The sequence below is a fragment of the Schistocerca americana genome, chromosome 6 (assembly GCF_021461395.2).
Source record: "Schistocerca americana isolate TAMUIC-IGC-003095 chromosome 6, iqSchAmer2.1, whole genome shotgun sequence".
In the NCBI taxonomy this organism is placed as follows: Eukaryota; Metazoa; Arthropoda; class Insecta; order Orthoptera; family Acrididae; genus Schistocerca; species Schistocerca americana.
In genome coordinates this window covers 593,877,625-593,949,713 of record NC_060124.1, presented here as the reverse complement: position 1 = coordinate 593,949,713, position 72,089 = coordinate 593,877,625, and positions in this window count along the sequence as shown.

The window sequence follows — 72,089 nt, the reverse complement described above, 5'->3', positions numbered from 1 at the left end:
CTGCTAGATCAAATTCTGATTTCAGAAAGTTGTTCATATCGATTAGCACTGGATGACTGTCAAGGTGTTTAATGCGTTAACAAATTATTTAGCAAAGTTTCTGGAAAATGTGGGTTCAAATCCCCCTGGCTTTAATTGGCAAATAATCTGCCACTTTTCAAACCTTTCAGGTGATCATGAAGTGGGCTGCTTAATACATCATACATATCTGCAGCTCATCTCAGAGGAAAATGGAATGAAAATTAAATAGGAGACAATTTATCACTATGATCCCTTCTCCCCTTAAATTTTGTAAATCGTCATGCCTTCCCACAACAGTAAAAACGCCATTGTAAAATTGTCTCCATAAATCAGCAAACTGACAATACAATATTAGCTTGTTACAACAATATTACATAATTCAAGACATGAAGACTATACAGTAGTACCTGTTGGCTGTAATACAACATCTTTAGAGACAGCTCTCAAATCATACTAAAAATGTTCTGAAAGCTAATACAAATTTTTGAGTTGTTGGATATTTGATATATTTAAACAAAAAATAAGCATGCAGACTTAATTACTATACATCATGATCTCCAATGTCATCTGACATGAGCAATGAAAATTCTTCGCTGCCAGCAAAACTCGCTCAGTGGCTACACTGCAACTAAGTTGTGTGTTTTTACTCCAGGGGGCAAGCATTTAAAATATAAAGTTTAACCTCTGCAATGTGGTTGGTTTCTTAGAAATTTAAATGTTCACTGTGACCTCCCCTCTGTGATAACCTCATCTTCCCCTATGTGAATAAAAGAATACTTGCACTGGGGAGAAAAAGTACTGTTAGTCACAAGGAGTGAGAAATTATGTAAACTGTAGTGCAGGAGTGGGCAAGAAACCTGCTTGTGTGAGGTACACTTGCACTTGAGCAGGCAGCTGAGTGTGGCGTGCATACAGGGGTGCCAGGCAGCTGCTTACTCCCTCCCCTCTGCCATATTCTTCCCTGCCTTCTCAATGGTGTCTTTTATTTCCTAGCTGCGTATTACTTGACACCCAGCTTATTTAAGAAATGCGAGTCGAATTTGTAATGAAATTAATGTCTTAAACAAAATTTTTACATACAGATTAACTCCACAACAGTTATGTAAATTTTCATCAACTACTTTGCTCTTAGCCACAATGCATTAATTTTTATAACAGTAAAATATCTGTCACAGAGTTATGTTGAGCCAAACATTGCCATTACTTTCACAGACTCATGATGAAGACAAGGAGGCTAATGCTGTGGAAAGTAGATCTTTTTCTACTTCTGTAGATGACATTCCTCACAATTTGCAAATGGAATTAATAGATCTCAAAGCAATTCAAAATCTTAGGAACTTAAGTGGTTTATGAATATATTAAATATATCCTGTTTTACAGTGATTTATCTTTCTATGCTTTGATGGATTTTCATCTTGCAGGCTAGTGTCCAAAGCGTTTGTGTGTCCTGTAATATCTGCTGAAAATGCAAAGTTGGCAACCCATTCTGGATCTTCTAATTCATGGTCATACCATCTTTGGTTCATTAAAAACTGTTTAATTGGTATTCTCAGTCCACTATGATTACAGGACATTGCCATGGCTAAGTCAACTGATTTCTCTGTGGTTCAGTTTTTCACCATACAATCCCGAGTTTCAACAAAAAGTTTGTGAAACTGTTGATGTGTCAAAACATAGGATCTCAAGTAACTAGTGCAAATACCACAAGCATGAAGTCACCTATTTTTTCTGCTTTTGCACAGAGTCTCTCTCAATGCAAAATCCAGTGAATGCTGTACAGTGATTATTTTGTGCACTGCAGCCTCTTTCTTTGCAAATCCTACAAATCTCATTCATTATCAATTCATGTCAGTGACAACACTTGGAGCACCTGCAATGAAGCATTGAGTGTAAACCAAAAGAACTGACAGCTTCTTTTAGGTGTTCCATGCTGGTGGTAGAGCTCTTCAGAGGTTGTTGAGGTCTTCAGTGTGAAGGCTGGTTTGATGCAGCTATTGATACTGCTTTATCTTGTGCAAGCCTTTCCATCTATGAATAACTACTGCAACTTACATGCTTCTGTGTCTGTTAACTGTTCCTCTCATTATCTCCCTCTAAAATTTTTACCACCCACACTTCCTCCAATACTAAACCGGTGATCCCCCTGATGTCTCAGGGTGCATCCTATCAACTGATCCCACCTTCTAGTCAGGTTGTGCTACAAATTCTTTTATTTTCAGTTATATTCAGTACCTCCTTATTAGTTAAATGACCTACCCATCTAATCTTCAGCATTCTTCAGTAGCACCGCATTTCAAAAGCCTCTATAAAAGGCTTTGTAACACTTAAATCTACATTCGTTATTAAAAAAATTCTCATCTTCAGAAATGCTGTTCTAGTCATTACCAGTCCACATTTAATAACATTTCTACTTCAGCCATCATCAGTTATTTTACTACCCAAATAGCAAAACTCATCACTACCTTGTGTCTTGTTTTTCTAATGTAACATCCTCAGCATCATCTGATTTAATTTCACTGCATTCCATTATCCTTCTTTTGCTTTTTTTATGTTTATCTTACAGTCTCCTCTCAGGACACTGACCATTTCACTTAACTGCTTTTCCAAGCCCTTTGAGGTTTGCTGATGATATTGTAATTCTGTCAGAGGCAGTAAAGTTTTTAGTTCTTATCCCTGAACTTAAATTCCTGCCCCTAATTTTTCTTGGGTTTCCTTTAGTGGTTGCTCAGTGTATGGACTGAATAACATTGGCCATATGTTACAACCCTGTCTCATTCCCTACTCAAATACTGCTTCCCTTTCATGCACCTACACTCTTATAACTGCCATCTGGTTTTTATTTACAAGTTGTAAATAGCACTTCACTTCCTGAATTTATCCATGCTACCTTCATAATTTCAAAGAGAGTAATCCAGTCAGCATTGTAAAAATCTTTCTCAAAGTTTACAAATGCTATAAATGTAGGTTAGCCTTTCCTTGACAGAGCTTCTAAGATAGGTTGTAGGGTCAGTATAGCCTTGCATGTTCCTTCATATATGAAGAACCCAAACTGATCTTCCACGCGGTCAGTTTCTACCAGCTTTCCAATTCTTACTCTGTAAAGAATTAGTGTTGCTATTTCGCAACCACGGCTACAGATGGGTTGGTAACATTCACACCTGCCAGCACCTGCTTCCTTTGGAAATGAAATCATTATATTCTTCCTGAAGTCTGATGGTGTTTCACTTTTTCATACATTGTGCCATGAGGTGGAAGAGTTTTGTCACAGCTGGCTCTTCCCATGGTTATCGATAGTTCTAACAGAATGTTTGTTCTTTTGGCTTGGTCTTTCAATGCTCTGTTAGATTCTTCTCACAGTATCATGCCTCCCATCACATCTTCATCCACATCTTTTCCTTGTCTATACTATTGCCTTCAAGTTCATCTTACTTGTATAGACACACTATATTCTCCTGCCACCTTCCAGCTCTCCCTTCTTTGCTTTGGACTGGATTTCCATTTGAGCTCTTAGTAGTTATACACCTTTCCTACAAAGGCCTCTTTAATTTTCATGTAGGTGGTACCTACTTTTCCCCCAGCGGAATATGCTTCTAAACCCTTACATTTGTCATCTAGCCAATCTTGGTTAGCCATTTTGCACTCCCTGTCAGTCTCATTTTTTAGTTGCTTGTATTCCCTTTCACCTGCTTCATTTGCAGCATTTTTATATTTTCTTTTTTGATTATTGAAACAGAATATCTCCTGTTTTATCCAAGGATGTCTACTAGGCCATGTCGTTTTACCTATTTCATCCTCTGCTGCCTTCACTATTTCAACTCTCAAAACTACCCATATGAATTAAATGTGAAAGGAATCCAGTAGAAGACAATCAATGCCCAGTTCTCCCTCTGGAACACTCAAGAACCTCTGCTTCTCTCAACCTATCCAGGGTCCATCTTCTTAATTTTCTGCCTTTTTGCAATTTATTCAGTTAGAATCCACAGTTCATAACTGATTAATCATGGTCAGAGTTCACATCTGCCCCTCCATACATCTTAGAATTTAAAATCTTGCATCAGTCATACCATTATATAAATCAATTGGAAAAATTCCAGTATCTCTAGGTGTGTCTAATATGTGCATCCTTCTTGCACAATTCTTAAACCAAGTGTTAGCAATGGTTAAATTAACCCCTTTGCAATATACTACCAGGCAGTTTTCTCTTTCATTCCTTTCCCCCAGTGTGTACTCAACTACAGTTTTTCCTTCTCTTCCTTTTCCCATTATCAAATTCCAGTCCTTGATCACTATAAAATTTCTGTTTCCCTTAACAATCTGAAACATTTCTTTCTTCGTCTGCAGAGCTAGTTGGCATATAAAATTGTACTACTGTGATGGGTGTGGGCTTTGTGTCTATCTTGGCTAAAATAATGTGTTCACTGTACTGCTCATAGTAACCTACCTGCAGTTCTATTTTCTTATTAATTATTAAACCTACTTCTGCATTACCTCTCTTTTATTTTTTGTTTATAATCCTGTGTTCACCTAACCAGAAGTTCTGTATCTAACTTCAACCAATCAGTTTCCCCTTTTCAAATTTTCTAACCCACCTGCCAGATTATGGGATCTAACATTCAACATTACAATCTGTTGAAGGCTAGTGTTTTGTTCTCCTGATGACAACAACCTCTTGATTAGTCCTGTGGTGACACCGCCAGACACCACACTTGCTAGGTGGTAGCCTTAAATCAGCCGCGGTCCATTAATACATGTCGGACCCACGTGTCGCCACTTTCAGTGATAGCAGACCGAGCGCCACCACACGGCAGGTCTAGAGAGACGTACTAGCTCTCACCCCAGTTGTACGGACGACGTAGCTAGTGATGCACACTGACGAAGCCTCACTCATTTGCAGAGCAGATAGTTAGAATAGCCTTCAGCTAAGTCAATGGCTACGACCTAGCAAGGCACCAGTAACCTTACATAGCTTGTATCTAAAGAGTCTCACCTGTCTCATCAAGAGCGATGTACCACAAGGATGGATTAAAGTTAAGTATTCCAGAAGCTACATACTTTTCTTTATAGCATTCATTACGTATCCTGTTTCAGACCTCACTCCATCCTTCGTGAGCTTATAGCGTGCATTGCGGTTCCCTGAAACCACACTGTGTCGGCACTTCTGTCGACACATCATATGGCGACGAGGCTTAAAAGAGGATTTCGCGTTCGTATTGCTCTAATTTACTTGTCATGGCTTCGCCACAATCTCCAGATGTACTGTCCGAATTTTATCGCTTGCACAATCAGGAGACGCAGGCGTTATTGGATGCCCTTGGATAGCTCGTCCAGAGTCAACGTGCACTGCAAAATGATGTGGCAACCGCTGCTTCACCGCTACCGCAGCCACAACATGCAGTTGCACCCCATTCCGTAATTTTCAAGTGGACATGGAAACATGGACGGAGTGGTCACGCCAATTTGGATTCCATCTCGCCGCCTACAGGATTCAAGGTAATGAGCGGCAGCCTCACTTATTATCCTGTGTCGGTGTGTCCACCTACCATGTGATAGTGAAATTGTTTCCCCGACGCAACATAACAACTCTGTCCTACGAAGAAATTTTGTCGGCGTTAGATGCCTATTTCAAAGAAACAGTAAATGTCGTTGCAAAAAGGTATATGTTCTTTCGTACAAAACGTACAGCCGGTCAGACTAATAGGGAGTGGGTTGCAACTTTGCAAGGCCTTACAAGGGATTGTGCTTTTGAGTGTGAATGTGGACTCCCTTATTCAGATACAATGGCACGTGATGCAATTGCACAGAACTTTTCTGATGTTCGTATATGGGAACAGATTTTGAAACTAGTTAATCCCTCCCTTCAACAAGTGATAGACATATTAGATAGGCAAGACACACTTGACTTTGCACAGGAATCATTTGAACCTTCGCCAGACGTGTGTCACATTAACCGGCCCACCGGGTGCGCTGCACAGAACGATAAACAGCCCTCGCGCTCGTCTGCGCAGCTGCCGCCTAGCTCTCCACGTGTGCCGCGTAAGCGAGAAAATGCAGTGAAATCATGCCCGCGGTGTGCGACTAGACATTGGCGTCAACATTGCCCGTCACGCCAAGCTATTTGCTTTTACTGTCATAAGAAAGGACATGTTCAAAGTGTTTGCCAGAAAAAGCTCAGATCAGACAATCACAACCATTCCAGGCACTTTGCTTCGCGCCGGAATCGAACCAAGAATAATCAGGCTCGTGAACCTTCGCCCATGGACATTCATGTAGTTAATTCCACTCCGTCCACTGTCCCTTTCTCTAACAGTGACTGTGTTCGTCCCACAAAACGTGTTCGTCGACGTCGACAGAAATCCCGTCAGGTCGCAAGTGCTTCTGTACCTGTATCAGTTCAAATTGCACGAGACAGTCGCTCTTGTCATCGGCAGGACAATAAACTTTTTGTAGACTTAGACATTGAAGGCAAAGTGATCCCATTCCAGCTCGATACCAGAGCTGCAGTTTCATTGATCAATCACGACACGTACAAACAACTGGGCACACCTCCGTTGCGTTCCGCAAATGTTAAGCTAACTACATATTCAGGACAGAATATCCCTGTGTTAGGACAGTGCAGCCTTCTTGCTACATACAAGGGACAAACAAAACTTGTGTCATTTTACGTTCTTCATTCTTCTACTGCAGTGAACTTGTTTGGTTTAGATTTATTTCAGTTGTTTAACATGTCTATAGTCAATCAGGTCCTATCAGTGCATCAGACTGTGCCTTCAGCCAGTGTTTCTCGCCTATGTGAAGAATTTGCAGACATTTTTGCACCAGGCCTTGGTTGCGCTAAGAACTATGAAGCACATTTGGAACTGAAAGTAAACGCGCAACCGAAATTTTTCAGAGCGCGCAATGTTCCCCACGCATTGCGTGATGAGGTCGCAAGAACATTACACGATTTAGAATCACAAGGTGTGATTGAATGTGCGCAATGCCTCTTCCATTTCAGCTCCGCTTCGCCGCTTACGCCGGAAAGGTGTTCCGTTCATCTGGACGACGGAATGCGAACGCGCCTTTCACCAGTTGAAATCGGCGTTGCGTTCTAATACTTGCCTTACGCCATTCGATCCCCAGAAACCCCTTTTGTTGATGGTAGATGCATCGGATTTCGGGATCGGTGCTGTACTTGCGCACAAAGATAGATCGCATGATCGCCCTATTGCTCTCGTCAGCGCAAAGAAATTACTCACAGATCGAGAAAGAAGCTTTGGCTCTCGTGTTTGGTGTTACTAAGTTCCATGATTTCTTGTATGGTCGTCACTTTACCATCATCACGGACCACAAACCTTTGACATCGCTTTTGCATCCGAAGAAGCCTGTACCTCCATGTTGTTGTTGTTGTGGTCTTCAGTCCTGAGACTGGTTTGCTGCAGCTCTCCATGCTACTCTATCCTGTGCAAGCTTTTTCATCTCCCAGTACCTACTGCAACCTACATCCTTCTGAATCTGCTTAGTGTATTCATCTCTTGGTCTCCCTCTACGATTTTTACCCTCCACGCTGCCCTCCAATACTAAATTGGTGATCCCTTGATGCCTCAGAACATGTCCTACCAACCGATCCCTTCTTCTGGTCAAGTTGTGCCACAAACTTCTCTTCTCCCCAATCCTATTCAATACTTCCTCATTAGTTATGTGATCTACCCATCTAATCTTCAGCATTCTTCTGTAGCACCACATTTCGAAAGCTTCTATTCTCTTCTTGTCCAAACTATTTACCGTCCATGTTTCACTTCCATACATGGCTACACTCCATACAAATACTTTCAGAAATGACTTCCTGACACTTAAATCTATACTCGATGTTAACAAATTTCTCTTCTTCAGAAACGCTTTCCTTGCCATTGCCAGCCTACATATTATATCCTCTCTACATCGACCATCGTCAGTTATTTTGCTCCCCAAATAGCAAAACTCCTTTACTACTTTAAGTGCCTCATTTCCTAATCTAATTCCCTCAGCATCACCCGACTTAATTAGACTACATTCCATTATCCTTGTTTTGCTTTTGTTGATGTTCATCTTATATCCTCCTTTCAAGACACTGTCCATTCCATTCAACTGCCCTTCCAAGTCCTTTGCTGTCTCTGACAGAATTACAATGTCATCGGCTAACCTCAAAGTTTTTATTTCTTCTCCATGAATTTTAATACCTACTCCGAATTTTTCTTTTGTTTCCTTTACTGCTTGCTCAATATACAGATTGAACAACATCGGGGAGAGGCTACAACCCTGTCTTACTCCCTTCCCAACCACTGCTTCCCTTTCATGTCCCTCGACTCTTATAACTGCCATCTGGTTTCTGTACAAATTGTAAATAGCCTTTCGCTCCCTGTATTTTACCCCTGCCACCTTTAGAGTTTGAAAGAGAGTATTCCAGTCAACATTGTCAAAAGCTTTCTCTAAGTCTACAAATGCTAGAAACGTAGGTTTGCCTTTCCTTAATCTTTCTTCTAAGATAAGTCGTAAGGTCAGTATTGCCTCACGTGTTCCAGTGTTTCTACGGAATCCAAACTGATCTTCCCCGAGGTTGGCTTCTACTAGTTTTTCCATTCGTCTGTAAAGAATTCGTGTTAGTATTTTGCAGCTGTGACTTATTAAGCTGATAGTTCGGTAATTTTCACATCTGTCAACACCTGCTTTCTTTGGGATTGGAATTATTATATTCTTCTTGAAGTCTGAGGGTATTTCGCCTGTTTCATACATCTTGCTCACCAGATGGTAGAGTTTTGTCAGGACTGGCTCTCCCACGGCCGTCAGTAGTTCCAATGGAATATTGTCTACTCCCGGGGCCTTGTTTCGACTCAGGTCTTTCAGTGCTCTGTCAAACTCTTCACGCAGTATCATGTCTCCCATTTCATCTTCATCTACATCCTCTTCCATTTCCATAATATTGTCCTCAAGTACATCGCCCTTGTATAGACCCTCTATATACTCCTTCCACCTTTCTGCTTTCCCTTCTTTGCTTAGAACTGGGTTTCCATCTGAGCTCTTGATATTCATACAAGTCGTTCTCTTATCTCCAAAGGTCTCTTTAATTTTCCTGTAGGCGGTATCTATGTCACCCCTAGTGAGATAGGCCTCTACATCCTTACATTTGTCCTCTAGCCATCCCTGCTTAGCCATTTTGCACTTCCTGTCGATCTCATTTTTGAGACGTTTGTATTCCTTTTTGCCTGTTTCCCTTACTGCATTTTTATATTTCCTCCTTTCATCAATTAAATTCAATATTTCTTCTGTTACCCAAGGATTTCTACTAGCCCTTGTCTTTTTACCTACTTGATCCTCTGCTGCCTTCACTACTTCATCCCTCAAAGCTACCCATTCTTCTTCTACTGTATTTATTTCCCCCATTCCTGTCAATTGCTCCCTTATGCTCTCCCTGAATCTCTGTACAACCTCCGGTTCTTTTAGTTTATCCAGGTCCCATCTCCTTAAATTCCCACCTTTTTGCAGCTTCTTCAGTTTTAATCTACAGGTCATAACCAATAGATTGTGGTCAGAGTCCACATCTGCCCCTGGAAATGTCTTACAATTTAAAACCTGGTTCCTAAATCTCTGTCTTACCATTATATAATCTATCTGATACCTTTTAGTATCTCCAGGGTTCTTCCATGTATACAACCTTCTTTCGTTAGTTGTGATTATGTTGTGCTCTGTGAAAAATTCTACCAGGCGGCTTCCTCTTTCATTTCTGTCCCCCAATCCATATTCACCTACTATGTTTCCTTCTCTCCCTTTTCCTACACTCGAATTCCAGTCACCCATGACTATTAAATTTTCGTCTCCCTTCACAATCTGAATAATTTCTTTTATTTCATCATACATTTCTTCAATTTCTTCGTCATCTGCAGAGCTAGTTGGCATATAAACTTGTACTACTGTAGTAGGTATGAGCTTCGTATCTATCTTGGCCACAATAATGCGTTCACTATGCTGTTTGTAGTAGCTTACCCGCATTCCTATTTTCCTATTCATTATTAAACCTACTCCTGCATTACCCCTATTTGATTTTGTGTTTATAACCCTGTAGTCACCTGACCAGAAGTCTTGTTCCTCCTGCCACCGAACTTCACTAATTCCCACTATATCTAACTTCAACCTATCCATTTCCCTTTTTAAACTTTCTAACCTACCTGCCCGATTAAGGGATCTGACATTCGACGCTCCGATCCGTAGAACTCCGGTTTTCTTTCTCCTGATAACGACATCCTCTTGAGTAGTCCCCGCCCGGAGATCCGAATGGGGGACTATTTTACCTCCGGAATATTTTACCCAAGAGGACGCCATCATCATGTAATCATACAGTAAAGCTGCATGCCCTCGGGAAAAATTACGGCTGTAGTTTCCCCTTGCTTTCAGCCGTTCGCAGTACCAGCACAGCAAGGCCGTTTTGGTTATTGTTACAAGGCCAGATCAGTCGATCATCCAGACTGTTGCCCTTGCAACTACTGAAAAGGCTGCTGCCCCTCTTCAGGAACCACACGTTTGTCTGGCCTCTCAACAGATACCCCTCCGTTGTGGTTGCACCTACGGTATGGCTATCTGTATCGCTGAGGCACGCAAGCCTCCCCACCAACGGCAAGGTCCATGGTTCATGGGGGGGGTACCTCCACGTACAGCGCAGAAATTCATTCGCTGGTCTCTTTTCCTCTCGCAGTACCACTACGATATCTTGTATCGGTCCACTGCTAAGCACGGCAACGCTGATGCGTTGTCCCGTTTGCCTGTTGCTGAGGATAAAGCATTCGATTCTTCCGAACTTGCTTGCATGTTCATTGATTCAGAAACCGATGACGTGGTCGAATCGTTTCCGATTGATTTTCGTCGTGTAGCTGCAGCCACAGCTGCTGACCCTGTCCTTGCTACCATTGTGCGTTTTGTTGCTACGCAATGGCCCTTGTCAAAGTCACGGATCGAGGATCCGTTGGTTCACAGATTTTTTGCTCACAAGGAGAGACTTTTTGTTTGACGTGGTGTTTTGCTGTTGTGTTCTGATACTGATCAGTCCAGAGTCCGTTCGTTACAGTCCTCTGTCTTACGGTTTCTTCACCAAGGACATTGGGGTATAGTGCGAACGAAACAACTTGCTCGTCAGCACTGTACTTGGTTCGGAATCAATGCTGCGATTACGAATATGTGCTCTTCTTGCATGGCGTGTGTCGAATAACAATCTGCTCCACCGCAGAAATTCTTTGCATGGCCGAAAGCCACTTCCCCTTGGCAACGCTTGCACATCGATTTTGCTGGTCCATTCTGGAATGCTCGATGGTTGGTTGTGGTCAATGCTTTCAGTAATTTTCCTTTTGTTGTCAGAATGTCTTCCACGATGTCATCTGCCACCATCCAAGCGTTATCTGCTATCTTTTGCATTGAAGGTCTTACACAGACTATTGTTTCCGACAATGGCCCACAATTCGTATCCGCAAAATTTCAGTCTTTCTGCACGGCCAATGGTATTCAACATCTGACATCTGCCCCGTTTTCGCCTCAGTCAAATGGTGCCGCTGAAAGATTGGTCCGGACTTTCAAGTCACAGATGTTGAAGTTGAAAGGGTCGCATTCTCGGGAGGACGCGTTGTTGCTATTTTTGTCTTCGTATCACTCTCAGCCCCGGGATGGTCGCTCGCCGGCTGAGTTGCTCCATGGTCGTCCTCATCGAACCTTGATGTCTTTGCTGCATCCACCGCATCAGGTTCCTGTGCAGCGGCAGACTCCTGCTTTTGCTCCTGGCGACGTTGTATTCTATCGCAACTATCGAGGTTCATGACGTTGGCTCGCAGGGCGCATTCTTCGCTGACTCAGCCGCGCGATGTATTTGGTTTTGGGGGCCTCTGGTGAGGTGCGTCAGCATCTCAATCAGCTGCGCCTCATCGTCGCCTGGGTTCTGCCGCTACCCGTCTGCTTTCAGCTACGGTGCCGTCCGGTCAGCGCCCTGGGGACCCATCTACTGGCTCGCCTCATCCCCAGGTGTTACCGACGCTGCCTTCCATTTTGCCTCATGGCGACGCGCCGCAGCCACCGCCCGCCCGCAGTGGACGCGTCACTGCAACCGCCTGGCGCTGCCCTGCGTCACGCGCCGCCGATCGCTTCCCGTGACCAGATCTCGTCTTCGCCTGTCGGGTGCCCCGACCTAATGGAGGTTGACCCTTCGGCCCCTCCTGTATCTCTAAGGGCGCATGCACCGCATGTTGACGTGCATCCTGGACTAGGTTTTCCGGCGTTTCCTAGCTCCCCTCGGACTGAATGGCAGGGTGCAGGTGGCACAGCCTCGCCTGTTGTTAGGCTCCCCACCTCGTCGCATATGCCAACATGGGGTTCTCCCCACGGCGGGCAGAAGCCTTATAATACAACCGTTCGCCGATTTGCGGGGGAGGAATGTGGTGTCACCGCCAGACACCACACTTGCTAGGTGGTAACTTTAAATCGGCCGCGGTCCATTAATACATGTCAGACCCACGTGTTGCCACTTTCAGTGATAGCAGACCGAGCGCCACCACACGGCAGGTCTAGAGAGACGTACTAGCACTCGCCCCAGTTGTACGGACGACATAGCTAGTGATGCACACTGACGAAGCCTCGCTTATTTGCAGAGCAGATAGTTAGAATAGCCTTCAGCTAAGTCAATGGCTATGACCGAGCAAGGCGCCAGTAGCCTTACATAGCTTGTATCTAAAGAGTCTCACTTGTCTCATCAAGAGCGATGTACCACAAGGATGGATTAAAGTTAAGTATTCCAGAAGCTACGTACTTTTCTTTATAGCATTCATTACGTATCCTGTTTCAGACCTCACTCCATCCTTCGTGAGCTTATAGCGTGCATTGCGGTCCCCTCAAACCACACTGTGTCGTCACTTCTGTCGACACATCAAGTACCTATCTGGAGATCCAAAAGGGGGACATTTTTACCTCTGGAATATTTTACCCAAGAGGATGTTATAATCATTTAACTATACAGTGGAGCTGCATGCCCTTGGGAAATATTATGGCAGTAGTTTCCCTTGCTTTCAGATGTTTTGAAGTACCAAAACAGCAAGGCCATTTTGGTTGATGTTACAAAGCCAGATCAACCATCCACACTGTTGCACGTGGAACTACTGAAAAGACTGCTTCCTCTCTCGGGAACACCATGTTTATTATGACCTTTCAACAGATAACCCAACATTCTGATTGCTCCTTCACTATGGTTTTAGTAACTCTGAGGCACACAAGCCACCCCACCAATGGAAAGGTCTATGTTAACTAGATACATATATAGTTGAAATGCAGAAATTGATAAACCTGTGCCTCCCAAACAAAACTAATTGAAGACAAACTTGAAAATTGTAGGTTTTTTGTCACAGGGAAATGTTTTTCAATCTCACAATAAACGAAAAATCTCATAAAAAATTGAGAACCATAAACACCTCCAGATTTATCAAGGCTGAGCCACAAAATGTGCTGCACATGCATGCCCCCCCCCCCCCCCCCCCCACACACACACACACATCATACTGCAAACAACAAAATAGTCAACATAACTCTGAAACAAACAACAAGCACAAGCATTCAATAACAAAAACCAACAAACTGCAAACAAAAATCAACAGCTCAGATACCAAAAACAAGTAAAGTCATACACCTGAGTTTTTCACGTAGCATCAATTTGAAAGCTGTTTTTCGACATCAAAACAGTTACAGCAGCTTTTTTATGTAGTAGAAGACAAAATTTCACAGCTGCACATTGTTCGCTTAGACTTGCCATCATAAAAAGTGAAATAAGAAGAAAATAGCACTAGCAGAAACAGTCACTACAGATGAACAGAACAAGCAGGGTTGATGATGCACGTGGCACTAAACAGGCAACAAGTTGCCCTATAGATGACTAGTGGCAGAAATACATGCTGCTTGAGCTGAGCCCATGGCATCATTATTTGTGTAATTCATTACTACCCCCCCCCCCCCCCCCCCCCCCCCCCCAACATCTGTTCACATGCAGTAGAATAGCAACAACCTCAGTTCTGTCAGCTGACCTATGAACTGCAAATTGACTGTTGGGACTTGATGTGGTTATGGCTAGGAACTGTTGTGGTGATAGAAGCTCAACCATCAATGCATTATATGGTGAACTGAGTGATGCAATAACTAGCACTGCTGCAAGAAGCAAACACTCTGCCAACAAGTGTAGTAACCTAGTTACAACCATTCTTTCATCTGACAAAGTTGGTCGAGTTTGTATCCAGTCCAGTCCAGTCCAATCCAGTTCATTATTCACTATGCCAGAGGCATCTGCAAGGGTGTGGTGAAAGTGGAGTGGGGAAAGGGGGAGGGAGAGGGGGGAGAACTAGCCCCCTTGTGGAATCTGAGAGTACAGACCTTACTTTTGCCCATTTCCAGCAATGGTTGCCTGCAATCCTACTACATTGCATTTTTAACATTACCGAGCACAAAGGGAATTTCTATGATTTTCAAACTTCAATTGTATTCTACTCTTTTGGCAAATGGGATTTTGAATTTTTAAATTTAGTTCTATTTACACAGTTTCACTATTAATAATTTGAAAATGTTTGTTGAGTTACAACATTTGAAAAAATCCATTTGGACAGGAAAAATTAATAAATAAAATATAAAAATCCAGTTACAGTAAGCACCTAAAGCCATAGTGGCAATAGGCAAATCGCAAGTCAAGGCAATGATGACAAATATGTTTGTCATTTCAGGAAGTATATTTATTTACGAAAGTCAACTTGTATGACAGCCATGTATAACGGACTACCTTAGTGCTTATCATGGTTATCTGTGACAATGCTGTATACATATTATCAAGTTAATAAGTACCTTAAATAAATAGAATCATATTTGTAATAAGGTAAGATGAAAAGGGAGTCTCTCATTCATGATTAATAAGGTAAATTCATAAAATATAGATATGAAGGTGGGCATACATGATGCTCATTTGTGTACAAGTCTCTTTTGTGTTAAATGTTTCCACAAATAGTTTTAGTGCAAAATCAGCATGCAGCATCAGAATGCGGTGGAAAATCCATTCCAACAACATCTAATTCATACCAATATGATTTTTATGTGTTGAGGAAAAGGTATGTGGATCTGAGAAATAATGTATACTAATACAAATGGGTTTCTTTGAAGGGTGAAATAGTAAAGGCAGTAGAGCATAAAATGGGTAAAAAAATGAGGCCTTGTGAGGTCCTTAGATATCTCCAGAACACAGATGACTAAGAAATGAAATTGACAGAAAGTGCAAACTGGCCAGGCAGTAATAACTACAGATTAACAATGCAGGTCTATTGAAATATGTAGATGAAGATAAAGTGGGAGATATGATATTGTGAGAATAATTTGGTAGAGTAGTGAAAGACCTAAGTTGAAACAAAGACTCTGGAATAGACATCATTCCTTCAGAGCTACTGATATCTGTGAGGGATCATCCATGACAACTATTTCACCTGGTGTACAAGATGTGTGAGCCAGGTGTAATACCCTCAGACTTCATGAAGAATCTGACAATTCCAGTTCCAAAGGAAGCAGTTGTTGGTAGCTGCAAATATTTTCAAAATTCAGTTGCAAAATTCCAGCTTAACTTAGTTTCTGTCAATTTTTCCATTCCTCTGTATCTGACATGGGGAAAGATCAATTTGAGTTTGGGAGACATGCAAGAATGTGCAACGTGATATTGACTCTACGACTTTTCTTACAAGATTGGTTACAGAAAAGCAAACCTACATTAATAGCATTTATACATTTAATAATGTTTTTACAGTGTTGACCAGAATACATGTCCTGAAATTGCAAAGGTAGCAAAGGTAAAATACAGGGAGCAAAAGGTTGTATGCAGTTTGCACAGAAATCAGACAGTAGATGTAGGACATGAAAGCAAAGCAGTGGTTGAGAACAGAATGAGACAGGCTTGAAGCTTATCCCCAATTAAAATACAAAAAGAAGATATGAAAACGTCTGAAGCGAATGGAATGGGCAGTGCCTTTTTTGTTGATCTTAAATCCTCCTTTCAAAACAAAGGTAATCGAATGCAGAAAACTGATTCAAGTGATGCTGAGGAAATTAGATTAGGAAATGAGACACTAAAAAGTACATAAATTTTCCTAATAGTATTTTGTACCCTCTCCACATCTCTCCTCTCTATAATTAGCTATTTTACTCCTCAAACAAGCAATGCCAAAAAAAGTGTTTTTGAAGAAGAGAAATTTTTTAATAGCAAATATAAATTTAAAGAGCCAGGAAGCCTTTTTGGAAGCAATTTGTCTGCAGGGAAGCATTTTAAGGAAGTGAAACGTGTACACTTCAGACAAAATGAGAATAGGAGCCACTGAAATGTGGTGCTACAGAAGAATGCTGAAGATTGGATGGGTAGATCACATAACTAACAAAGCATTCAATCAAAATGGGAGAAAAGGAATTTATGGCAGAACTTAACTACTAGAAGTGATTGGCTGATTGAACACAATTGGAGGCATCAAGGAATCATTAGTTTTGTTTTGCAGGGAAGTGTATGGGGAAAACTGTAGAGAAAGGCCAAAGGATGAACACAGTATGCAGGTTCAAATTTATGTAGGATGCAGCAGTAATTTGGAGATGTGTGCATAAAATATGGTTGGATTGAGAGCTGCATCAAACCAGTCCTCAGACTGAGGATGACAACAACAACAACAACAACAACAACAACAACATACTTTGTTTTCTATTAATTTTGGTTTTAGTGCATTATACATTCTCAAACTCACAGGAACAGTTATACAAAAAATGACAATTTTAGAATTTTTTCCTCCATCTCAAATACATTTCTGTGGATGCCCATGCAGTATTCCCATAGTATCCTGGATAGGTCATGCCAATTCCATAGTCAATTCCTGTACTAACCTGACGTTGTTAAATACATTATGTTCCAGATTTGTCAGTTATGTGGTATGTCATTCTACTATTTTCCTATTAGCATCTGCTATTGCTTGTAATTGCCCTATCATGTTGTTTAACTCCAGAATGTCATCACTGCTGACTGTACTAAATATGGTACTCAGCAGCTTCCCACCAGCATCTAACCATCTTCATTTCTTTTGTAGCAGTGTCTGTGATGTCGTGACTACTATATGACATAAATGATCCTTCAGCTCTTCAAAAGTGGGAAGCACGAAGGTGCTTAAAACATCAGTGTAGACCTGTGGTCTGATAGTGCCATGCAATACTACAAGGGGTGCAAGCCCCCTGCATGAAAAACATGACCACACCATAACACCACCACCTCTGAATTTAACTGTTGGCATTACACGCGCTGGCAGATGATGTTCACTGGGCATTCACCATACTCAAACCCTGCCATTGGATCACCACATTGTGTACCATGATTTGTCACTCCATACAACAGTTTTTCCATTGTTAAATCGTCCAATGCTTATGCTCTTTTCGACAAGCAAGGTGTCATTTGTCATTTGCTGGCTTGGATTTCATGGTTGAGCAGCTGCTCATAAGCCACACATCAAGTTTTGTCTCCTTCAGCGTAATTGTCTTAGTACTTGCAGTGGATCCTGATGCAGTTTGGAATTCCTGTGTGATGGTCTGGATACATATCTTCCTATTACACATTATGACCCTCTTCAACTGTCTGCGGTCTCTGTCAGTCAACAGACAAGGTCAGCCTGTACGATTTTGTGCTGTACATGTCCCTTCACATTTTCACTTTACTACCTCATTGAAAACAGTGGACCTAGGGATGTTTAAGAGTGTGGAAATCTCATGTACAGACATATGACGCACACGATACCCAATCACCTGACCATATTCCAACTCCATGAGTGCTGCAGAGCACCCCATTCTGTTCTCTCATGACATCTAATGACTACCAAGGTCGCTGATATTGAGTACCTGTCAGTAGGTGGCCGCAGAATGCACCTAATCTCGAAAAAAGTGTGTTTTGGGGGTGTCTGGATAGTTTTGGTCATATAGTGTAGTAGTACGTTTTGGCTACGGACAGTTGTTTTGAATCCTGCTATACTTCCCATCATTTAAACACTTAGCTTACGCAGATGGCAAACTAGTCTGATCATCTTTCCATTACTACACAGTCATGATCATATCAAAATCCTGTGGTAGGGATGCCATTTTGCACTGGAACTGCTGATACTAGTATCCCTTTTAGTCTTATAGCATTATGGTATGTTTGGATATTGAACAATCTTTCCTTCTTACAGTGTTCACCCAGGGAGCTGTTGAGTTGTATTGATGAGAAATCTAAAGCTAAATGACAAAAATAAAACCAGTACAGTAAAAGTAAACAGCATGTCCGAAATTTGTATATATCTAAGAAAATATTGCTTGAATTAATCACAAAAGAAATGATTCATTTATGCTACATACTCAATTATGAATGATTAGTACACCTGTAAACAACTGAATCTGGCATTTTTTATCAAAACACTTCTACCTGAAGTAAATGTTCAAGCCCACATCTGCCATGTTAGTTGCCATGAAGTTTAGGGCTTCATGACAACTCAACTACTTTCTCAAATACACTCCATAAGCTAGTGTACAGTGCATGGCACAAGGTACCATGTAATACTACTAGTCATTTCCTTTCCTATTCCACTTGCAAATTGAGTGAGTGGAAGATCAAACTATCTAAAAGCCTCCATAGGAGATCTGGTTTCTCACACCTTGTCTTCACGGTCCTATGGCAAAATACATGCTGGCGGTTGTAGAATGATTCTGCAGTTGGCATCAAATGCTGGTTTTCTAAATTTCCACCACAGTGCCTCACTAAAAGAGTGTTGTCTGTCCTCCAGGGATTCACATTTGAGTTCATGAAGATCTCTATAGCAACTGCTTACTGATCAAATCTAGTGGTAAGAAATCTGGCAGCACACCTCTGAATTGCTTCAATGTCTTCCTTCAGTCCAATTTGGTGGACCCCCTAGGGGCTGACAGTTTTTGTGAGTTCATGCATGGCACAAATGCAGCCCTGAGCTATTGCAGCCAATTCTTTCTTCCCTGGCTGCATTTCCCTCACCCTATGCTCCCTTCCTATCCTCGCTCCTTACACATTGCCACCTCCTTCCCCTCTCCCAGTGTTCTGGTTTATGTCGAGCAAAATATCCAACTGGTTTCCTGTATTGGTTGCCATTTTGTTCCTTTTGCCTGTTCTTTCATCCTGTTTGGTGTTTAGGTCCCCACTTGAGGTTTGACCTCCACTTCAAAATTTCCTGCTTGTAGTGTGAGCCATACAGGGAAGGACTCCCTCCCTAGCATCTACAGTGTGGATTCCTCTCCCCCCTTCCTTCCTCTCTCCCTTCCCCACTCTAGCCCTCTTCCACCCTGCTAGGTCACCAGCACATGCAGCCAGTATGTGTGGTGGGGCTGCTATGTACCCATATGGCTGAGCCCCCTGACAACACACAGATCACACTACTGATACCTGAGCTGTTCCCATCCCACGTACGCCTAGGAGCGTTGCTTGTCTTCTTGGAGCATTGTAACTCCTGGAAATGGCTGTTGTGCCCATGGGTGCTACCCATGGGGAGAGCCCCTAGGCAGAGTGGGTGGTATCAGGGTGGTTGCTTGGCACATGAAACGTATGAAGCTGCAAAAAGCTGGCCGTCTCTTCGGATGATGAAGGATCACTGAATGCTGCTTCATATGACCTGCCAACCTTCCCTTCTCTGGCTACACCATTTGAGGACGGCCAGGCCAACTGCCTTGGAATGAAACCTTTTACCCATTACTTCATCTGCACTAGGTTGGATGGGGACACATTCACTGTTACAAAGCCATTGTTTTTTGTAGAAATTTTGAAGGACAAGGTTGGTGAAATAGAGTCTCTTAGTAAGATGCAGTTGGGCTCCCTATTGATCAAAGCTGCTTCTGCCGTCCAATCTGCAGCTCTTCATGCCTGTGATCATCTTGGCAATTTCCTAGTGTCTATTACTCCTCACCAATCTCTGAACATGGTCCAGGGAGTAATTTTTCACAGGGACCTCATCCTGTAAACTGATGAGGAACTCCCGGCTAATCTGGAGTGGCGTGGTGTTCATTTTATTCGACTTGTGGAGAAGGGTCGCAAAGACAACCGCACCGATGCTGGCACCTTTACTCTGCCTTCTGAGAGGGATACCCTCCCAGAGAAGATCAAGGATATGTGCTACAGATGTGGCATAAAACCATATGTCCCTCCATGTATGCAATGCTTTCAGTGCTTGCATTTTGGGCATATGTCTTCTTCCTGGGCAGTCGGTGAAAATAGGACGTATGCCATGGCCGCATGGTGGCCTTGACCAGACGCAGCTTACCAGTCCTGCAGGCGGGATGAGGTTCTCCTCACTCGCCTCTGCATTGGGCACAGTCCCTTAACGCATGGTTTTTTACTCCGTCGGGTGGACCCCCCAATCTGTAGTGCTTGTGGCGTCCGTATTACTGTCCGCCACATTTTACTTGACTGTCTTTTATTCTCTGACCAGAGGGTGGTGGTTTCCTTGCCACTTGATTTGACCTCTATTTTGCAAGACGAAGCAACGACTGTGGTTAAGGTCTTATGGTTTTGCGTCCTGTCCAATTTGTTGTCTCGGATTTTATGGAGAGGATTTTAATGTGCTGCTGGGTGACTGGCTCACCCAGGGTTTAGGTAAGAGGTCCGCCAGTCACGATTACCTACTTATTTCACTTCGATTGCTGTTCTCTTTTCCTTGTGTTTCTTTTCCTTTTTTAGTGCGTATCGTCTCCTCTTGTTTTGCCTCTGTATGTGAGGATTTGGAACTGCGTCAGCTCTGTGTCTTTTAGCCGTTCTCTTTGTTTGCTGTCCGTCTTCGTCCTTTCACCAAATGTGTTACTGTTTCTATGCATCTGGGTGCTGATGACCACGCTGTTTAGCGCCCGGAAACCTCAAACCACACACACACACACACACACACACACACACACACACACACACACACACACACAAACAAACAAACACCTCTTCTTCCTGCCATACGGCGGACCCTTTGTGTGGTGACTATGGCCATCCACTCCATGAAGGAATCCCTTCTGTTCCACCACCTATGTGTGTCAATTGAGCTGACCACCACTCCCCTAGCTTGCCAGATTGCCAGTTTACAAAAGAGAAAAAAAAGAGCCAAGAATACTTGTCCCTGAATCACCTGTCATATGCTGAGTCCCGCCAAAAGTATGAGAAACTCCACCCAGTGTCAGTACCTTCAACTTTTGCCTCTGTTACTTCCTTTCCTCCTCCTCCTCCTCCGTTGTCATTACCCCAGCTCCATCCCCATTTTCCCCTCCTGCCCCTTGCAGTTCCCACTGCCTCTCTTCAGGGAGTGGCTCCCCCTGTCCAGCCAAAGAAGTGCCCAGTGCCCCATTCTTCAGCATCAGCTGGTGATTGGACTCCCTTCTGGGATTCCTCTCCCTGGTGTCTCTCAGGCCAGAAGACTGTTACCACCACTCAGCCACGAAGTGCACCATCTGTGCGCCCCAAGGTCACCCACTCTCTTTCGGTCCCAGATGTTGCAGAAACCTGTACTCCCCCTGTGTCCTGCCCTCCTCCACCTCAGAAAGATATGAAGAAGAAACAAATCCCAAGACAAGGCACCAACGGTGCCCCTGGATGTGCCATCTTGCCTCTTGCAATATGAGTCTGACATCTTATTTATGGATATCACCCCATCCTTGTAGGTGATGACTAGTGACTGAGTGGCCTGACCTTCTCCTCAGCTTCTTCACGTCTACGTTGCACTCTCCCCACATGATCATCCAGTGGAATTGCAAGGGATACTATCATCACCTACCAGAAATGCAACATCTTGTCTCCTCCTATTCTGCGTTCTCTCGTGTTCTTCAAGAAACACATGTCCTGTTGGAACCATGCTGGCTCTGGGGTAGCATCTGGTGGGGTCTGCACATTGGGGATCCAGTCACTAACGAGATCAGAGAGAACCAATGTACCAACTTGGAAGCGATAGTGGTTTGAGTGCAAACAACTCTGGCAGTCACCGTTTTCAATGTCTACCTCCATCCAGGTAGGCCAATACCTTATATCTACCTTAATCCAGCAACTCCCACCACCACTTCTCCTCCTTGGGGATTTCAGTGCCTGCCATCCACTGTGGGGGAGTGTTGCTTCAATGGGTAGGGGTATCCTAATTAACCAACTTATCACGGACTTCGATTTATGTCTCCACAATGATGGTTCCCCTACTGACTTCAATGCCCCCCATGGCACCTTCTCTGCTATCAATCTCACGATCTCATCCCCTGGTAGCTTCCCTACATTGGTCATCCCATGTGACCTTTGTGACAGTGACCACTTTCTGGTGATTCTATGGTTCCTCTGCTGCCACCAGGCAGACAGGACTCCACGTCGTGCATTCTACTGGGCCAATTGTCCTTCATATATGTTTGCTGTGAACCTCCCTCTCAAATTCCTTTGATGTAGTCGTGCATCGTGCATCACTGCCACTATTCTCTGCTGACACTGCTGTCCCTCTATCCAAGTCCCCCTCATTGTCAACCATTACCATGGTGGACCAAGGAGGTTGCAGTTGCTGTCCATATCTGCTGAAAGGTGCTGCAGCGATTTAAGTGACATCCTTCACAGACCAACCTCCTCACTTGTAAGCGTCTCCATGCTAAGGCTTGTTAACTTATTAAGTGGAGTAAAAAGGAATGCTGGAATCACTATGTTTCATCCCTGGGGACTAATGCCTGTTCATTGCAGGTTTGGTCCCAGGTCTGTAGGGCTCTGGGCTGCCAGCAACAGTCAACTGTGCACTGTCTGAACCTCCAAGGTGCTATATGCACTGATCCATTGGTCCTCGCAAAAAACACCATCCTCTGCCTACTATACTACCTTTCCCCAGCAGAAACACACAGTTGAACAGACCCCGCCTCTGTTTCATCCCGTACCACATTGGCCCTGTAATGCACCCTTCACTGAATGGGAATATGTGCAGGCTCTTAGCTCTTCACAAGACATCGCCACAGGCCTGGATTCCATGCATCTACATCTATATCTACATCTACATCCATACTCCACAAGCCAACTGACGGTGTGTGGTGGAGGGTACCTTGAGTACCTCTATCACTTCTCCCTTCTATTCCAGTCTCGTATTGTTCATGGAAAGGATTGTCGGTATGCTTCTGTGTGGGCTCTAATCTCTCTGATTTTATCCTCATGGTCTCTCCGCGAGATATACGTAGGAGGGAGCAATATACTGCTTGACTCTTCGGTGAAGGTATCTTCTCGAAATTTCAACAAAAGCCTGTACCGAGCTACTGTGCATCTCTCCTGCAGAGTCTTCCACTGGAGTTTATCTATCACCTCCATAACACTTTCGCGATTACTAAATGATCCTAATGAAGCGCGCTGCTCTCTGTTGGATCTTCTCTATCTCTTCTATCAACCCTGTCTGGTACGGATCCCACACTACTGAGCAGTATTCAAGCAGTGGGCGAACAAGTGTACTGTAACCTACTTCCTTTGTTTTCGGATTGCATTTCCTTAGGATTCTTCCAATGAATCTCAGTCTGGCACCTGCTTTACCTACGATCAATTTTATATGATCATTCCATTTTAAATCACTCTTAATGCGTACTCCCAGATAATTTATGGAATTAACTGCTTCCAGTTGCTGACCTGCTATTTTGTAGATAAATAATAAGGGATCTATCTTTCTATGTATTCGCAGCACATTACACTTGTCTACATTGGGATTCAATTGCCATTCCCTGCACCATGCATCAATTCGCTGTAGATCCTCCTGCATTTCAGTACAATTTTCCATTGTCACAACCTCTCGATACACCACAGTATCATCTGCAAAAAGCCTCAGTGAACTTCCGATGTCATCCAGAAGATCATTTATGTATAATGTGAATAGCAATGGTCCTATGACACTCCCCTGCGGCACACCTGAAATCACTCTTACTTTGGAAGACTTCTCTCCATTGAGAATGACATGCTGTGTTCTGTTATCTAGGAACTCTTCAATCCAATCACACAATTGGTATGATAGTCTATGCTCTTACTTTGTTCATTAAACGACTGTGTGGAACTGTATCGAACGCCTTGCGGAAGTCAAGAAACACGGCATCTACCTGTGAACCCGTGTCTATGGCCCTCTGAGTCCCGTGGACGAATAGTGCGGTCTGGGTTTCACACGACCGTCTTTTTTGAAACCCATGCTGATTCGTACAGAGTAGATTTCTAGTCTTCACAAAAATCATTATACTCGAACATAATACGTGTTCCAAAATTCTACAACTGATCGACATTAGAGTTCTGCACATCTGTTTGACATCCCTTCTTGAAAACGGGGATGACCTTTCCACTTTTCCAATCCTTTGGAACGCTACGCTCTTCTAGAGACCTACGGTACACCGCTGCAAGAAAGGGGACAAGTTCCTTCACGTACTCTGTGTACTCCTTCACGTACTCTCTGCACATCTGTTTGACATCCCTTCTTGAAAACGGGGATGACCTTTCCACTTTTCCAATCCTTTGGAACGCTACGCTCTTCTAGAGACCTACGGTACACCGCTGCAAGAAAGGGGACAAGTTCCTTCACGTACTCTGTGTAAAATCGAACTGGTATCCCATCAGGTCCAGCGGCCTTTCCTCTTTTGAGCTATTTTAATTGTTTCTCTATCCCTCTGTCGTCTATTTCGATATCTACCATTCTGTCATCTGTGCAACAATCTAGAGAAGGAACTACAGTGCAGTCTTCCTCTGTGAAACAGCTTTGTAAAAAGACATTTAGTATTTCGGCCTTTATTCTGTCATCCTCTGTTTCAGTACCATTTTGGTCACAGAGTGTCTGGACATTTTGTTTTGATCCACCTACCATTTTGACATAAGACCAAAATTCTTAGGATTTTCTGCCAAGTCAGTACATAGAACTTTACTTTCGAATTCATTGAACACCTCTCGCTTAGCCCTCCTCACACTACATTTCGCTTTGCATAATTTTTGTTTGTCTGCAAGGCTTTGGCTAAGTTTATGTTTGCTGTGAAGTTCCCTTTGCTTCCGCAGCAGTTTTCTAAATTGGTTGTTGTACCACGGTGGCTCTTTTCCATCTCTTACGATCTAGCTTGGCACATACTCATCTAACGCATGTTGTACAATGGTTTTGAACTTTGTCCACTGATCCTCAACACTATCTGTACTTGAGACAAAATTTTTGTGTTGAGCCATCAGGTACTCGGAAATCTGCTCTTTGTCACTTTTGCTAAACAGAAAAATCTTCCTACCTTTTTTAATATTTCTATTTATGGCTGAAATCATTGATGCAGTAATCACTTTATGATAGCTGATTCCCTGTTCTGCGTTAACTGTTTCAAATAGTTCGTGTCTGTTTGTCACGAGAAGGTCTAATGTGTTATCCCCTTGAGTCGGTTCTCTGTTTAACAGCTCAAGGTAGTTTTCAGATAAAGCACTTAAAAAAATTTCACCAAATTCTTTGTCCCTGCCACCCGTTATGAACGTTTGAGTTTCCTAGTCTATATCCGGCAAATTAAAATCTCCACCCAGAACTATAACATGGTAGGGAAATCTACTCAAAATATTTTCCAAATTATCCTTCAGGTGCTCAGCCACAACAGCTGCTGAGCCAGGGGGCCTATAGAGAGATCCAATTACCATGTCTGAGACTGCCTTAACAGTGACCTTCACGCAAATTATTTCACATTTCAGATCTCCGTCAATTTCCTTCGATACTATTGCACTTCTTATCGCTATAAACACACCTCCCCCTTCACTGTCCAGCCTGTCTCTGCGGTATACATTCCAAACTGAGTTTAGAATTTCATTACTGTTTACATCTGGTTTCAGCCAACTTTCTGTCCCTAATACTATGTGGGCATTGTGATCATTTATTAATGAGAGCAGTTCTGGGACCTTTCTATAGACACTCCTGCAGTTTACTATTAGCACATTAATACTGTTATTCCCTGTTGCATTTTGCCTACTCCTACCTTGCCGTGTCTCAGGAGGCATATAGTCGGGCCTAGGGAGGGAATTCTCTAACCTAAAAAACCCACATGTGCACTCCACACATACTCCGCTACCCTTGTAGCCCTTTCCTGCATGTAGTGCATGCCTGACCTATTCAGGGGGATCCTGCATTTCTTCACCTGATAGTGGAGGTCAAGAAATTTGCACCCTAGATCTCCGCAGAATCGTCTGTGCCTCTGGTTTAAGCCTCCCACTTGGCTCGAAACCAGAGGACCGCGATCAGTTCTGGGAACGATACTACAAAAAGCTAGCTCAGATTCCACCCCATGAGCGAGGCTTTCTGCCTTCACCAATTCTGCCAACTGCCTGTACAAACTGAGGATGACCTCTGAACCCAGACGGCAGGAGTCATTGGTGCCGACAAAAGCAACAATTTGCAGTCGGGTGCACCCAGTGCTCTATCGCCGCCGGCAGGGCTTCCACCATATCTCGGATGAGACCCCCCGGCAAGCAGACAGAGTGAACACTGACCTTCTTCCCCGACCTTTCCGCTATTTCCCTAAGGGGCTCCATCACCCACCTATTGTTGGAGCTCCCAATCACTAATAAACCCCTCCCCCCGTGTGCCTGCTCGGACCTTGCTAAAGGAGCGGCCACATGTCCACTCACAGGCAGAGCGGGCGATGCCACACAGCTAGCCTCCACATTGACCCTCCGCCTCGTGCGCCACAAACACCGCTGAACCCACCACGCCCCTTGGGGAGAGGGTGGTCCAACTGTGCCCGGTACCGACGAAGGTGTCTCGACAGCAGGGACAGTGGGTGAAGCATGTAACACCTGGGGCGTACCATGTGACGCACCAGACTCCCCACTGCCGCTACACTTCGAGGCAGCACCCAGAAGACGGCTGACAGTGGCCATCAACAGGCTCAGCTGTTCACGAACAGTGGCCAGCTCCTCCTGCGTCTGTACACAGCAGTCACACATCTTATCCACCCTAAGAAATCAATTTACTGTAGAGAGTTAATCAACTTATAACTAGACTGCTAATTCACTAAAGGCGGCTGATAGTTGACTAAATTGTGATTACTAGACACTTCTTGTAGAAAACAATGAAAATAGTGCTACCTGTCTCTGGACTGTATTCAAAACAAACCCTAGCACAACTGGCACTATGTCTGACTAAAGGGACTCTCTCTGACTGTATTCAAAACAAACATGAAATCTGTGGAACACTATTACTAGCACTCGACAATTAAAGCTTCCTAAAAGCAAAATCAGATGATCCTACACTTGGACATTCCCCAGAGGCAACAGCTCCTCAGGATGTTTGACCACATTTGGCTCACTCATGCTTTTCTGTCACAATGACAAGACAGTATAGTTAGCCCTGTCCTTAAGCCCAGTAAAAACCCAACATCTCTACAAAGTACATTGGACAGCTACCACACAATTAGCCAGACTAAACTGCTCAAAAGGATGATCAGCTTCAGATTATGTTGGGTACTTGAATCTCAGGGCCTTTTGTCCCTGTATCAATGTGGCTTTCGGACAGGGTGACCTCTGAATGGCCATTTACTCAGATTGGAATCAGCCATCCAACAGGCTTTTACTCACCGCCAGCACCTTCTTGCCATCTTCTTTGAACTGTATAAGGCATATGACATGGCTTGGTGCCATCACATTTTAGTTACCCTCCATCTGGGGTTACCGTAGTCCCCTTTCAATTTTTATCCATAAGTTTTTATTTCACCAGCTCTTCTTGCTTTGAGCTGGCATTTCACTCATCACCCCCCAGATTCAGGAGGACAGTATCCCACAGGGTTCTGTGCTAAGTGTCACACTCTTCCTCATTGCCATCAATGTGCTTGTGACCTCTGTTGGGCCTCTGGTTACACCGGCATTGTACATCGACAATTTTTGCATCTGGTGCAACTTCCACTCGGTAGCATCTGATATGCGCCAGCTCCGAGGTGCCATCCGATGGGCCTCTGCATGCGCCACCACCCATGGCTTCAAGTTTTCCTCCTCCAAAACGTGGGTTATGCATTTTAGTCGTAAACCCACATTACACCCTGATCCAGAACTTTATTAAGGTAACCAGATCCTTGATGTTATAGCACAGTGTCATTTCTTGGGCCTTATTTTTGATAAAAAGCTGGCAAGGCTCCCCCACACTCACCACTTAAAGACTACATGTATGTGGAAGCTTCATGTTCTCCACCTCCTGGCCCACACATGTTGGGGTGCAGACCATTCCCCTCTTCTCCATCTTTACCATGCTCTGCTCATGTCCAGACTAGATTATGGTAGTCAGGCTTATGGCTCAGCAGCTGATTCCACTTTGAAACTCCTTGACCCTGTCCATCATTGTGTGGTGCATATGGCTATTGGTGCCTTTTGCACTAATCCGGTTGGTAGTCTCCTCACAGAAGTGTGGAGTTCCCCTCTACACATCCAAAGGAGCCAAATTCTTTATCTTACACAATCACAGTTTGCCAATTCCCTGACCATCCTGTGAACCCTGCGCTCTTCACCAATGAGGGATATCTCCCTCCTAACACCTGCCCACAGGTAGGATTATTGGTTGACATGTGTCTCACTTCTCTCTGTTGGTATCTCCATCTCCACTCATTGGACTGCACCCTGTGTCTTTCTTCCCATATGCCCCCTGGGATGGTGCCTAGACCAATCTATTCCAGGGTCCTAAGGTCTCTGTTGCTCCCATAGTTTTCACGGCGTCTTGTATGTGTCATTCTTTCAGAGTTCCAGGGTGCCACAATCTTTTACAATGATATTTCTAAGACAGTCAATATGGTGGGATACACTTTCATGTCTTCTGCTGGCTTCAAACACCATCTATTTCTGAGATCATGTAGTGTGTTTATGGCAGGGCATCTAGCTATTCAGAGAGCCCTCCTTTTTCTTTCTCAGGCCTCCTTCCACAGTATTTTAATTTGGTCAGACTCCATGAGCAGCCTGCAGGCTATTGACTAATGTTACTCTTGTCACCATTTGATCTCTACTATTCATGACTTTCTCTCTGACCTTGAGTGTGCTGCCTCTTAAGTTGTCTTTCTCTGGATCCCAAGTGATGTGGGCATCCCGGGGAATGAACTGTCTGACTGTTTGACTAGAGAAGCAGATACTTACCCCCATTTCATTTCCTGATTCCAAATGTGGATATGCGGATCTATGTAAATCTCTCTTTGCCCAAAACAGGAATGCCCTCTGAAGTGCTACTGCTCATAGTAAAATGCTCTGCACAATCGAGGAGTCTACTGCAGTATGGCACTCTTCCTACCACTCCTCTACCGAGCGAGGTGGCGTAGTGGTTAGCACACTGGACTCGCATTCGGGAGGACGACGGTTCAATCCCGTCTCCGGCCATCCTGATTTAGGTTTTCAGTGATTTCCCTAAATCGCTTCAGGCAAATGCCGGGATGGTTCCTTTGAAAGGGCACGGCCGATTTCCGTCCCCATCCTTCCCTCACCTGAGCTTGTGCTACGTCTCTAATGACCTCGTTGTCGAAGGGACATTAAACACATCTCTTCCTCCTCCTCCTCCTCCTCCACTCCTCTCAGAAGGAGTCCACTGTTTTATGCCCTTTACACATTGGTCGTACCAGGCTCATCCATTGTTTACTCCTACATTTATTTCCAGATTAAAGGTTCTACTTTAGTCTTGGTGCTGGGGCAAGTTGGTTGTGGTTGGGACTTCTTTTACAATCTTCAAGGTCTGTGACCCCATCACGCCCCCCCCCCCCCCCCTTTCCAAGTTTTTTGGTTTGATCTTACCTTTTATGTTTTTAATGTGTGTGTTTGATAATCATTATTTTATAATTTGATTCCCCTGACTGGATCCGTCGACTTTTAGCAGACCCTCTTTCTTACCGTTTGATTGATTGATAAACTGAGAGGGGTTATGGGACCAATGAATTAATCTGGTGGAGATGCCACAATAGAAAAGTACTAAAGAGTGGGCCACACTAGTGTTATGTACTCAGTCTTCTTCATGGATAAACTATTTTCTGAAAATTCTCCCAATAAAAATCTGACACTTCACCTCAACGCAGTATGCAACTCTAAAATAAAAGATGTCAAAAAATAAAAAATTTAACTTTATAGTGTCAGTCATCAGTTTCATCTGGCATTGGCTATCTCCTTATCACCAAATGCCAATATAAAGAAAGAACAACTTACATTGAGACCTGAACAAATGCAATTATTTTCACTAGGTCTACTGTAGAGTTTCTAAAATGGTACCAACATACACATGATTCATAATAATGGGAGGCATTTGGTGAATGGGTGCATTGTCAACTATGCAGAATATTTGACATTGGGGAATTACATACATAAAGCTAAGTGTGCTTTTGCTTCCCTACATTTTGCACTAGTTGTGCACGTGCTTTATTACTTTCACTATTAGTGAATAACAGCTTGAAATGTTATTACAATATTTGTCTATTATAGAATTTTTACAGTCGAATATTGCTTTATACTGGACATGCATATCTTGTGCAATGAGTAGAGAAGCAACAGTACACTTAGTTGTCTGAATATAAGTCGTTGATTTCTGATTTTATGTTTAGCTGACAATGCACAAACACCTGTTCACCAAATGCCACCCATAAATATAACCATATGCATGTAATACCAATCCACTAAGCTTGAAAGTAGACCTAGGGAAATATTTATACTTGTTTCAAGTCTTAATTTTGACTGGTTTCAGCCTGGAATGGTGATCTTAAGATACTACATTAGAGAAGAGGAGAGTTGATATTATTTCATAAAGTGATGCTCTGAAATAAAAAACAAATATTAACAGTAAGTCATGCCTCAAACAGACGTTTTGTTCAGAAACTCACTGTATTTTGACATGTGCGGTGGGTAAACCTACCTAAGAGACAAACTAGAAGGGATTTTGAATTGCAGCTGTTGGCAGGGGCCGTACTTTGCACCTGTGATGGTTTCCTGAGATGACTGAGACAGCAAGGTAGCACATCTTGAAGTGGTCAATGTCATCCAATACATTTTGTTGACATGGTGCACAGCAGTAGTCCAGTTCAGTCTCTACATATCTTTGCCATCCTCCCAGCATGGTGTGTCGATGACTGTTTCGCTATTCCTTTGCAAGGGTGGCCCCTAATGGCTCTTCTGAGCATCCCCACTCTTTGCAAACAGAGCACTGATCAAGGTGCATTGTCAGATTGTCATGTGGCCAAACATAGTGAGAAACCCCACTGATGTGTAGTGGATTTGGTGCATCAGTTGAAACCTATCTTAGGCTGCCAATCCCCCAACTGGGTTGACCTCAAATGCCTCCAAGAACTGGCAGATGTGCATCTTCATCTTGTTAAAAGCACAGGTGGCAGTTGCGCTCCTGCACCATCTATAATGGTTTGAAGTCGTGCTGCTGGCTTATCGCCCATCAGCCCACCCACGTAAGCGTGCTCCTCAGGCATTTCTCCAAACTGCAGTGTTGCCTCCATTGTGTGCACTGCGCCAGGGACTGGTGGGTGCATTCGTGTGGCTAACAGTTCACCACTGGAATGGAGGAACCCATGTACCCTCCTGCTGACAGGATTGCTCGCAGCTGGCAGTCGAGCGGGTAAATTCTGCATACCTGGGAGTAATCTTCAGCCCCATGAACTGTAGACAGATAGACAATCTCTCTTGTGCATCAGCTGAACTCGTAGAAATTCTCCACATGACAGTACAGTTAAAATTCACACCACACAATATTCCACACTGTTTTATAAAAAAGGAGAGAACAACATGTCTAATCTTGACATAGTTCACACAACAATGGATTGCCCAGTGATTTTTCAGTGTGGGATTTGGGAACAAGAAAGTAATTCTCAAGTAAGAGTAAAAATATACATCAAACAACAAAGAATCAAATAAATCAACTTCACCAGTGTGGTGTGGCTCAATGTGAAACAAAGTTTCCTGTAGTAATTTGAAATGTATTTACATGCAATTGATGATAAGTGTTTAATATCTGACATAAGAATGACTATTTCTCTCACAAGAAGGGATGAGGACAGCACAGGGCTAGTATTCATGTCATTTACATGCATGTGTTTCACCACTAAACTATGCTTTTAACAAGATAAAGACTTAACAAGATCAAGTTTTCACTCTACAATGGAGATTAATTTTGGAAATGTTTTTCCCATGATACCCTTTTTCTCAGGAGTGCTCGTTCAGAAATTAATGCGTGAGAACATCTGAAGTATGGAAGGTATATTGAGGTGCTGGAAAAAGTAAAGCTGTGAGGACAGGCTGTGAGTCATAACCAGAGAACACAGTTGCTATGATGTGTTCTCAAAAAAAAAAAAAGTGCAGTTCTAGGTTAGAGTTCCATTATAACAAACAGTCTGAATCTGCCACCAAGATCAGAAATAGCATGCACACTGCACTATAGTGAAAATTTCATTCTGTAAATGTATGTAAATTAATCTATACATCTATTAACATCTCTGCTTAGAAATTATGCAATCACCATTTGCCAATTCCCTGACCATCCCGTGTACAGTGTCCTCTTTGGAAATGAGGGCTGTCTCCCTGCTGGCAGCCTCCCACAGGTGGGATTGCTGGTTGGCATGTGTCTCACTTCGCTTTGTCGTTTGTTGGGATCTCCATATCCACTCACTGGAATGCAGCTTGTGCATTTCACTTGTCTCCCCCCCCCCCCCCCCGTTCCCTTTCTGCCTCCTCCCCCCCCCCCCCCCCCCTTGATTCCTTGGATGGTACCTAGACCACAGATTAGGAGCAACCTGTTTCAGGGTCCTAAGGTCTCTGCTGCACCTATGGTTTTCTAGCATCCTTTACATGCCATCCTTGCAGTTACAGGGTGCCTTCATCTTTTACACTGATGGTTCTGAGACAGTTGATAAGGTGGGATACACTTCCACATCTTGTACTGCCATCGAACACTATTTATTGCCAGGATCATGTGGTGTGTTCACATCAGAGCTTTTAGCCATTTACAGAGCCCTCCTTTCCATTTCTCAGGCCTCCCTCCACAGTATTTTAATTTGTTCAGACACAAAGAGCAGTCTGCAGCCTAACAACTGTTGCTACTTTTGTCACCCTTTGATCTCTGCTATCCATGACCTTCTCACTGCCCTTGGCCATGCCACATGCTCAGTTTGTTTTTCTAGCCAGACACTCAGCCAGTTAATTCCCTGGGGTGCCCACATGACTTGGAAGCCAGAGAAAGATGATACTTAACCCCATTCCTTGTCATGATTCCAGCTGCAGACATTTGGATCTAGGTCAAATCTCTTTGCCCGAAAGTGGAATGACATCTGGTGCGCTACTGCTCCTGGTAATAAACTCCGCAAGGGCAAGGAATCTGCTGCAGTTTGGATCTTTTCCTTGCACTCCTCTGGGAAGGAATCAACTGTTTTATGCCCTCTATGCAATGGTCATACTAGGATTACCCATTGTTTCCTCCTAAGTAATGAATCACCCCCACAATGTTGTTGGGGAGTCAGACTGATTGTATCCCACATATTGGTGGAATGTCCCCTTCTTTTGGTCCCTTCGTGCCAAGTATCATCTTCTATATACCTTAAATTTATTATTAGCAGATGATTCACATGTAGTTGAACTGGTCTTCAGTTTCTTCCATGGAAGTGATTTTTATTTCCATATATAAGGTTTTGTTTCACCCCTGGAGCAGGGGCAGACTGTTTGCAGTTGAGACCTCTCTTCATGTACTCTTGGTGTGGGATCCCATGACCGCTCCCCTATGGAATGACTGCCCTCTTTTCTAGTTTTTAGATTTGGTCTCACCTTTTATGCCTTTTACTGCAAGCATTGAATCTTAATTATTTTATAAGTTGATTCCTCTGACTGGATCTGTACACTTTTAGTGGACCCTTTTTCTTCTGTGAGTAACTTCAGAATTTTGGGAATGAAGACCTCACCACTTGGTCCCATAAATCCTCTCAATCAATCAATCAATCAATCAATCAATCAGTCCCCTACTAGGAAACACTGTGGGCTAGATCAATGCAATACTAACTAAGACCACAGGTTACCTCACCAACACATGATAACTGCTCATAGTTCCTTTGTACCACTGCTATGTTGTTATCTGCTTGCCTACCCTTCCTGAAGATTGAGGTACATGTCTGTAGTCACAAGATAAATACCTGGGCTTCCCTTGAACACATTTGGTAAAAAAATATTTATATAACTAAATAGTCAGTAACACGCCTGAATTTGTAGTTGCTTTTAACTCCTTTTTCATCTTAGTGTTCCATGGTTATGATATGTGCACATATGACCTTAGTTCTTGCACCATAAAACACAACAAAACATGCTGAAAGTCCTGACATCAGATTTGTCTGACTTCGAAAAATGTGCCTTGTTCGTGTGGCTCAGTCAGGCTAACCAAAGTGCTTAAAAACTGTTCATGGGACATCTAGTATAAAGGATAAAGAACAGTGGGACTAATATCGATACTTGAGGAAAACAATTATGGAGAAATTTATGGCTACTGATTTTCTCTTCCATGATGACCTAGAATCCTAAATTTAGTCATGTTTTGAAGCTATGTAATGTTTTGGCTTAGATTACATCCATCAGTCTATAGAGAAGGCCTTGTCTCCAGACAGTATCATCTTTGGCTTTCATCAATCTATTAGCGGCCTATGTTTTCATCTTCTGAAAGCCCATTCCAATGTGTGCTGTGAGGGCCAGGACTTAAATCACACAGATTCGTTTTGGGTGAATGCCAGCTTGTTTTACAGTGTTGTTTGACCAGTCTTGCAAAACAGTACAAGTTCCAGAAGTTTATGGATGACACTAAGCAGTGCAGTGGGACAAAAGCATTGCTTGGCTTTGGGAGAGCAGTCACCCTGGCATGTTTAAATTCTTGGGGACTGTTTCTCATCTGCAGTAATGAGGTGACCAATTTTGCTAACCATGTTAAAATTTATTTACCAGACTTGATGAGAAATTTTGGGAGTATGTGAACTGAACCAAGAGATTAAATAGGTTTGTGTCCATTATTGATATTGCAGTCTCTTCAAGGGTTATGTCACAAATATTTAGTGTCCTAGATGACTGATGCTTTTCTATCTTAGAGCTCCTGTTTAGTCTCTTGGTGATGTGCTTTTTCAGAATTTTGACAATGTGTGAAGTGGAGAAAATGTGCTCAGTTGATGAGGCTGGCTACAGCTCCACCTAATTTTACAGCAGGGACCATGCCTTTCTGCTGATATTTAAATATGGATGGAAACTACTCAGATGATAGGATTTTACTTTGTGCAGTAGCCAGGTGCTGTGTCAGTTAATCAGCAAACTGTAACCACCACTTTGGAAACCATTTTGGCGTCCCTCACATTTCTTGTCCCAGCCTTGAATATATCCTTTCTGATATCCTCAGAACATACACATGTTAGTTGTTTTGGTAACTACATGTACAAAATTGTGGCAGATGTGAGCAGGATGAGGAATCCAGTACAGATATTTATCAAGGAAAGCATTCCAGTCAGCTTTTTTTTAGGTACATTCTGGATTAAGGAATTAAGGTCATATTAAATAGATGCATGTTAGTCGCAGGTTTGTTTTGAATGTTGATATTCTGGTTACTAAGAGATTATCAGTTGTCATTTTTATATGTGAGTTTACATACTATTGTTTTGTCACTAGGAGATAGAGGATCTGAGGCCGCTAGAAAATGAAGTGCCATATGGAGAAATCAGGACATTTCCTAAATATTCTTGTATTTGAGGTCAGTAGAGTAGTGACAGCAGCAGAGGCAGCCAAAAACATGTGCGCCATGTATGGAGATAATGGCGTGTATTTGCTTGGCAATCATAGGGCCCCAGATTTTGCAGTATCTTTACCCTTCTGTGTTGGATATCCTTCCTCTTGCTATTCCTTTTCCCTTCCCTTAAAGAACATGTCTGGGGTGTTTCTGGGAATGTGTTCTGCAGTTTCATTAGCTGATATGTCTCATCACTGTTTTTAGTTACTTTTTTTATTCCTTCGCTCACCTTCTCCTGTCCTTCCTCTGCTTCGGCGTTAGAGACTCATTTTCTTCTTCTTCCTCCCTGTGCGATCCTGAAGGCATCTAACAGATGACTGGGTAGTGTGTAATTCCCAGCCCTGGGTTGACAGGTCACACCTCCCCATCACCTGACAGAGGGACCAATTGGCAATTTGGGAAGGTAGCAACTCAGGCAATAACTCCTCCCTGGGTCTGGTCTGTACCAGGGGGTACACGTGAAACCTGAGGTCTGAACAATCAACTAAAGCAGGTGAGCCCCAGACTGAGGGAGGGAGTCACCAGTTGGTTGAAGCACGCCTTTGGATATGCTGGCAATCATCTTCACAGTTTGCATCTACTAAATATAAATGGAATGAAAGTTCCTGATTCATAGACCCTTCCAGATACACCACGGTTCTTCATGGTTTCATGTACTGAAGATGGCCAATCCTTTGCATCAGTAAATCAGTTTCTTATTCAGAAAGATATTGATGCAGTTGCTGGCCCTGCAAAATCTTGCTCTCATTTATGCAATGCCACTTTGGTTTTGGAAACTACCTGTGGTTCTGCAATTCTTAGGCTGCTGCTTCGCTTCTCCACAGGTATTCTGTTCATGGTGAGGCCCATAGAACTCTGAATTCTTCTCATGGTGTCATTTACACTAGTCTGCCTGAGGCAGAAATCCAAACATCCCGCACTGGAATGTCTTGTCAACACCGAGCCAAATGTGTAACCTGTGGTAGGGAATTGCCCTTCTCCTCCTCCTCCTCCTGGATGTATCAACTTCAATGGTGACCATGCTGCCTCCTCTCGAAATTGTCTCGTGCACCTTGATGAATGGGCTGTCCAGGAGGTCCAGGTAAAGGAAGAAGTTCCTTACCTGGTTATTGCAAGTTATTGGCTAGCCTCAAACCACGTGTTCTACCATCTGGTAATTACAGTACTGTTGTTGCTATATCTCGCTCCATGTAGGTCATGGCCACAAAGACCTGTGACATCAAACTCAGCACTGAGGTTATGAAATCACTCAGCATCCTGGCAGCATTGCCATCTCCTCACACAGCTGTGCAACAAGCCCCCAAACATTGACCTACCTGGGTGAAGTCATGTACTACACAACCAGCAGGCCAGGAAGGACTGAAGGAATACATGCAAAGACCTACTACATCCCTCCAGCCAACAAACATCAGTCTTCCTGTGCCAACCAGGAAGTCTACAAGAAGTCAAAGGCAGATGGTCTTCTCCTTCACCAACTCTGATATCCTCTTAGACGGTGTTGCCAGGTGATACCCTGGCCCGGCTGACCTGTGTTTCTCCGGTGTGCACCACCAACCGTTTTTCTGCACTGGATTCTGCAGGTTCACAGAAGGAGCCTTCTGACACTTCTCCAGACCTCGTGGAGCATGATCTCCCTGCCTCTGTGCCCTGTAGCAGCGAGTCTTGGAAGGCTGACACTCGGGAGCCACTGAAGAGACACACTTTCGTATTTGTCCTCATCATAGCTTTCTTTCAATGGAATGTTTGTGGTCTTCTATCCAACAAAGAGGATTTATGGCTGCTCTTAGAATCACAACGTCCACTTGTTCCGTGCCTCCAAGGGGAGAAATAAGGGTCTCCAAGACCCATTTGAGTGCTTGCATTTCCTTTCCCCATAGGATGGCATTCCACCAAGTGGGGAAGTCATGCTGCTCATACGATATGACATTTAGAGTCAACCCATCTCCCTGACTACCCGCCTTCAAGCTGTTGCAGTTCACCTTTTTCTTCCTCACTTGATCTTTTCCCTTCATACTGTTTACATCCTTCTGTCATTTGATGTCCTACTGCTTATTGGGTAGCTACCTCACCTCTTTCTGTTCCTTGGTGACTTCAGTGTGCACAATGGCCTTTGGGGTTCACCCAGAACCTGTCAGACAGGTGCCCCATTGGCCGACCTTCTCAGTCAGCGTAACCTCTTCTGCCATAACACAGGAGTCCTTTCAGACTACACACACACATATTTCCATTTGTACCTATCCTCATGCACTACCCATCTGCCCATCAACATGAGTGGTCTGCTCTGACACATACTCGAGTGACCATTCCCCCTGTACTGTTCATTTACTGACTCTTACCCCACTTACGTTCGCACCCAGGTGGCAGTTTACTAAGGCTGACTGGAAGCTTTACTCCTCTCTGGCAACCTTCAGTAGACAGCATTTCCCCAGCTGTGATGACTTGGTAGAATATCTTGGTATGTTAAACCTACAGCCACAGAGTATTTTGTTCCTTGCACTTCCTCTTTACCACGCTGTGTCCTGGTCCCTAGGTGGACTCAGGCATGCCGCAATGCCAATTGCACACAGGGACATGCTCTCCACATTTTTACCGTCATCCTATGATGACAAACTGTGTTCACTATAAAAAGTTGGTGTACAGTGTCATCCCAGCTTTGGGATAGCATAAAAGTGAGCTGGATTTCATTCACTAGTTCTTTTAACAGTTCCACTCCCTCTTCCATCATGTTGAACAAGCTCTGATAGGCTGGAAATTGGGCTATGGCTATTGGTACCAGAGAGCTGACAATAGCAAACGATGTCATCGTGGACCCTATTGTGATCTCCAATGCCTTGTGCCACAATTTTTCTGAGATTTCGAGCTCCTTCCACTATCACCCTGCCTTCCACCATCGAAAATGAGCAAAGGCAGCTCGGGCGATACCCTTCTCTTCTCAGAATCATGAGCACTACAATACCACCTTTACTATGAGGCAGCTAGGTTGTGCTCTCACTTCATCCCAATCCCCCTCCAGGGCCAGACGATGTTCACAGTCAAATGTTGCAGCATCTTCCTCCTGCTGGAAAAGCTCTTTCTCCTTCATCCATGCAAATGCGTGGGCAGAGAGCAGATTTCCAATGCACTGTCATACCCATGCGTAAGGCCTGTAAGGACAAACACCTTCCTTCTAGATACCACCCCATATCCCTCACCAGCTGTGATGGAACATACGATTCATGCCTGGCTGGTATGGTGGCTCGAGTCTCACAATTTATTAACCACTGCAGAGTGTGGATTTCAGTGCGCAGTTCTGCAGTTGACCATCTTGAAATATCTACCAATGTCATGAATCGTTTTCTGCCTAAATCTGACTGTGGCCATGTTTTTCGATTAGGAGGAAGTGTAAGATACCTTGCTGGAGGACAGGTGTCCTCCATACCTTATACGTGTGGAGCTTACATGGTTGCCTACTCTGTTTGCTTCAGGAATTCCTAAGACCAAGTTTCCAAGATAGATGTGAGTTTCACCTTGTTGGATGCATTTATTGAGGAAAATGGTGTGCCTCAGGATCCTGTCCTGAGCATCAGCATCTTTGCTATTGCCACTAACCCTATAGTGGCCCGGCTCCCACAAGGCACGTCTGGCTTCTTTTCATTGGCGAGTTTGCCATTTATTGGAGTTCTTCATGAACTACGGTCATTGTGCAGCATCTTCAGTGATGTCCTAATTGTCTTCACTTGTGGAGCATCAACAGTCACTTTAGTTTTTCCACTGGCAAAACCATTTGTATGAATTTCTGGCGGTGCAATTTGTTTCTTCCACCATCTTTACATCTTCAGCATGTTGCTCTTCTGTTCGTTGAAGCTACGAAATTCCTGGGGCTCATGCTCCATAGGAAACTTTCTACATCCTCCCACATGTCTTACCTGGTCCCTGAATGTCTTGCATGTCCTCAGTGGTACTACCTGGAGAACAGACCGAAATGTACTCCTCCATTTGTACTGGTCCGTTGTCTGTTCGAAACTGGAATATGGATGTTTTGTTTAAGTATCTGCACATCCATCCCTCTCATGCTGTCTCAGTACTATCAACCGAAGTGGCATCCATTTGGCCACTGGTGCCTTCTACGTTAGCCCAGCTGAGAGTCTGTACGCAGAAGCTGCCAAACTACCACTGTCCTGCTGCTGTGACGTTCTCCTCAACAGATATACATGCTGTTTGTCTGCCCTACGTGGCCATCCATCACATGCCTCTTTCTTCGAAGACTCTTGATCGTCAGTATGGGTTGCATCCCTCTTCTCTGTTACCTACTGGAGTTCACTTACCTACTGGAGTTCACTTTCAGCTCTTTCTCCGGCAGCTTAACTTCATGCTACCTGCAACTTTTCCAATTAATGTAAACCCTTCACCAGCTTGGCTTCGTGCGGCGGTGTCTGCAGCTCATGGTGTAGTGGTTAGCATTGCTACCTCATAATTATGGTGTTGGAATGATGACAACAACACAAACACCCAGTTCCTGGGCAGAGAAAATCTCCATCTTCATTCATGTAAGTGGTTAGATTGGACTGTGTACAGATTGGGGAATGTGTACAGGCGCTGATGACAACACAGTTGAGTGCCCCACAAACCAAACAACATCAATGTCACCATCATCTTCATCATCCTCATGTGGCGGCCCATGTTCACCTTTGCCTTTATTCACTTCTTACAGATACTACTACTCCAGCCTTGCTCTATTGCCTTCAGTTTCACAATCTTCGCACGGAACTTCATGATAGTATCTTTGTGTACACTGATGACACTTGTACTGACAGTGTCAGGTGTGCCTTCATCATTGGTGCTGACGTTTTTGGATATCATCTTCCAGTACAGTGCTCAGTATTTACAGCAAAGCTGTTCACCCTGTATCAGGCCACATAGTACATCTGGTGACACCGGCTTTTCAATTGCTTCATCTGCTCAGACTCTGTGCCCTTTAAAGCCTCTGTGTTCTATACAATATCCATCCCTTAGTGCAACGGGTCCAGGAAAGCTGTCACATGCTCATTCTTGATGGATGATGTTTATGTGGGTTCCCAGTCACCTGAGTGTGACAGGAAACGAGGCCACTGCCAATGCTGCCAATGATGCAGTCCTCGTACCTCAGCCCACGAATTCTTACGTTCCCTCCAATGATCTGCATTGCTGTCAGTCAGCAGGTGGTGTCACCACTGGTTCTCCCTTCATGGGAATAAGCTCTAGGTTATTAAGCCCCTCTCAGTGGGTTGGATGACCTCCTCTCGGTCCTCTTGCTGCAAGATCATTTTAGCTAGGTAGCATATCATATACTGTCTTTTTAGCCATCATCTTTTGTTCTTTGGTATCGGCCATTTTAGCGACTGGTATCGACCGCACTTTACTTTCTATCAATTGTAGCAATATGGCGAAGGCTATTTAATGTTTAGTTCATGAGCTTCGTTTCTCTATGGAGTATTTTACAGAACTTTCAAAAATGGCTCTAAGCACTATGTAAGGTCATAAGCCCCCTAGAACTTAGAACTACTTAAACCTAACAAGCATAAGGACATCACACACATCCGTGCCTGAGGCAGGGTTCAAACCTGCTACCATAGTGGTCACGCGGTTCCAGACTGAAGCGCCTAGAACTGCTCGGCCACTCCGGCGAGCATAGAACTCTCTCCATGTCCCCTATTTTTTTTTAACTGTCTTCTCTTTTGTCGACGGGATTAATGTGTAATTATTTTTAACTCCTCTCTTTGTCGTCATGTTCTACAGTTCTGACGTGAGCACATATGGCACTAGTTGTTTTTGAGCGACAAAGCAAAACAAAATCATCAGATTTTCACTTTTTGCGCCATATCAAACCACTTCCTTGGAATTTCCTTTCCTGTTTAAAATGTGCTCCGAACATGGCTCAGAGACTTAGTCTGCCAACCCTGGGGTAACTTTTCGATTCGGCAACTGTAGAAATAACAGGTGGTTTTGTGTGAATGTTTCAAATAGTGAAGGATAATATATTAGTGACTAAACTGGTATGTATGTCTCTTAGGTAGCAACCCAATAAATGGAATACTTGTGCTGATTGGTTCTAAAGCAGGCAGTGTTGACTAGTAGGGAAATTTGACAATATTTTTAGTCGTAGCAACCAAACGTTGGCTTCCATCAGCAGTTACAAAACGTGAGTCTGGCTGGTTCTCATGTTTTCAAGCCACTGAACTGGTGGAACCGGTATCTTTAGCACTGAAAGTAAAATGGGTGTTCTTTCCAACTGCCTAGTTTACTAAGGCTTCCTTGTATTGCTCAGATACTCTACGCTGAGGCGTAGCAGTGACGAAGAAAAGTTGTTAGACATAAACCAAAGCTGTTAGTCATGCTTCAACATTTGAAAATGCACTAGTAGTGCCAGTATGAGAATGCATATCAGGATTGCTTCAAACAGACGCTGTTGTGTTTGTGAGTGTTAGTTACTTTTGAGATTGGACGTGGTGTTAGTAAAGATTGTTTGTTGGGCCTGCGATCAACCTTTGTCCTAGACACACTGGCCCAACACCTGGAGTTTTTGCCTGGAATGAGACTTCGTATGACAGCAGGAGCACTCTCATGGTTGCCCCACACACCCTGACCTCAGATTTGTGTGTCAGTCCGGTGATTCTGCATGTTGTGCTGCCATTCATGAATAGCATTCTAGGGGCTGTTTTCGAAGAGGACAACACTCACGCACATACCACTGTTGTAACCCAACATGCTATACAGTATGCCCATGTGTTGGCTTGACCTGGATGATCACCAGCTCTGTTTCCTACCAAGCAAATATAGGACATCATTGCATGACAGCTTAAGGGTCATCCACAACCAGCATTAACATTCTCTTTATTGACCAACCAAGAGCAACAGGCATGGAACTCCATTCCACAGACTGGCATCTGCCACCTGTAAAACATGGTGCATACAAATTTGCATGCCTGGATTCAACATTCTGGTGGTTACACCGGTTATTAACATAACAGCATTTCACGGTTGCAGGGGCTTATCTTGTGCATACATTAACCTGTGTTGTTGCAATGTTAATCAATTAAATAAGTCACCTAGACAAATATGTTATAAAAATTTCATTCCTCTAAATTAATTTTCTTTTTGAAGTTGAGTTTCTTTTTCCATCAGTGTATATGGCCATCGCATCTGGCAGAGGATGTCAGTATGTTTCAAAAACGTATGTTGGCCAGGAGCTACATTGTGGTTTGTAGATACTACGTGTGGTCAGTTCCCCAATTTTGATTCAGACTTAATGAGTACTGTTGTCTGTGGAACTGAACAGTTTTACTCTGGACGTGTGTGACTACTTCATAGGTATGGTGATATGTTGCACCAATGGTATCATATCCCAGTATTTAGGACAACAATATAGACGATGAGCTTAAACAGTATCTCTTATAATCTTTGGCATTTGGTTCTGGTAATGCCCTCCATGATCAGCTGGCGTATTTTAATATTTGATTCCACCTTTATAGATGTTTGGCCCTGAAAAAGAGCTGCTGATGTGGTGCTGAGTCATTCCTCTTCTGATTTCAGTGTCCTTATTCTTACTTCATTAATCTACAATCACTGTGCCCATTGAGTCCTTATGTAATCAAAGTCTTATATAGTCAGGAGATCTGAAAATATTCTGTGGTAGTCAGTTCCATTGCTTCCTTAGCAGCATCCAGGTGTCATCTGTAGGACACTTAGAGGATTACGCCTATGGAAGTTGCGGCACGGCACGTTACTTTTTACCGCCCTGCCAATGTCCAGCAATGTTCATTTGTCTAGCTAAAAGCTGTAATAGAAAACACTAGACCACTACTGTCTATTGCAGGTCACAACATACATAGAATTGTCCGGTAAACAGGATGTGGCCAGCTACTGAAATAAAAGTTTTAACTTGGCAATGTAAATTTTCAGGTGTATTATTATGATAAAGATCACAGTTAATACTGCCAAGTCTGTACTAAGTGTCTACACAATGTAGAGTTCCCACGCACACCACAATCACACACGTAGCCAGTTTATGATATTTACACCTGTTACCAAAGTTAATAGAAATCACTAGATCGTTTAGTTATGAAAATGCTCACTCAAATGTTGTGCACTCTGCTCTACACGTAATACCTGTTCCAGTCTTTGATCACACAACATGCCACGCGGTTTTAACTAACAGTCAAAAGCAATAATTTTGATATTCCGGCTGATATTCCACAGGACTTCCACTATACCGTTCACTTAAATACACTTTCTTCGACTTTGCGAACTCGTAATTAGCATTTTTCCACAATTTTACAGTACTTTCATTGGAGCTGCTTTCAATGAGATGTTACTACTTCCAACCCTGAGCCCTGACTTACCTACATCACACCAAACACTTTCTTTCCAGCATAGATTGGCACAAGCCTGCATTTTTCTGATTGGCTGATATCACAAACAGCAAATCAGGTCGCAGTATTATCCCGTGCTAACCCGCGCTTTACTTCAATGACCAATCAGAGTAAAACATTTCTTTCTATGGCAGTTACTAAATGGATAAATTTAGAAAAGTATCAAATGTAAAATTACTCCTTCTGAAATTACTGATTAATTTGTGTTCTACTCACGATTTATTAGTACCATAAACTGACTGCACATTTAATTACAGTAAATCACATGTATAGTTTAACTGGTACTTTGTGAATAAACAAAACAATTTTAATTTACTTCTGTTCTTCTTCACTCATACAACACTCACACTACTAATTACTACACATATAAAACTATTATAATTATGCAAATACATTAAATATTAATCAAGCATAACTTTATGACATTGTTTTGACTACAACTGCTAGCACTGACCATCAACTGCTGAACTCTGGCGCCTACTAGTAAAACTACATGCAGCTCTGTAACTCAGGTCCATGTCAGCTGGTGACATGTGTCGATGACTCACCCTATGACAATATCATCCTAACAAGTGACAGGAGCGATGTGAAGGCGCTACGCGTCAAAGTGAAGGTACATCTATTCCTGAAATACTTACATAAAGATATAGCTAAATTGTTTCACAATTGATTGTACCTTAGGTAAGCTGTTTACTCCAATATTGTCACCATTCAAGAGAAATTAGTGTACATTTGATTTAAATAGAGATTTACTTCATACTTAGTGTCTCTCTATAGCAGGAACTGGTAATGTAACTGATGTCATTCCATTTTTGTCACACATGGAACTAGAGAGTTGTGTCCAAAGGGCATGGAGACCATGATAACAAAACAAATTGGAGTAAAAGTGTTTTGAAAACCACTGGAAAGTATTGTCAGCTTGCTCAGTAATTTGCAACAGGACTTTCGAGGACTTAACCTACATTTAACTCTTATCATTCTACTAAGCAATGAAAATATTTTGAGCAAGAGATCTCCCCAGAAGATAATTCCATGTGACATGGAGTACCCAGAAGCAAAAACAGGCAGTCTTTGTGACTGTTTTGTACCTGATACAAGAGAGCATTCTGGATCCGAAAGCTGCTGAGCTAAATATGATTTCAGACTGGAATATACCCAGTGTAGTTTTCAGCCTAAGTGAATGCCCAGGAATTTGGTGCCATCATCTCCTACACATGCTCATTATTGAGTGTCACTGAGAATTCCTCACACTCTGTGACATAATCTAAATTGCATAAAATTTATCTTTCTTAGGTACGCAGAAATGGAGGTAACAGCAAACCAGTTAGACTTTGATAAATATTCTGTTACAATGCAGGTGTCACCCATTAACAGTCAGCAACAACATTTTATCCAAACATGGAAAATTTGCACTCAACACCATTCACACCTGCTGGCAGATAAGCATAAATCAGACAATAAAGGACACAGAACAGAAAGTGCATCGATAATACTACATGACTAATGTGTTTCATGACACTCAGTGCCAGTTGCATGGTACAGAACAAAAGCTTCCAGGAGCAACAAAAATTTAATTATAGACTCAATTTCAGAAAGATATTAATTTTGGAAATCAAATTCAACATAATCTGCTCATTAAGATGCAGTATCCTTGATTCTGTTTAGAATATTTTATTTATCAAATCAAGCCTTTGATCTAATTGTGTGTCTGTGCATGTGTGTTTCTAATTTTTTTCTTGCTTGCCCGCTTAATGTCAGACCATTTAACACACTGAAACTGCTTATGCTTCAAATTGCTTTGCAAATAAGTTCAAAACATGAGAGTTTGACACCATAAATGATCAGAGGTTTACTGTTTGGTTTCTAATTGCTATTAATACTTGTGCTGATTGAGGTTTTCATGTTTTATATTTTGCCTCCTTTAATAATGTTTTAGCATCTTCTTGAGATCTAATACTTTGTTTCACTTCATTTGATATAGTTGGAGACAAAGGGCTATACAGTAACTGTTCATGTTTTTATCCTGCATAGATTTATGACACTTATTCATTACAGATGTACTGATTGTCATAAATATTTTTATATTTAGTTTTGTTGTGCTAATGTGATGGCACTAAATGTGTAATTCTTTGTAACTATTTATGCCGTGCAGTGTATCTAGCTGCTTTAGCGCTTACTTACCCTACATCTCACTTTTAACAGGCCAAGAACTGATCTGTTTGTTGCGCCAATAGGTCAGCAGTTACTATTACTATACATTTACATTGTATAAGCATTTATTACTGTTGTTGCATTGCATTTCTGTTGATGTAATGCTCTTTGTAAGTCATATACAATTCCATAAAATGGAGCTGCAGGATGCCACACCCTCTCTTGCAATGCCATCTGTTATCAAACATTCGTGTTATTTTCATCTAATGGTCAGCAGTGTTATTAGTCCGTGTATGTTTGTTACCTTTATACCTTGTAAGTATTACATCCAGTAGTACTTGTAACTGCTATGTCTGCTGGCTGCATACAGTTCCATGGTACATGTCATCTTAAGAATTACGATGCTATTATTGTATGCTGATCATGGTTTTCTAAACCATTTTTATTTCATGAATAGTTTATTTGATTTATTTCAACAGATGTCTGATGATAGATGTTTTGTTGCTTTGCTAACTGCATTCACTTAATGACTTTCCCTCACTGAAAAATTGAGCAATTTGCAGACTATATATAATTTTAGATATTAAAACTGAAAGACAAGCAATGCAGTAGTAAAGAGTGTGTGTTATCATATGGATATGAAACTTACAAGGGCCAACACAACGAATGTATTATAATTGTGCTTTCATGCCTTTGTGCTCTTTCATCATCCATGGATTTTATTATATACTGTAGAAAATTTGTGTTCTTAAGCAACCAAATGTGATCTTATAACTCCTTCAGTCATATTAGGTAATTGTCTTTAGATAAATACAAAGGTACAGTGAGCACAGTTTTCTATTAATAACTGTAATTATGCTCTCAGTGTAATTTGAAGTTAATATGTAGATAAACAAGCATGTGTTATTAGTCTTCTGCTTTTGAACTCTACCCATTTTTCACTCTGTATGAGTATTTAACTCTCAAATTTATTGGCTTATACATTTTGTTCTAAATTTATTTTGTGCACACTATTGTGGTTGAGTTGTGAATAGTTGTGTTCCCAGTCAATCATTATGCATATGGAATAATCACATGCAGTCTCAGTATTATCTTTAGTGCTGGTGGCCTACTGATGTTAACATTCGTCTCCCCCTTTTGTCTAAAGTAGAATAGTAATCTGACAGTTCTAATTCGGAAGCTCTCATGTTACATTCATGTGTTGTCTTCAAATTCAGCGTCATCATCCATATGCTTAAGAATCTTTAGTTATGTAATAAGAGTATTTCTGGACTCATTTATTGCAAGTCTCTTCATAATATTAGATAATTAATAAATATTGGATGTATAATTTATTACTGTATTCTTAACATGATTTCTTTATATTGCACTGTAGTAGGTTCAGTTTAATGATTGAGCCCTTTGACATTTGATGTGCTTCTTAATTGCCTTTGGGTTTGTGTGTAGTTTATGTTCATAAAGAACGTGCACTCTATATATGCAGTTCAGCCACTGTGGGGGTGGGAGTAATTTTTTTTAATTCCAAATTTACTTTCATGCATTAATATGATCTTACAACGTATTGGCAGAAATTGTTTGATGTTGCTATGCTTTGTTTGTCCTGACAGTGTATAACTAGAATGCTGCAAACTTATGTTCACTGTTTTATACATTTTTATTGTGATAGTTATCCTACATTTCTCCATGTAGGAAGAATATCTGATGATGTGATAAATATTTTATGATAAGTATGTGAAGGTAACTATGTAATCTCATTGGATATTGAATTTTGTTCTGTTGGTACAATGGCTTTTCTATAATTGCCTTTATACAGTACCGTGAGTGTGGTCAATGAAGGAAACTATTAGTAATAAATAAGGATTAGAAGGCAGTATTGTCACAGATTTTTGCAAGCCAATACCATCGCACAGATTCCCAGTGTATCTCAGTAATGTCTGTGTGTAAAAATAAAATGTTACTGCTCATAGATGGAGATAAAAGTAATTTTGTCTACCCTTTGGTCCCTCACAAACACCACAGAAGAGTACTTCTCATCATAGACTTCACTTATTTCTAATCTGTCCAAACTTACCTGTCCTACTTGAGAAAGGAACTACTAATTACAGAATCCATGATTTTGTTAATTGTATTTTCCCTTCATTACCATTAATGTGCTTACATGAACTTCTGTGTCTCTTCATATTGTTAAAGTCTGTCATTGTATTGATTAAACAGTGTATATAACACTTGATAACTTTTCATGTTCACTCTTTGAAAACTCTGTATGAACACATTTGCAATATATTAAAGTAGTTCTTAAAAATGGAATTTGTTATGTGCTTGAAGTATTCCTATTGATCAAACAAGATGGATGAATGGGAATGGAAGGACGAGCACGATGACAGACAACCGAACAAGACCCCAAGTACAACAACAAAGTATTAAACAATGGGGTAACAAGAGATAACCTCATGAAATCAAAACAACGCCCACTCATAAATGGGAAGAAGCACATGCAATGTAGACACGATGTCTGTAAGCAAAATATCAACCGATTCAATGCGAATACCAGACTGCCTCACTGAGTGAGAGGCTGCCAACTAAATACATCACAGGGTATGCCACTATTGGTCACTGGGACAATGTGCTCTACAGTGGAGCCCTCACATTAGACTCAGGGCCATGAGTGCGTGCTGCCACGGCTTATGCCACGACTACTGCAGAGACCTCCAGTGGTCATTGAGTTCCATGCGGTCTGGCACGGATTCGAAACCCGCGGCACTTGGTACCCGATCCCTCCCCGCTGAAACTTGTGCATAGAGGCGAAAATGCCCTGGACTTACCACAGTGGTCGGCAGATGGGAGAAAACCCAGGCTCGTAAACTGTCATTGTCGGGGAGGAAGGGACGTCCGAGGTGTCCACGATGGCCAACACAGAGGCCACGGCGTCAGAGGGAGCCTCCAGTCCACTGGGGGGGGGGGGGGGGTGGGGAGGGCTGGTGGCTGGCTCGCGGGGAGGCAGCAACTGGTTCTGACTCGAGGACCATCTCTGTACCCAAAGGAGGGAGTGTAGGTGGATACAGCAGCAGGAGTCCCACAGGGGTACAAGGGCTGGTTACGATAGCGGCACTCGCACCCTTTCGATAACTTCACTAATGTCACATGCTGCCCATGGGCCACAATGACAGTGGCGGGCATCCAACCCACCTCGTTCCTGTACACGCGAGCCCACATGGCCGCGCAAGAGGCATAATGCTGGGAGGGCCAGTAGCAGGGGTGGGAGGGTGAAGGTATCAGCAAATAGAGCAGGGTCCATGGCTGTCACCCAATGGAGAAGCTCTGCCGGACTGTGTCAACTGGTTGGTGCGATATGTGCTCTAGAACAGGGTGAGGGCTGACGTGGTTGGCATTGTTTCAACTGTCTTTGTTATCTGTTGTTTAAATGTGTGGACAGGCCTCTCCACTGTATGATTGGAGGAAAGGTGGGTTATGGATATGTTTGATACTGTTGGCCTGACAGAAGTCTTGGTAGGAGAATGCCATGAATTGGGAGCCATTATCGGAGACCAATGTGTGAGGCAGGCCCTCAATGGTGAGAAACTGAGCCAGAGCTGTGACTGTGTCCCCTGTGTTGGTGGATGCCATGCGGACAACATATGGGTAGTTGGAGTAGGCACCAAAGATAAGTAACCACATGGACACCAAAACCGCGCCTGGAAAATTAAGTTGGATGCGATCCCAGGACCAGTGAGGCAAACGCCAGGGTGTGAATTCTTGTACCACGCGCCGTGGAATTTGAATCCGTGCCAGATGTTACGGACGTGAAACACCCATAGAGGTCTCTGCACTATCGTGCCGTAAGCTGTGGCGGTGCGCGCCTCCTGGCCCACCTTTAGTGTGGGGGCGCCACAGTGGGACACGTGGTCCCAGCAGCCAGTAGCGGCAGCCCCGATAGCATACTTAAGCGCCGGCCTCTTGCTCAGCCAGTCAGTCTAATGTTGCTTACGTCAGTTTACACCTCGCTTACCACTAGACTGCTTACTTCCTGGTTTGTGTACGAGTGGACGTGTTTGTTTCCTTGTGACACTGTTGTTCGGTCTTGTTGTATTTGTTCTGTCCGTTGTTTGTCATGTCTGTCCTCTTCCGTTGTGTTGTTGTTTGAGGGTCTCTATGTGGGTCCCGTCACGCCTTCCGTCATTGCTACCCCACGACCGTCCTTGTCGCAGTTATGTCATGAATCACTGAGGGGGGCTTGCCTGTTGGTGCGGAGACACAGTGTACCTGCAGACCAGGCGGTCAATACCGCCATTGATGGTGGGCCAATACATGTGCCGGCGAGCCAAAACTTTCGTGTGGCGCAGTGCCCGCGGTGTAACAAGGAGGACATCATCAACCATGGAGAGGCTGTTCGACAGGTGGCGCCAGGGACTGATGTCAGTCTCCATCCAACGAGTAGTACAGGAAGACCAACCATGGATCATGTAGTGGAGAACCTGCCGCAAGATAGGGTCTTGGTGTGTAGCCGTGGCAATGTGAGCAGCCATAGGAGGCAGGGAATCCAGCGCATCCCGGCCGTCAGAATCGATGTGAAAGCAGAGGCCCTCCTGTTGGTCGAACGCAGAATTGGGGGCTGCTGGGAGGCGTGACAAAGCATCTGCGTTAGCATGGTGGGCAGTGGGCTTATGCCGGATGGTGTATGTGTAATTCCATAAAAATAAAGCCCAGTTCTGGACACAATGAGCCACCCACTCTGGGAGGTGAGAGTAGGGTCCGAAAAGCATAACTAAAGGTTTATGGTCTGTAAGGAGGGTGAACTTTCTCCCAAAACATAGATGTGAAATTTTGGATGGTAAACACAATTGCCAGGGCCTGATTTTCAATCTGGGAGTATTTCTGTTGTGCTGGGTTTAACGTCTTAGAATACCAGTGGCTCAGAAGAGCCTATCGCTTACGCATCTAATGTACGAGGACGGTCCCAATGCCGTATGCTGATGCTTCAGCTGCCACAACCAAGGGGCCATCTGGAGAGAAGGGAGTAAGGCAAAGGGTGGACTACAGCATCATCTTTAAACAGAGAAAAGTGTGGTCACAGGCAGGAGTCCAATCAAAAGTCATCCCTTTGCGGTGCAAGTGATTGAGTGGTTGGGCAACGGAGGCAGCTTGGGGTAAGAATTTTAAGTTGTAAGTAACCTTGCCCAAAAACGCCTGGAGTGCAGATAAGTCCTTAGGACAAGGAAGGGCCTCAATGGCTGCGATGTTGTGATCCAAAGGACGAATGCCATCTTTACTAAGCCAGTGGCCTAAGTATTCCACTTCCGGGTGAAGAAAACGACACTTATCCAACTGACAGCAAAAACCTGCAGACTGCAGAGCATGGAATAATGCACTGAGGTTGTGAAAATGTTCCAGACAGGAATTCCAGGTGACCAAGATGTCATCCAGATAATACACGCAGGCTGGGATAGGCTGTGTAAGCTGCTCCAGGAACCCTGGAAAATAGGAGGCACCAAATTGACACCAAATGGAAGGCACTTGTACTTGTAGAATCCAAAAGGTGTATTAATAACCATGATATTCTGGAATTTGGAATCCAAGGTTAACTGGTGGTATGCCTCAGCCAGGTCGATCTTAGAAAAGTACTAACCCCCACAAGCTTGGCGGGAAAAGGGGTAAGTGTCTACTAAAGACTGAGCTTTGATAGTAGTGCCTAAGACCCCACACAGCCAAAGGGACCCATTGGGTTTCCGTACGACGACCTATGGTGTTGCCCAGGCTCTATATGTACCAGCTCCAGGCTGCTGGCGTTCTGGAGACAATCAAGTTCCTGCTTCACTGCCAGCCATAAGGCCACCGGATGGGGGCAGGCTCACAAAAAGTGAGGCTGTGCATCCGGCCAAAGTGTGATGTGCACCTGAAAACTGACATCCTCAGTAAAAGGCAGAGCTTGAGGAATAGCTTCTGTGTTGATGGGTCCTCCAGCTGGATGACCGATTGCAGAGCATGTGCTGTATCCTGAGGCCCAGTAGGGGCAGGATGGGAGCAAGTCAAACTACTACAACAAACAGATTGGATGTGGCCCTTTTTCTCAAACACTGTGCACATTTTCCAGCGGTGGGGGCAATCAGATAGAGAGTGTGTGGTAAAGCACTGTGGGCAAGATGGAAGTGGACTGCGCGACCAGTGATGAGTGGCGACTGGAGGCTCTGATGCAATAGAGATGTCAGACATAGAGTAATCCTGATGGTGCTGGTCTCTGTTGGCTACGCCACATCTACGTCACGGGGGTGGAACCCGCAGAGACACATCAATCGCTGCCACTTACGGCTGTGCCGTGAGATGCTCGTTGGCCGCCTGAGCAATTTCAAATGAGTGGGCAATGCGGAGAATCTGTTCCAATGAGGGATTATCGAGTTTCAATGCTGCAGTGCAGACTTTAGGATCAGGAGCCAACTGAACACCCACATTCTGGATGAGGAAATCAGCATACAAAGCCTTACACTGATGGTTGGTGCACGTAAAATTGCAGTGACACCTGACACCCTGCAAGTCCGTGATACAGGAACAATATGATTAAGCAGGCTGTTTCTGGTACTGGTGGAACTCCAGCAGAGAGGCGACCACATGGTAGTGCTGAGAATAATAGTTTGTCAGCAAAAGGCATATCTCCTGGAAAGAGAGAGCCACAGGATCAGACAAGTGTGGCAACTTGCGGAGAAGAAAAAATGTGTCTGGGGAGACCCACGACAAAAACAACGACCGCCGCAAGTGGTCATCCGTGACCTGAAAAGCTGTGAAATATTTTTCAGACGATTTAAGTATGTTTTCCAGTCTTTTTCAGCATCATTAAGTGGTGGGAACGAGAGCAGATATGGGAAAGCATCGGACACCCGACGACTCGGAAGCTGTTGTGGAAATGCATCCCAGACACTGACTTTATCTGATAGTAACCATTTGAACTTTTGTAAGATGTCTAACTGGAGCTGCTGCTGCTGCTGCATGAGCTCTTGTTGCCTGAGTTGCTGCTGTTGTTCCAGAAGGCAGACCAATGTAGCCTCCATGCTAACAACTACTACCATTTACCTCGTTACCACAATGTTGAAACCACGACAGGAACGGTTGCAGGGTTGCCACTAATGAAAATGTTGTGGGACCGAACAGGATGGGCTTGTGAATCATTCTCCACGTTCACTGAATTGTCCTGCTTATAGGAAGGAAAAGAAGATACAGGAGTATTAGTTCCTTGATCGTCTAACCGATATTGAGGCTCATAAGAAGTATACACATCTTCATCCTTTGTCAATGACCCCTAGCTATGCTTTAGTTACATCTTCACCCCTTTCCTCCCCCTTCCTTACCCCAGTCCCAAACCCCTCTTCCCCTCTCCCTGCAGTTCCCCCACCCTCCCCTCCTGGCGCCACTCCCACTCCCTAGCCGGAGAAGTGTCCCACTTCTTCGGTGTTTGTCGGTCAAGGGCACCCTCCTGGGACCCCCTTCCTGGTACCTTCCAGGCCAAAGGTCTGCTGCCAGACTATGACCATGAGAACCACAATCTGTGGGAACCCCCAGGTCACTCACTCTCTTTCTGTCCCAGAGCTTGCTGTAGCCGGCTCCCTTTCGCAGCACAGCCCTCCTCGATCTCAAACAGAAAAGAAGAAGAAAATAGGTCCTGGGGCAAGGAGCCTCTGGTGTTACCAGAGATCCCATCCCCACCTTCGCAACCTGACTCTGACCTACTGTTCATGGATGTTGCCCCCTCCTTGTCGGTGACAGATGGTGACCCGGTGTCATGACTGGCTTTAGCCTGTTCCATTGGATAACCACAGAATGATGGTTCAAATGGGGGTGAATTGTGATGGATATTACCACCACCTTCCGGAGTTGAAATCCCTTATTTCGTTTTACTCTGCAGCTTCTGTGTTTCTACAGGAATCTCATTTTACTGATGATCACTCGCCGGCCCTCCACGGGTTCCATGCTTTCTGTCGAAATCAGGTTGCCCCCCTGCAGGCCTGTGATGGGGTTTGTACATTAGTTTGTATGGACGTTGCTAGCACGTGGATTCCTCTTCAAACTTCATTGGAAGCAGTTGCTGGACTCTGCGGCCACAATTTGCAATCTTTATCTCTCTTCTTATAGAGCTCTTACACTTGCTGCCTTAACTGCCCTTCTTCAGCAGCTTCCTCCTTCTGTCCCCGTTCTCGGGGATTTTAATGCTCATCATCCCTTGTGGAGCAGTGCATTTCCATCTAGTCGGGGTCTTCTTGTAGACCGGTTCCTTGCAGACCACGACCTGTGCCTTCTTAATGATGGCTCCCCTACTCATTTCAGTGCCGGTCATGGTACTTTTTGCGCCATTGATCTTCCCCTTTCTTCTCACTCCCTTCTCCCTTCATTACACTGGTTGCCATACAGCAACCTTTGCAATAGCGACAATTTCCTGTTGATCCTCTTGCTTCCTTCCCGTTCCTTGATGGACAGGTTACCTCGTTGGTCTTACCAATGCGGCAGTTGGCATCTATATACTGCACAGGTAGTTTTTTCTCCCTCTCTGTCGGGTTGTATTGATGACGTCCTACGTGACGTGTCTGATGCGAATGTTCACGCTGCTAGCCTTGCCATCCCATGCTAATCTGGACCATTTCACTGCTGGCATGTCCCGTGGTGTTGTACAACCATTGCCATTGCCATCCGTGATTGCTGTCAAGCTTTGCAACACCTTAAGAGGCACCCATCCACTGCCAATCTTATTACCTTTAAATGCCTCCACACCAAAGCCCATTACTTAATCAAATGGAGCAAACGGGTGTGTTGGGAATGCTTTGTTTCTTCCCTCTGTTCTACTGTCCCACTGCCATGGGTCCATGCACCGTATGGTGGATTGCATAGTATGTATGTAGATGTAGATGGGGTTTCACTTTGCTCTCTCCAAGGTTGCCATCGGAAGTCTTCTCTCCCAGTCCTTGCCCTCCCGGATGGCCTTTGCACGGACCTCTTGATTCTTGCGGAAAGTCTTGTGATCCATTTTATAACTGCGTCAGCATCAACCTCCTTCACTAGAAACAGCGGGCTAAAGCATCCACCCTACATTTTACCCCTTGTCTGTTAGAATCTTACAATGAACCTTTTACTGAATGGGAACTTCTTTCCACATTTTCTTCTACTCATCATATGGCCCCTGGCCCAGACTCCATTCATAACCAATTGCTTCAACATCTCAGTGCTCCAAAATGACAACATATTCTCTGGGTGCTTAACTGTATATGGCTCCAGGGTGACTTCAGTTCTGAATGGAGGGATATCATCGTGGTTCCCGTCGTTAAGCCTGGTAAGAACCCCCTGTTTGCCGAAAGCTTTTGACCAATTAGTCTGACAAATGTTGTTTGCAAGTTAGTTGAATGGATTGTAGCCTGTCGGCTCAATTGGGTCCTTGCATCTTGGACAACTATTGTCCCCTTACTAGTGTGGCTTCTGAGAGAGACAGTCTCCAATCTATCATTTACTTCACTTGGAATCCGCAGTTCATCAGACTTTTTCCCAGCACTGCCATTTTGTTGCAGTATTTTTCGACATTTGCAAGCCCTATGATATGGCTTGGCACCATCATATCTTTCTTACACTTCATGAGCACTGTCGTTGGGGCCCACTCCCGATATTTATCTGCCAGTTCCTGTTCCATCAGTCGTTCATGGTTCAAGTTGGTACTGCTTTTAGTTCTCCATGGCCCCAGGAGAATGGCATCCCACAGGGTTCTGTATTGAGTGAACTTCTTTTCCTCATTGCTATAGATGGACTTGTGGCCTCCATTGGTCACCCTGGCTCTGTATGTGGATGATTTCTGCATTTGGGTTAGTTCCTCTTAGATGGCCTCTGCAGAGTGGCAGCTCCAGGTTGCTATATATTGAAACTCATGTGAGAGGGTCCATGCAGGGCACAATTGTCTCCTTTAAAATTGCGGTTGGTCCACTCTGTCACCATACTGCGGTCCACACCCATGTGGAGCTCTACCTTGATGCACAATGATTACCTGTGGTCCCACAGTTTCGTTTCCTGGGTCTTATTTTTGACAAGAAGCTCACTTTCTGCCTCGTATCAGACTTGTGAAGATAGGATGTTTCTGTAAACTCCATGTCCTTCACTTTCGTGCCCACACCTCTTGAGGTGCGAATCATTCCACTCTTCTCTGCCTTTATCAGGATTTAGTGCTGTCTTGCTTGGACTATGATTGTCCAGTTTATGATTTGGCTGCTCCTTCCACAATGCACCTCCTGGATCTGGTCCACCATCGTGGTATCCGTTTGGCCCCCCAGTGCCTTTCCTATGAGCCGTGTTGATAGTCTCCTGATTGAAGCTTTCTGTCAGTGGTCCCAGCTTCTGGTCTCTTACTCAATCGTTGTCCATTCCTCTCTCACTCATCCTTCCTATTCTATCCTGTTCCTATACCAAGGATGTCACCCACCTGATTCCCGCCCTTGGGCGGGTTTACCCATTGGGCTCTGCCTTGTGTATCTTCGCCATGATTTTCAGCTTCCTTCTTTGTCCTGTCTGTCATGTTCCCTCCCCAACATCCCCACTTGGTTAGTTCCTTGGCCCTGTATTCGGATGGATCTCCACTGGGGTCTGAAAGATTCTGTTCCCCCAGTGATGTTCCATTGTTTTTCCACCGACTTTTATGGGAGATTCAGGATGCTGTTGTTTTTACACTAATAGCTCTAAATCTGCTGATCATGTGGGATATGCCTTCACGTCCTCTGTAGGCATGGAAAATCATCTCCTGCCAACTGCATGTGGGGTGTTTACTGCAGAATTGATGGCAGTTTCCCAGGCCCTTACCTCTATTAAACAGTCCCAACCCAACAGCGTTTTGTTATGTACAGACTCAATGAGTGGCCTTCAGGCTATTGTCCTGTGTTTTTCCTGCCATCCCTTGGTCTCGGCCATCCATGACCGTCTCGCTGATCTTCATCATGCTGATTCTTCTGTTGACTTCCTTTGGGCTCCTTGCCATGTGGGTAACCCTTGCTGATGGTTTGGCTGGGTGAGCAGTCACTTCTCTGTAACTTTTCATGTGGCATATTTAGAGCTTCACATCAAATCCCACTTGGCACAATCATGGGCCAACTCTTGGGAGGCTAATAAACTTCGTATGCTTAAGGTGACACCTGTCCCATGGCGTTCCTCCTTCTGCCTCTCCCAAAAGGACTCGACCACCCCATGTTGACTCCACATCAGCCATACCAGGCTGACTGGTTTTCTTTTGCATAATGAGCCACCCCCATTATGTCATTGTGGAGCCTTCCAGTCAGTAGCCCACATTTTGGTGGAATGCCCCCTTCTTTTGGCTTGCATACTAAGTACAGATTCCCCGCACTTTACCTTTAATATTGGCAGCTGATTCCCATATGGTTGAACTGGTTCTCTGTTTCCTCTGTGAAAGTGGTTTTTATTTTCAGTTTTAAGGTTTTTAATCTCCCTCTGGAGTAGGGGAACTGCAGTGAGGGTTGGGGTGTCTCCCACTGTAGGCTGTGTTTTGGAGATTCCTGATTCCCCTCCCTGGCCAAGATCCTCTTTTCTCTCCCTTTTACTTTTTCTTTATCGCTTTTTAGGTTTGGTTAGTCTCCTTTCACAATATGCACATTTACATTCTAGTGGTTGAACGCTTTTGAATAGCAGGTGATTTTGCCTGTACTGCATCAGAGGTGGGATATTTCCTGCCTCTAGCATAGCCTTGATGTTGCCCACTTGCTGACTTCCCTCCTTTTGTTTTCACCATTGACAACACGACTGCACTTTTATGTTTTTTTGGTCTTTTACCTTTTATCATTATGACTCTTCTTAGATGTGAATCCATCTGAATGGATCACCTTTGAAACAAGGGGCTGATGACCTTGCTGTTTGAGCCCTTCAACACCAATCAAACAACCAACCAACTTTCTCTATACATGTTAAATGTAAAATGCTGAATAGTGCCATAATTTCATGCCTATCTGTAACTTTACAATCTGTGGTACATTTGTAGTTTGTTCTAAGGTTGTCAGCATATTTGTTAGTATGGGATACTATCATACCTGTAATATTAGTGTCAAAAAGCATGAAAAACACACAAATTTCATAGAGATATCTTTTTAATAGCTTGTGAGACCCCGATTTCCACTACTTGTATTGTGAAGTGGACCTTATACTCTCCACTACTGTGGCCAATGTAATAAGCAGAGATCCAAAGTTGTGGCGATCTGCTGGAGCAATGCTGTTGTATCACCTAACTCAAATATTGTAATTTTTTCACCAAAATAGAGATCAGTCAGTCCACCAATGAAATCAAAGTGACATAGCAGATTTTACAGGTCTATGTATGCAGATAATGAGCTCAGGTAACTCCGCATAAACTCACATTGTATGGAAGTTTCTGGATTGAACTATGTCATTTGGATGTGCAAAAAGTGGATATAAATTTGCCCTTAGTTGTTTCATTGCCATATTTCCATACTGATGTGTTCCTGGCAGCATTAAGTGAAGGATTCTCATAAGCAGCATTGACCAAATTATCTGAATAGGCTGGAAGGTGAAGCTTAAGATTGTAATGAAATCTGTTGTCCATAGCATTTGTGAGTGTCAGCTGATCAAATGATGGAGCAGAGTAATAAATGAACAGGAAATAGGTTGGCAATGTTGAGGTATCAAATAAGATCATAGGGTGACCTCACCAGTCTGGAGAAACAGTGTAAAGACACAACCTTTTTTCCTTACACCAAATAGTGTAATTGTTATAAAAATTACACAATTCCCACATGCAAAAACAAAAAACAAGCTATCTTGATTTAGTTTACAATTTAATATGTAACTGAGGTATATACACTACTGGCCATTAAAATTGCTACACCACAAAGATGACGTGCTGCAAACGTGAAATTTAACCGACAGGAAGAAGATGCTGTGATATGCAAATGATTAGCTTTTCAGAGCATTCACACAAGGTTGGCGCCAGTGGCAACACCTACAACGTGCTGACATGAAGAAAGTTTCCAACCGATTTCTCATATACAAACAGCAGTTGACTGGCACTGCCTGGTGAAACGTTGCTGTGATGCCTCATATAAGGAGGAGAAATGTGTACCATCACATTTCTGACTTTGATAAAGCCTATCGTGTTTGTGGTTTATTATATCGCGACATTGCTGCTTGCGTTGGTCGAGATCCAATGGCTGTTAGCACAATATGGAATCAAAGGGTTCAGGAGGGTAATACGGAATGCCGTGTCAGATCCCAACAGCCTCGTATCACTAGCAGTCGAGATGACAGGCATCTTATCTGCATGTCTGTAATAGATCGTGCAGTCACGTCTTGATCCCTGAGTCAACAGATGGGCACATTTGCAAGACAACGACCATCTGCACGAACTGTTCGATGATGATTGCAGCAGCATGGACTATCAGCTCAGAGACCTTCACTGCAGTTACCCTTGACGCTGCATCACAGACAGGATTGCCTGTGATGGTGTACTCAATGACAAACCTGGGTACACGAATGGAAAAATGTCATTTTTTTGGATGAATCCAGGTTCCGTTTACAGCATCGTGATGGTCGCATCCATGTTTGGCGACATCGCAGTGAATGCACATTGGAAGCGTGTATCCATCATTGCCTTACTGGTGTATCACCCGGCATGATGGTATGGGTTGCTATTGGTCACACGTCTCGATCTCCTCTTGTTTGCATTGACGGCACTTTGAACAGTGGATGTTACATTTCAGATGTGTTATGACCCATGGCTCTACCTTTCATTTGATCCCTGCTAAACCCTACATTTCAGCAGGATAATGCATGACCGCATGAAGAAAGAATGGGCCTTTCTGGATACAGAAAATGTTCAACTGCTGCCCTGGCCAACACATTCTCCGGATCTCTCACCAATTGAAAACGTCTGGTCAATGGTGGCCAAGCAACTGGCTTGTCACAATATGCCAGTCACTACTCTTGATGAACTGTGGTATTGTATTGAAGCTGCATGGGCAGCTGCACCTGTACATGCTATCCAATCTCTGTCTGACTCAATGCCCAGGCATATCAAGTCCATTATTATGGTCAGAGGTGGTTGTTCTGGGTACTGATTTCTCAAGATCTATGCACCCAAATTGCATGAAAATATAATCACGTCACTTCTAGTATAATATATTTGCCTAATGAATACCTGTTTATCATCTGCATTTCTTCTTGGTGTAGCAATTTTAGTAGACAGTAGTGTACTTTTAAGGGTTTTGAATACCAATGAAAAGTTTTGTTGACATAATGAAACATTTTTGAAAATGCAACACTTTGTCATTACCAACCACCATAGTTTGTTGTCATAACATCAGATAGAGGGAAGACATGTGATATAGGTCAGTCTGCACTTCCCAAGTGATTGGAAGCAAATGCAGAACGACAAACTTTGAGTGACAGTAGGTTGTTTGCTTTGATCAGCACCAACAGTCACAGGGCACATATGAGGGTCACAAATTTTAGGATTCTAAAGGCTACTAGCTACAGGAAATTCTAGGAATTCTTGGGTCTGAATAACACAATTTGCATTCAGACTTATTACTAAACCGAATAGTAATTGTATACATTATAAAAAGCAAAGGCTGCAACTGGCTGCACAACAGCAGTAGGTGTTCCTGCCCACAGGGTTAGAGTGAATGGCTGAATCACACTTGCAGCATTGTAAAGTGTGAACTTCGGGGCACTACTCCAAGTGAGAAAATAGATTTGTTGGAGCTTATCTGAAGATTTTGGTAGGGAGCACACAGCATGTTATCTCACAAGGGAAACTCCCCATCGCACCCCCCTCTGATTTAGTTATAAGTCGGCACAGTGGATAGGCCTTGAAAAACTGAACACAGATCAATCGAGAAAACAGGAAGAAGTTGTGTGGAACTATGAAAAAACTAAGCAAAATATACAAACTGAGTAGTCCATGTGCAAGATAGGCAACATCAAGGACAGTGTGAGGCAAGGGGGCCGTGGTCCCGTGGTTAGCGTGAGCAACTGTGGAACGAGAGGTTCTTGATTCAAATCTTCCCTAGAGTGAAAAATTTACTTTCTTTATTTTTGCAAAGTTATGATCTGTCCGTTCGTTCATTGACGTCTCTGTTCAGTGTAATAAGTTTAGTGTCTGTGTTTTGCGACCACACCGCAAAACCGTGCAGTTAGTAGCCGAAAGGACGTGCCTGTCCAATGGAAACCAAAAACATTTGATTGCAAGGTCATTGGTCAACCGATTCCTCCACAGGAAAACACGTCTGATATATTCTATACGACGCTGGTGACGGCATGTGCGTCACATGACAGGAATATGTTGTCGACCCACCTAGCTTGTACACTTGGTGAATGGGTAAAAATATTCTTCTACCTTGCCCAATTCAGGTTTTCTTGTGAATGTGATAATCACTCCGAAGAAAGTGATGAAAACATAAGAGTTCGTCACATAAACTGCAACAAATGAATGCAACAGTTTCACAGTTGCACAGTTTTGTCTGTGCTCTGTCAAAACATATGTTTTTAACGTTTTCAAAATTTTCCATGTGTAGACCGTCAAATCCTGCATATGTCCAAGCAAAACTGAACATGTCCTGGAATTTTGGAGAGCAGAGTTGATTATATGTGAGTACCTGAACTTCGATAATTGTCTGAAAATAAAAAATTAAAATTTTCTCCCGAGGGCAGACTTGAACCGAGGACCTATCGTTCCGCAGCTGCACACGCTAACCACGGGACCACGGCACTCTCGAGCTTACGCCTACCTGGTTGTTACCTATCTTACACATGGACTACTCAGTTTGTATATTTTGCCCATTTTCTCATAGTTCCACACAACTTCTTCCTGTTTTCTCGATTGATCTGTGTTCAGTTTTTTAAGGCCTATCCACTGTACCAACTTATAACTAATTCTGAGGGGGGTGCGATGGGGAGGTTCCCTTGTCAGATGGAGAGTCATCATCAGATGCAGATGTAACGTTGGGTGTGCCCCCAGGAAAGTGAGTTGTGACTCCTGCTTTTCATGTTGTATATTAATGACATTTTGCAGATGATGCTGTTACCTATAATGAAATACTATGTGGGAGAAGCTCCATAAATATTGAGTCAGATGTTTCTAAGATTGCAAAATGGTGCAGAGACTTACTACTTACTCTTAATGTTCAGAAAAGTAAAATCTTTCAATTCACAAAATGAAAAAACTGAATGTCTTATGACTATGAGTCACTGGGAACTGAATGAGAACGCAGGTTCAGTCATGAGTAAAGCAACTGGTAGACTTGACTTTATTGGTAGAATATTGGAGAAGTGCAATCAGTTTACAAAAAAGATGGCTTAAAAATCACTCATGCGACCCGTCCTAGAATATTGCTCAAGTGTGTGGACCCATGCCAGATAGGACTAAAAGGGAATATTCAACATATACAGAGAAGGGCAGGGCAAATGGTCACCAATTTATTTAATCTGTGGTAGAGTTTTGCAGAGATACTGAAGGAAATGAACTGGAAAATTCTTGAAGATAGATGTAAACTATCCTGGGAAAGTCTGTTAACAGTATTTCAAGAGCCGGCTTTAAATGATTACTCCAGGGATATATACATATCACACACATAGGGATTGTGAGAATAAAATTAGAATAATTATTGCATGCACAGAGGCATTCAATCAATTATTTTTTCCATGCTCCATAAATGGATGGCTCAGGAAGAAACAGTAATAAATACAGTGAAACCTCTATATAAAGTAGTACAGATTAAAAAAGAATTAGTTACAAAAAATTACTTTAATAATTAAATTATGAAATGGAACTTAAATTTGAACAAAAATCTACGAACCTATGCAATCTGAAAATCACATACCTATGATTTTTTAAAATATTCAAACAAGCATGTTAGTTTTCTATTTCTCCTTGTTTGTATGGCAATCATTTATTGCTCGTTTTGTCCTCAAGTCTATGGGCCTTAGTATATGAGGGCACAGGGTCATCTACCTCGTCAATGTGACTTTCACTACCACTATCATTCTCCAAGCTTCTCTCTGCAGTCAGATCCTCAATACTTTGTACTCCTGTGGTTGCCACGTTGTCATCCACAGCCACAAAGTCCTCAAAAGTGACAGAATCACTGCCTATTAATTCCTGAAACTCTTTCAAATCACTTGCAACATCTTCCACAGGAGCTGCCACCTCATTCTCACAGAATCCGCTTTTGTGAAACAGGTTTTAATAGTTTCAGCACTGACTTCCCTCCACGAGTACCTAATTAAATTCATTGCCTGTAAAATATTCAGCTTCAGTTGTGAGCTCTGCTGGCTTCCCAGTTTTCTTTGGTCCCTCAAATTCAAGGCCTTTTTTTACAAGGGCTGTCCTATATTTAACTTTAAGGGTGTGTACTATTCCCAAGTCCAAAGGTTGCAGGTGGCTGGTGCAGCTGGGTGGCAGGAAAATTACTTTCACATTTCTCAGAAAGGTTACGTCTGGTGGACGTGCCGCACATCTATCCACAAACAGCAGCACTTTTCTTGCAGCACTCCCCTTTTTGGCATCAAATTCTCTGAGAAAATGTAAAAATATATCACTCATCATCCATGCCTTGGCATTGTTTGTATATTTGCACGGAAACATTTTTGAAGCACCTCGGATTTTTTGGCGTCCCGATAACCAAAGTTTTCAGTTTTTCACTGCCATCGGCATTTGTACACAACAAAATGATAAGACCTTTTTTGCTCTTCTTACCACCATGGCAATTTTCCCCATGAAAAGTAAATGTCTTATCCAGCGTTAAATTGAAAAACATGCTGGTTTCGTCAGTGTTATAAATGTCATGCAGTTTGTAGCCATGTATCAGATTAGGGAGAGTCTGCATCCACTGAGTTACAGTTGGTTCATCCACACTTTTACTTTCTCCACATTCCACCTTGTATACAACACCATGATGCTGTCAAAATTTATGAAGCCATCCATTGGACGCCTTAAAATTTTCCATTCCTATCTGCAGTGATATTTGAAGCACTTTCTCCTTCAGAATAGTTGTGTTTATAGGAATGTTTGCAGCGCGTGCTTGCTGAAACCAAGTTAATAAAACTTCCTCCATTTCATCGTAAGTCGATGTTTTCACACGCATACATTTCGAATTTCCACAATTCTCAAATCCTTCCATTATCAACGATCTGTTTTCATAGTAGTGTTGAGGGGACCAGTTCAAATTGCTTTGCTAGCTCCACGTGACTCACACCAGGAGATGCCTCCACTTTTTTAATAACAGATAACTTCTCTTCCAGAGAAATGTTCTTCCACTTTTCACTCATGTCCACTAATGAAAGCTATCGAAGACACACTCTCACTAGACACACAAACTGTTTGCTGCTCTGCTCACAAAACACGCTATGAATATGAAGCACTGACTGAAATGGCACCAAAAAGATCGCAGGCAGAGTGTGCGTCACATGTCGTGTCACCGGGTTCTGCCACTGACATATGAAACACACTGAGCGCGGGCTTTCTGAGCCGGTGCAAATTGTCAATCCACAGAACGGAAAACTATGTGTCTACATCACTTAAACATTATAAAGAGATAAATAATTAACCAGGGTTACAAAAATATGAGCATTACATGGAGGAAATTGTAATATAGAGGAAACTCAGTAAAGAGGAAAATTTAACATTGTTTATATGGGCTTTTAGCCGGGACCGAAAAAAACGGATGTAATATAGAGGAAAACATTATATGGAGGAACGTTATAAAGAGGTTTCACTGTAATAGAATGGGACATACCCTATGCCGTGCACCTCACAGTGATTTGCAGAGTACAGATTTAGCTGTAGATGTAGATGTAGCAGTAGAAGCTGGCTGTGAGCAACAAGAAGTTCACTGCCCAATGGTCTGATTGATCACTTGCCCTGAATAAAAAGAACCGGGGTTTTAAGGGATTGTGGCAGCACAGTATTTCTCCGTATCTGTAGTTGGCCCACCAATCCACCAACACCACATGCATTGTCTGTTGTGGCTTTGCAATTCCCTGGTGTCTCTGGCTAACAAGTTTAAATCCTTTCTCTTCTCCTACTCTGTAGGTTGTGATGTTTCTGGGCATTACATTGACCCCAAGTTCCATAGGAACAGCATTCAGCTGGAAGCTGAACGTCACTACACTTCCTGTTACAACTAACAACAACCATCTTCTATGTCACTTGGCATTGTCCTGAGGCACCTCGTGAGTGGGGTGTGATGTCACAGCACTGTTACCAATTTCTCATCTCATTCTAACCTGTGTAAACACACTAAATTGCTGTTAGCATAGGCAGCAAGCTTCATACTTGCCCATAATTTTTTTTTGTATGTTTGTGTTTGTGGGCAGGTAAGAGTGTGTGTTTGCGTGTGTGCGTGTGTGCGTGTGTGCGTGTGTGCGTGTGTGCGTGTGTGTGTGTGTGTGTGTGTGTGTGCGTGTGTGCATGTGTGCGTGTGTGCGGCCAGCCATCTTCTAAAGTGACACCATTCAGCAGCTTCTAGGCAGTGGATGCAGTTGCTGAGAGTTTCTGCAATGGAGTAATTTTTTATAATATTCTCTTGATTGTAACAATGACTCCAAATCTGTTGCATAGAGGTGAACCTTTATCTTTCGGGACTCTGCTGAAGTCATTAATGACACATCTGATGTACTGAACTACAGAGTAACCCTTAGTGTCTTTGCATAGAATGTACTTCAAGGACTGAACTATTCATCACGGAAATAGGCATGATGTCATCTATACATCCTGCCATTATCATGCATTTAGACTAAAGTTATACCTCAGTAATGCAGTTTCTTATTGTTAGGCCACTCATTTGATCAGTTATGAAGAATGTGGTACAGAAACTTTGTAACTTCAGTCCGTTACATAGCATAATACCTCCACCTTTGAAATGGCTCTGCGACAATGTTAACAGATGTGATGTTCTAGAAGAAACCTCTGCTCTTGGTTAATAAAATGTTGTATTTGTACCAACACAAAATATGGGTGTAAAAAATACCCAGGTTTATGTTACAGCTACAAAAATTGATGCACCCTCTTTGACAGCCTTGATGAATGTCAGAAAAAAACTACTAGCCATAACTGTATAGTAATGGTAATAACCTGTGTTTCCTTATACAATGTGTGAATTGTGGTGATGTGAACACTGGGGTGGGGTAATTCAGTGCTTGTGATGTTCAGAAGTACAGTGCAATGTTCCTTCAGACAGGCATGCTTGTCCAAAGCAACAGTGCATTGTACTTGTGAACAACATAGAGCATGTCTATCTGCTGACACAGGGTAAGTGACTTTAAAATAAATTGTGAATTTTGATTAAAATATTTTGCCTGTACAGGAGTACACATAATGAATGTAAGAGTGCGAGTTAAAGACACATGGTTGACAACAAGTGGAAGTTTGTGTTTGCCTATGAATCATGGTTGGATAGTTTAATGGTAAGGCTACTCTGTTTAGTAAGGAGAAATCTGGGTTAGAATCCTGGTCTGTCAGAAATTTTCATTGTTGTCATTCCATTATACAACTGATGGTTGTTCATGTTTGAAACAATGAGTACATTTCATCAACATTGGTGTGTTGACCTACTGGTATGCCCTCCAATGGTGAATGTGGGAAATCTATGAGGATGCCAGGTCGGCGTTTAAATATGGATGGATTTGTAAGGTGTTGACCTGCATGACGAGGGAATTTGTTACCTCTGCCAATAATATGTTGCACCCTTTTAGTGCCAGTTATTTCTCTGCCTCCCTTCCTTGTGAGGTTGGTATTGCAAAAATCAGTCATTTACAGTCTGTCTGAATCTGAAGAGCTTTCAACGTGATGAAATTTATACAGATTTCGAAAATTAATTTTCACTCTGCTGCAAGGTTTGTGCTGATTAGAAACTAGAAATTTCCTGACAGATGGAAACCCTATGCCAGACTCAATCTTGAACATGGCGTCTTTTGTGTTTGAGGGCAAGTGCACTACTGACTGAGCTATCCAAATGTTGTGGCGTAACAAGACAGCCACGCCACTCGGAAGTAGCCGAATGGCACGCGTTAAGCTCACGCAGATTGGCGTGAGCTCTGAAACAGGATACGTAATGAATGCTATAAAGAAAAGTACGTAGCTTCTGGAATACTTAACTTTAATCCATCATTTGTATACATCGTTCTTGATGAGACATGCTTCATACGATAACTATCAATTGCTATGGCGCCTTGCTAGGTCGTAGCCATTGACTTAGCTGAAGGCTATACTAACTATCTGCTTTGCAAATGAGCGCGGCTTCGTCAGTGTGCATCGCTAGTTAAGTCGTCCGTACAACTGGGACGAGTGCTAGTACGTCTCTCTAGACCTGCCGTGTGGTGGCGCTCGGTCTGCGACCACTGACAGTGGCGACACGCGGGTCCGACATGTACAAATGGACTGCGGCCGATTTAAACCTTTTGTGGCGGCGTTCGTAGCGACAAACAATTCGCTGTAGAAACGGCTTACGAAGTCACTGCCACACTTTTAATAGCAGGCCGACCGGTCCGCTGGAACAGTGAACAGAAAGATGAAAACCCAAACACTCTGATTAAATAAAAGTCGGTACTTATCTTTATTAACGAAGATACAGAAACACAGTAGTGAACTCCGTGTCTACAGAAATCTGTCTAGTTCGATTCGGAGCGGCTAGGTCAACGTCGGCTGACGACAAACAACAACTCTGCTGTGATGAACACACAACTGACTAGGAAGTACACAATTCGGTGGCGAGTATACAACTGAGCGGCAAATACAGAACTGTCCTAGCGCTCGCGCTTAAGAAACCAGAAGCCAGCTGTGGCGCGCGCAGACTTGCGGCAATTTCCTGTCTCGCTGGCGCTGCTTATGCGGACGGCATCCGGACTTTGATGCTGCCAACCTTTTGGCAGCGGGCTCGGGTGGCATTACTGGCTAGGATATAACAAAAGCTACCACCTAGCAAGTGTGGTGCCTGGCGGTGACACCACACCAAGCATGCTTCGTGAACAGCCCTCACCACTGTAGTTCTACCAGAGCTTCATCTCGTACATTCCCTACATTACAGAAGTTCTTCTGCATACCTTCTGGGACTAACACTCCTGGAAGAAAGGACATTTTGGAGGTATGGCTTAACCACAGCCTGAGGGATCATTTCCAGGAGTGTTAGTCCCAAAACTTACGCAAGAAAAATTCAGTGAAATTTGGGAATTAAGAGATGAGATACTCACTGATATCCATCTGTGAAGGCAGGTCATGAGACGTATTTGGATAGCTCATTTGGTAGAGGCCTTGACTATGAATACAACATGACATTCAAATCTAACGTTTACCCCCATCAAAGGATCCTAGCTCAGTTCATGATCTAGAAGGGGTGAGAAACCTCAGTCAATCTGTTCCAATACGTTGTTAAGGGCAGGTGCATCAAACCAGTACTTGGACTGAAGGCCACAACAAGAACATTGTTTGAAAACTGTGTTTTGATACAACACAAAAATACCATTTACATTCAGCTCTACTTTTGCACCACTGAAATTCAAGACTGCTTGATGTTAATTTTAAAAATCTACTCCTAAAACTGTGTATGTGACAGCTTATGTCCTCGGTATGTGTGGGCCAACCTAATTAGCGTTGAATTTCCTCCTTCCTACAATTAAAACTTCTTGCTAATTCTGTCATATTAAAGAATTGCAGTTTTGTCAAAAATTGTGGAGAAAGAGGTTTCTTATCTTCACTCTTACCATATGTGATGTCACTGATAACCAGAGTACCACTTCATGTAAAACAGCAAGACTTCACCTACAAAAATAATCGCTGGGTGAATGACTTTCTGTGATCAGTACCAGGTCAGATTAAAGAAAGATTCAGAGGCAAGCTGCAAGCTCTTTTACCCATAGGTTTGAACAACGTGCAAGTATTACAGAGATTGGGAAATTAAATGGGAATCCCTGGAGGGAAAGTGACCTTCTATTTGAGGAACACTGTTGAGAAAATTTAGAGCACCAGCATTTGAAGCTGAGTGCAGAACTATCGTACTGCTGCCAACATACATTTCACTTAAGGACCATGTGGATAAGATGAGAGAGAAAGATTAGGGCTTAATGGAAGCATTCAGGTAATTGTTTTCCCCTTGTTCTGTTTGTGAGTGGCACAGAAATGGAAATTGTGGTGTCACTGCCAGACACCACACTTGCTAGGTGGTAGCCTTTAAATCGGCCGTGGTCCATTAGTATACGTCGGACCTGCATGTCGCCACTATCAGTGATTGCAGACCGAGCGCCACCACACGGCAGGTCTAGTCTAGAGAGACTCCCTAGCACTCGCTCCAGTTGTGCAGCTGAGTTTGCTAGCGATGGTTCACTGCCTGCTTATGCTCTCATTTGCAGAGACAACAGTTTAGCATAGCCTTCAGCTACATCATTTGTTACAACCTAGCAAGGCGCCGTATTCAGTTACTATATCTTTTGAACAGATAATATTGTGACTCATGTACCATCAAGAGCGACGTTCATCATTAATGGATTAAAGTTAAGTATGAAACTAATTACATCCGCTTTCTGAATTCTCATTCCTTGTCATGTTCCAGACCTCACGTCAGTATAGTGCTTCTCTCCTCACGCCAGCCTGCATGAGCTCAAATGCGTGCATTTCAGCCTCCTCTAGTAACACGGTGTTGGCTCTTCTGCCAACACAACAGAAATGACTAATTGAGTTACACGATACAGTCGACCACACACTATACTGTGGCTTGTACAGTATGTATGTAGGTGTAGATGAACATAAAATGAAAAAAAACTTATATCAGATACCATACCCTTATATCTTCATGATGTAAAACGTGAGTGCTACTATGACTGCTCTCTTTAACCCATCTAGTGGCTAGTGGTGCTGCCTCTTGTTCACGGAGTGCTGGGTTTGATTTCCAACTGGTTTGGGTATTTTCTCCACCCAGGGACTGTATGCTTGCATTGTCCTCACCATTCATGAATTCATGAAAGTGGCGAGACAGTGCCTGTACAAAACCTTAACTTTACTCAGTCCAGATAAGTGCCGAATTGAGCACCCCACAAACCAGCCATCAGGATCATCATCATCAGCATCATCATCATAACCATCTCTTCTACCCTGACAGTTGACTCTACTATCAAGTGTATTGTCATCATCATTGTTGCTTTTATTGTTATGAGGGATTGTCTCCTATAGGATTATTTCCTCAGTCTGTAGTTCCAATGTCCACAAACGTTTTCTACTCATAGCTGTTTCTACTGAACCTACTGCCATAATTGTTTTCATTACACATTTGTGGGTTCTGAGGCTGCTGATCTTTGAATGGTACTCATTTGGGAATCTCAATCTTCAATTTTCAGTTATTTGGTCTGTATGGCTGTGGAAAGTCTTCTAGCTTGTATCAGTGACCGAAGAATCTTGATAAAAAATTCAAGCTCTAATAGCCCAGGTTTTGTAGAAACCTTTGAAATTCTTAAATATTATCCTTGCAATAGGTTACTTGTATAATATGCCTTAACTGTAGATGAGATTTTCGAAAAATTTTTGCAAGGCCCAACCTTGCTCTCTTTTTGTCTCGGATATCTCCCTCGCTGTATCAAGTTTTGCGGCAGCTAGCGCCGTTGCAGGAACCCTCGTCCTTGTCTTTTGACACATTGTGTTCATTGCTGTCTTCATATTATCGCCGCCGCATGCATGTTGTGGCGGCTAGGGTCGAGTTCTATCGATGCAAGAAACAGCCCCATCAGTCTTACCGGGCGTGGGCCGCTACCCTGCACGGTCTTAGTCGCAAGTGTCATTTTGTCACGGAGCAGTCGCGAGAGTCGTATGCCCACGTTATGGTGTGCGACATCATTGTTCGTTCGGCCCCTGATAGGGAGGTCCGGCATTGGGCCCTGCAGATAGAAGACCCTTCCCTCGAGGAAGTCCTGTCCATTGCTCAATCGTATGAAGTCTCTCACGCAGCAGGTCAACAGCTGGAAGTGTGGTGCGACGTCACGGGGGTTCAGGGTGGCGCGGCCACGTCCACTGTGTCCGGGGTGGACGACGTGCGAGCGGTACAATCCGTCCGTTACGGCCGCTGCCGCACGGCGCGTAAACTGAATTCCGGCTGCTGGTCCCTGTTGCCGTCCTGTGCGTCATGCTATATACATCATGGTCGGTCAGAGTGCCCCCAGCGTTGGGCCGTTTGTTGCAAATGTAATAAAAAAGGTCACATTGCTAAAGTTTGCCACTCAGCCTCAAAAGAATTGAAGGAAGCGGGTACAGAGGATATGGAAGTTGACATTCAGGAAGTTTCATCGGGCCAGGTTCCTGACGCATAAGCACGCAAAATCTTTATCGAGGTGTCGGTTCTGTCGCGCCGGCTACAGCTGCAAGTAGATACGGGCGCGGCAGTTTCGCTGTTGAATGCACAAACTTATTCCAACCTTGGATCGCCCCCATTGGCGCCAGTTTACCGGCGTCTACGCGGTTATGGTAAACAGTTCATTCCCCTACTGGGTCAATTCACTACCGACGTGGCTTACAAATCAGTCACTCGGCCTATTACTTTTATTGTTGTCAGTGATGCGAGCTCCGCTAACCTTTTTGGCCTGGATGCCTTTCAAGCTTTCGGTTTTTCTATCGCTGACACCATACAGTTGGTCTCCGAAGACGTTCCCTATCAATCATTGGAATCTTTGACCTCTGACTTTAAGGACATCTTTGAGGAGGGCCTGGGGCGTGTTTCAGACTTTGAAGCTCACTTAACGTTGAAGGCGTCGG